Source organism: Crotalus tigris, unplaced genomic scaffold (genome assembly GCF_016545835.1).
Source record: "Crotalus tigris isolate CLP2741 ecotype Arizona unplaced genomic scaffold, ASM1654583v1 scf7180000021504.189830, whole genome shotgun sequence".
Taxonomy (NCBI): Eukaryota; Metazoa; Chordata; class Lepidosauria; order Squamata; family Viperidae; genus Crotalus; species Crotalus tigris.
In genome coordinates this window covers 21845-86762 of record NW_024098543.1, presented here as the reverse complement: position 1 = coordinate 86762, position 64918 = coordinate 21845, and the positions used below count along the sequence as shown (strand labels likewise).

General features: G+C 42.0%; 1 protein-coding gene, 1 long non-coding RNA gene and 1 other non-coding gene across 6 annotated transcripts; 1 reads left to right on the top strand and 2 right to left on the bottom strand.

Moving 5' to 3' along the window:
• The first annotated feature begins 16492 nt into the window (after positions 1–16492).
• Positions 16493–21008, top strand: LOC120296780. The gene is made up of 2 exons (XR_005553577.1): positions 16493–16673; positions 18959–21008. It is a non-coding gene; the product is annotated as an uncharacterized LOC120296780 (long non-coding RNA).
• Positions 17690–32795, bottom strand: LOC120296779 (phospholipase A2 inhibitor and Ly6/PLAUR domain-containing protein-like). Of its 4 annotated transcripts, XM_039318752.1 has the most exons (7): positions 32634–32784; positions 29403–29524; positions 27816–27958; positions 25691–25807; positions 24374–24526; positions 23390–23527; positions 20482–21591 (listed from the first exon to the last, which is right to left on the bottom strand). In XM_039318752.1, exons 4-7 carry the CDS (start codon positions 25785–25787, stop codon positions 21410–21412), a joined length of 570 nt encoding a protein of 189 aa, XP_039174686.1. In that variant the 5' UTR covers positions 25788–25807; positions 27816–27958; positions 29403–29524; positions 32634–32784; the 3' UTR covers positions 20482–21409. The 4 variants fall into 4 exon arrangements, with proteins under 4 accessions (XP_039174687.1, XP_039174686.1, XP_039174685.1 ...); XM_039318753.1 differs by lacking the exons at positions 20482–21591; positions 27816–27958 and adding an exon at positions 17690–18228 and having other exon boundaries at positions 32516–32795; XM_039318751.1 differs by lacking the exon at positions 27816–27958 and having other exon boundaries at positions 32634–32790.
• Positions 32796–56095: 23300 nt separating this feature from the next.
• On the bottom strand, positions 56096–56257 carry LOC120296789. Its single transcript, XR_005553583.1, has one exon. It is a non-coding gene; the product is annotated as a U1 spliceosomal RNA (small nuclear RNA).
• Positions 56258–64918: the final 8661 nt, after the last annotated feature.

Below are 64918 nucleotides of genomic sequence, written 5' to 3'. Positions count from 1 at the left end.
ACTAGACATACCCAATTTCAGCAACCTTTCTTTATATGTTTTAGCATCCAATCCCCTTTTAGTTCCATGACCCAAAAGGTCACTTCCAATTCTTTAGTTCTCATGCTGGGGATCGTGTTTGACCCATTGACCACTGGAGGGCAATTACCTGTGTTGTCGCCTTGTTGATTTTTTTTAATGGGGTTCATAGCTTGAATTAGTGTTTCCCAACCGTGGCAACTTTAAGGCAGGTGGACTTCACCTCCCAGAATTCTGGGAATTGAAGTCCACCCACCTTAAAGTTGCCAAGATTGGGAAACACTGGCTTAAATTTATCCAAAATATTTTTTACAGAAATTTCTCAAGCCGAATCCGGCATCCTTGGCTCACAGAGGGCTCTAAAGCAGGAGGAACTGCTTTTAAAGACGGGAAAAGAAAAGCAGAACTTTTCTGCCTGAGTAGCTTTTATAAGGAGGCAAAATAAGGGTGATGATTTTGGCAGGCATGGAGCAAAACCTTGTAGAAACAGGAGAGGCATTTGCTAATAACTGCGGAGAGGGTGGCAAGGGGTGTGTGTGATACCCGCAGTGGCAATTTGTGTCAAAACAGGCTGGGATACCTATGGAGCAAGCTTAAATTCTCTTCCAAAATTTCTAACGTCATAAAGCAAAAGGATACCTTCACCTTAAGCTTTCCAGTTAAAGACCCATTAGTATAAAATGCACGGAAATGTAGCCATTTCCTTTTGTTTCTCCTCTGGATTTCAGCAACCAGCTTTCTTTTCCAGTGGCGTCCACTCCCTGACTCTTTGTCAAGGGTACCTTGGACTGTGCGACATCAAAGCTGTTTAGAGAAAAGCAAGGATATTTCATGGGGGGGGGGGGCTGATCTGCAAAACTGCTACCTCTGTTATGTAACTGGTCCTTGTGATTTCAGGAAGAAGGAAGGGGGGGTGTGCTTTTGACTAATGCTGCTCCCATTAAAAGGATGTTTTCCTTTCTGAAATTCTAGATCAGAGATAGGCAGAGATTTGCATACATTGGTGTCTTTTGCCCTAGAGTGGAGAGGAAGGGGTGATTGGCACTGTTAACCAGTTGATACAAAAAGGTCTGTGGGAAGTCAGCCCCCCCCAGAGAAGGAAATATTAAAAAGGCAGAAAAGCATGCCCAGTTTTTCTTAATAGCCCCAAGTCTGCCTCCCCCAAGCAGAAACAAGCTCTGTAGAAATGCATATGCAGACCATTCAGGAAAGTTGGATCTAGAAGGTTAGGAAGACAAAGACACCTAAAATCTACATACCCCACCCAAAGTCTAAGACAGGACATAATAGGATTAACTCACAGATGCCAAAGGGACACAGGTCAAAATACATGACACAGGAAGTACAAAGCCTCAAAGAAGAACAGGAAATAACCTCCAAACAAAAGGCTCAGAGGGTATAAAAACCCACACCCTACATGTGCTGGTCTAGTGGCTAAGTCACCAGCCTAGAAACCAAAAAATGGTGAGTTCTGGTTCTGCCTTAGGCATGAAAGCTGGCTGGATGACTTTGGGCCAATCACCAGGAGACTATGAGTTCTAGTCCCACCTTAGGCATTTAAGGCAGCTGAGTGGCATTGGACCAATCACCAGGAGATGATAATTCTAGTCCTGCCTTAGGCATTAAAATTGACTGAGTGACTTTTGGCCAATTACCAAGAGACAGTGAATTCTAGCCCCGCCTTAAGCATGAAAGTCAGTTGGATAATATTGAGCCAGTTACTCACTCTCAATCCAACTGATCACATGGATATTCTAATGAGGGGAAAATAGGAAGAAAATGGAACATTGGGTATGCTCATTGTTTTGAGTTGTTTATAAAAATAATAAAGGTGAGATATAAATTAGATAATAGAGATAGATAGATAGATAGATAGATAGATAGATAGATAGATAGATGGATGGATGGATGGATGGATGGATGGATGGATGGATGAAGCTATGAGAGGCTACCTTGCTGCCATCTCTACCAGGCGGGTCCTCCAGAGTCTCTGCAGAAGGTGATTGTACAGTCATGATCAGCGACAACTTTGAATCCTGATGAGTAATTAAAATATTGCAAGTGCTTCAGATTCTTTTTTGTGCATGGATGCCTTGTGTGTTGTTTTGCAGAAATTCCAGGCCACACAATTGTGTTCCTTCAAGAAGAGATCATTTTATTAACTTCCTTGCCTAATTCATCATCATGCAGCTTCTGTTGGACCTCTTCTTCTTCTCCATCCTCCTGACTACAGGTATGGTCAGGGTTGTCCTCCTGAGGGCTTTAGTGGAACCAACGGTGGGGGGGGCTCTACACTGTCCATTTAGGGGTTTCCTAGGGTCTGTGAAAAACATTGAAGACTTATCAAAGATGGAGTAATTTGCTGGGGGAGAAAAAGTGAGTGCAGATTCAGAACAGATCAAGGTTTATCAAAAGTATTTAAGTCAAGAGCAAATTCACCACACTTGCGGTCCTTTCATATGGAATAACCTTTAAGTGAAATAAGCATGGCTTTAGGACACTACAGAAAGGAAGGAGCACAAAGATGTTTCCCCTAGTTGTTGTTGTTAATTGCAAAGTCGTGTCCGACCCATCGCGACCCCATGGACAACGTTCCTCCAGGTCTCCCTGTCCTCTACCATCTTCTGGAGTCCATTTAAGTTCACACCTACTGCTTCAGTGACTCCATCCAGCCATCTCATTCTCTGTCGTCCCCTTCTTCCCCTAGTTACATGCCCTTAATTATTTCATTGCCACACTTCAGTTTAGTCAGTTTTTTCCCCTCATTGTCTTTATCCCCTATGTTCCACTTTAATCTGCATTGTTAAAAAAAATAAATCACTTCCATTGAGGGCTACCATTGTTGGGCCATCAGTTGGCCTTAATCTGACCCTGGCCCAGATAATTGAGAGTCCTCAGGTGGGCTTTTGGGGCTTTAAAACAAGACAACCAGGCTAGAAATTCTCTTCTTAAAGTAAAACTGAACGTCTGTCTTGAAAATCTCTTCTACCTTCTGTGCCACCGCCCAAAATGTCTCTTCAAATTAATGGGGGGGAAACCATGCTTCAGGTGTTTTATTTTATTTATGAAATTTAAGTACTGCCCATCTTACTCTCAGAGTGACTCTGACTGGTTTACAGCTACAGTCCTGGTTTATAGCTGTAGTCCTTGATTTATGACCACAACTGAGCCCAAAATTTATGTTGCTAAGTGAGAAATTTGTTAAGGGAGTTTTGCCCCGTTTTACGAATTTTCTTGTCACATTTGTTAAGTGAATCACTGCAGGGCTTAAGTTAATAATATCATTGTTAAGTGAATCTGGCTTCCTCATTGATTTTGATTGTCAGAAGGTCGCAAAAGGGGATCACGTGACCCAGGGACACTGCAACCGTCATAATTGTGAGTCATTTATCAAGCATCCAAATGTAAATCATATGACCATGGGGATGCTTCAGCTGTCATGAGTGCGAAAAACACTTGTAAGTCACTTTTTTCAGTGCCATTGTAACTTGTACTGTAACAGTAACCTATAACCGTTTGGCCTCTAAACAAACTTGTAAGTTGAGGACTATGTATGTGTATATCATTTTTATTGAAGAAACAAATGATTAATGTAGGAAAGCAACAGGCTTCCTTCCTTCCTATTTCTAACTGGCTACATTCCCCGGGAATTTTGGCAGATCGCAAATGGAACAAGGGCAATTTGTTTTTGCTTTCCGTCTAACCCAGGGGTAGGCAACCTTGGCTCTTTGATGACTGGTGGACTTCAACTCCCAGAATTCCTCAGCCAGCCATGCTGAGGGGAAAGGGAGAGGTTTCCAAGCTGAGCCATGTTGGCTCAGGAATTGGAGGGGACTGGAGGCTAAAACATATAAGGAACAGTTGCTAGAATTGGGTATGTCTAGTTTAACGAAGAGTCTTCCAATATCTCAGGGGCTGCCATAAAGAAGAGGGAAAAGCTATTCTCCAAAGCGCCTGAAGACAGGACAAGAAGCAATGGGTGGAAACTAATCAAGGAGAGAAGCAACCTAGAACTAAGGAGAAACTTCCTGACAGTGAGAACAATTAATCAGTGGAACAGCTTGCCTCCAGAAGCAGTAAATGCTCCAACACTGGAAGTTTTTAAGAAGAGACTGGACAGCTATTTGTCTGAAATGGTGTAGGGTTTCCTGCCTGAGCAGGGGGTTGGACTAGATGACCTCCAAGGTCCCTTCCAACTTTACTACTACTAATTACTACTAATTCTGGGAGTTGAAGTCCACCAGTCATCAAAGAGCCAAGGTGGCCTACCCCTGGTCTAACCTGTGCTCCTTCTCTCTTCTTCCTTCCTCTCCCTGCCAGAAATCAGTATTATATACCTCCTCTTCCTCATCATGGCTTCTGCTGAACTTTAGAACATATTTTATCTTCATATGGGTCTGATTGGGACTCACCATGTCTCCACTGGCCAGCCTAGCTAAGGCTGCTGAGCCTCCGGGTTCCGTAATATTGAAAACATCTCTGATTCCCCATCCCCATCCTATATCCTTAGCTCCTCCCATTTCCCCCTCCTTCTCCAGGTAGTTCCTTGATGTGCGAATACTGTGTATCAACTACTCTAGATTGTTCTGGTTCAGAGCAAGTATGTCCTGTTAAGAATGCTGTCTGCATGACTTTGATAAGTGAAGTTACTGCAGGTGAGTAAGACTAGCCCTATTTTTCCCAACATGGAAATAAATAATATGGGTTTTACAAGCTCCGTAAATCTGATGGGTCAGGTGCCATCAGGCTGGTGATGGTCCTTCAGGTCTTCCAACAGTTCCCCCCATCAACACTGTAATGAAGCCCATCCACTTTGATGCTGGTTGTTCTCTTCTTCTCTTCTACCTTCCCCTGATGTTTGGCCTTCTCCAGAGAGCTGGGCCTTCATATAATGTGTCTGATGTAGGATAAGTTGACCCTGATATTTGGGTGGGTGGAGGAATTCCTTCAGGTTTGAGTGATGGCTCTGATCACTGATATTTCTCTCTCCTTCCAGCGGTGAAAATTCCTGCCAGCCTGAAGCGTTGCAGTTCCAAAGATGATTGCAAGCATTATGAAGATCTAAAAGGGAAGCCTTTACCTGGCCAGTTACTCAACATAACAGATAATTTGGCTGGTCTTCTAGTTGGAGCTGTCATTAAAGAGGTTATCTGCAGCAAAGCCCCTCCCTCTTTTGCATCATTCTTCCCAGCATTCCTTGGGCTCCTGATGAAGCTTCTCTTCTAAAGCTCTTCCTTCCATCCAAGACATTGTCCCTTTCCTGTGGCCTGTGTAATCTCTCAAACCGATCAAGCGGGGCTCTTGGATGTTATGCGTATGTCTCTACATTTTTCCAAATGGAAACCAGTTAAGCAAACAGAAATACAATCAGCCGCCTTGAATCTAAGTTTGAAGAAAATTATTTTATGTTCTTTTATTCATTCAGCTTTTTATTTGATTTTATTCTATTGATGCCATCTCACTCTTGAAGGCAACTCTGTGCGTTATTTAATTTTTCTTCCAGTTTAGTCCACAACCTCGGAGTTCTCTATTGGTCTCCGAGAGAAGAAAGCTTTGTGAACACATCTAGTTGAGCTGGCTCAAAGGTGTTAAAGACACACAGAGAGACACAGAAACAAAGACACACACACACACACAGAGAGAGAGAGAGAGAGAGAGAGAGAGAGAGACAGACAGAGACAGAGACAGACAGACAGACACAGAGAGATAGACATACATACAGACAGACAGACAGACAGACAGAGACAGAGACAGAGACAGACAGACACAGAGAGATAGACATACATACATACATACAGACAGACAGACAGATAGACAGAGACAGAGACAGAGAGACAGAGACAGAGACAGAGACAGACAGAGACAGACAGACAGAGACAGACAGACACAGAGAGATAGACATACATACATACATACATACATACAGACAGACAGACAGACAGGCAGACAGATAGACAGAGACAGAGGCAGAGACTGACAGTCAGACAGAGAAAAATAAAATTAGCAAACTCCACTTTGCAACCTTCCAGTTTTGCTTCTTGTCTGGTAAGGGCCTAAATTAGTATCAAGTTGTTTATTTTGGCATAAGAGCCAATTCACACATTGGCCTCCTTGGTTCATTCAAGCATCACAAGGAAACTTGAGTGGGTTTTACTATCATCTCTAAGGGAGACTTTACTTTGAAGAAAGCATTCTCGTTCTCCTGGAGAAATTCTTCATCCCCCATTTACTGCTCACAACATTGGTGGATAATATCGAAAAACCACGTGCATAGAACTTTAAGTGAGATACCAAAGGATAGTGCTACTGGTACTTTGCACTTTGCCCTACACACTATCAGTTGTCCTGTTGTTCATGAGAGGCTGGTCATCGCCAGAGATCGAGCAATGATTGCTGTAGCTTATTTCTCTACTTTGAAAGAAAGAGGTGTTAGTTTAATCTTCACCTTAAGGAGTCCAGCAGGTATCTTCAGTAAGTATGATACCTTCATGAATGATTTAGATGAAGGGATAGAAGGGGAACTCATCAAGTATTGCAGATGACACCAAGCTGTCAGGATCTCTTGGATGTTGGTTGGATTTGTCTATCCATAATGATCCCAAAGATGAAGCACCTACCAGAGGTGGGTCCTGAAAAGTCCAAATGGAATCTGCAATCATGCGTATAAAAGAGGAGATCCTTTGATTATATGGCTGTGGATACTGTTGTGACTTTTTGATTCTTTACGCCCAGATGTCTGTTCCATGAAGTAGCAAAGGCAGCAAGTCATCTCCCTCCCCCTGATTCCCTATTTGCTTTGGTGAACTCCTTCATCCACCTGAAAAAGCAAGCTTGGGTTCAAACAATACTATCTCGAGAATGTAATGGGCTGTGAGAATAACCTTGGTAGATAGGAGGAAGAGCCACAGTCTTCTAGACAATGGTCTGATAAATGAAATCGGAGTCCAAAGGAGGGAAGTGAGTGAACAAAGCATCTCGAAGGAACTCTTTCTGGTTCTCCAGAAAGTAAAGGCAGGGAGAGGGGAAAATGTTTTCAAATTTGCAGGTGTCTGGTATTATAACCTTACAATATAGATAATGTCACTACTCATGGTTTTGGTCTCAAAGGGTTGAGATTGAGCCAGTCATGGTTTAAGGTGTCAAACTAGAAACCAAGAGACTGTGACTTCTAGTCATGCCATAGGCATGAGGCCAACTTGGCTCATTCATTCTCAGTTAATTGAAGAGGGAGTGTCAACGCTGATAACATCGGATGTTTTTGTTTTGCAACAGTTGGAGATGCAACCATTTTCTTCCTATGTTTTACTCTTAGAGTTAAAGTTAGAGTTAGATGATGCTGGGGGGAGGAATGTGCATGAGAGTTTAGCTAGACATAACCATATTGGACCTAGTGTGTGAGCCAAGGTTATTGAAATAAGAGATGATAAGAATTGGCGGGCTGGAAAACTGGAGGGAAAGCCTGCATTTCAAACTAATTGGAGAATGTGATTTATGTCTGTTAATTGGAGAAGGGAATTGTGCTTTGATACTGTGTGCCCAGGGGAGGGGAATTCAGTTTTTGGCTTTGATTATGTTAGTGCCAACACTATGCTTCTCTAATAAAGATTCTTTAAGGTAAACAATGCCTTTAAGTTCTTTGAAAAGTTTCATCTGTCAGAACCATGATAGGGAGTCAATCTATTTTCCAAATCACCTGAAGGCTAGACAAGAAACAATGAATGGACAATCAAGGAGAGAAGCAACCTAGAACTAAGGAGAAACTTCCTGAGAGCGAGAACAATTAACCAGTGCAACAACTTGCCTCCAGTTGTGGGTGCTCCATCACTGGATGCTTTTAAGAAGAGACTGAACAACCACTGGTCTGAAATGGTATAGGGCAGTAGTTCTCAATCTGTAGTTTATTGTGGCCACAATGTCATCACAGGGTTAGGGTTAGGGTTAGGGTAAGGTCTTGTGTTAAGTCTTGGATCTGTGGCCATGGCCCGTGGCCACAAAAAGTTAATAATAATAAAGTTGGAAGGGACCTTGGAGGTCATCTATTCCAACCCCCTGCTCAGTCAGGAAACCCTATACCATTTCGGACAAATGGCTGTCCAGTCTCTTCTTAATAAACTTCCAGTGTTGGACCATTCACCACTTCTGGAGGCAGATTGTTCCACTGGTTCTCCTTAGTTCTAGGTTGATTCTCTTTTTGGTTAGTTTCCATCCGTTGCTTCTTGTCCTGCCTGCAAGCAGTTTGGAAAATAGCTTGACTCCCTCTTCTTTGGGGCAGCCCCTGAGATATTGGGACACTGCTATCGTGTCCCCCCTCGTCCTTCTCTTCATTAAACTAGACATACCCAATTCCAGCATCCATTCCTTATATGTTTGGCACTATAATTCCCCTAAGCCCTGTCATGTATTTAAAGGGAGTCTGTGCTGAAGAAAAAGTTGAGAACCACTGATACAGGGTCTCCTGCTTGAGCAGAGGGTTAAACTAAAAGACCTCCAAGGTCCCTTCCAAGTCTGTTATTCTGAAATGGCAGGCTATTTCTGAAAAGGTGGTTGTTACCGGGAAATGATGACTCAACAACACGCACGCGCACCCACACACACACCTCACACTTCCAGCCTTTTTGGCTTATTAATCACACAATGGCTTCCTGCATCACATAAACCCAGCCTACTCAGTAGAGCATAGTTGAACAACCATAGCTTTGTACGAGGCAGGAATACAGTCACAATCCTGGAATGCAGCAGCCTCATATCGGCTTGGAAAGGCCTTGTTTCACCTTCTGTGCATTTTCCCCTCTTTGCTTGGGTAAAAAGCAGAAGCCAATGTCCTCAAATCCTTTCTCTGCTTTGCCCTGCCTATTTATAAACATTTTCAGCTTTGTTTAGTAGGATTTTTGCCCTGCTGTAGAATACATTCAGTTCCTTGGGTTGGTGGCACTATGAAATGCTGGAAGAATGTTTAATCCAATTTTTTTTTTCATTTGATATTCGGTTGAAGTTGCAAGCCTACAAGGAACTTGGGTGAAGATGTGAGGCCTATTTAACTCAGTCTGGAATTGGGTATGTCTAGTTTAATGAAAAGATGGACTGGGGTGACATGATAGCAGTGTTCCAATATCTCAGGGGTTGCCACAAAGAAGAGGGAGTCAGGCTATTCTCCAAACCACCCGGGGGAAGGAGAAGAAATGATGGATGGGAACTAATTAAGGGGAGAAGCAGCCTAGAACTTCCTGACAGTTAGAACAATTAACCAGTGGAACAACCTGCCTCCAGAAGTGGTGAATGCTCCAACAATGGAAGTTTTTAACAAGACATTGGACAACCATTTGTCTGAAATGGTATAGGATTTCCTGCCTGAGCAAGGGAGTTGTTATTTTATTCTATTGCCATAAATATGTAGCATTTGCATCCTTTTATGTGTGTGTGTGAGAGAGAGTGTGTTTGTGTGTGCATGTTTACCCATCAGGATACGCTAGTAAGTTCAATGGCGTTCATTTCTTACTTAGGCTGAAAATGTATACAGAATGATTAGGTTGAACTTGAGTAATTCAAAAGAGTGACTGGAGGATGAGAAGGGATAAACGTGCAACGATAAAAGGACGTCTACACCAAAAAAGGAAGTGTTGTTTAGCTTGAGAACATGTATCAAAACAGACCTTTAGGCGGCTGCAAAGGGGGGGAATTGAAAGGAAATAAGTGGTTTTCCTGCTATTGATTGACAGGTAGATATTTTTTTTGTTATGGGCAGCTGAGTGAGATGGTGGCTGAGTCTGTAAGATTAAAATGTAGAGCCTGGGCAGTTCAGATGTTCCTCTCCTCTCCTCTCTTCTTTGAAAACTAACAAGGAGAGAAGCAACCCAGAACTAAGGAGAAATGTCCTGACTACGAGAACAATCAACCAGAGGAATGGCTTGCCTTCAAGAGTTGTGGGTGCTCCATCACTGGAGGTTTTTAAAAAAATAGACATATTTGACTATTAGAAGATAGTCAAGATTCTATGTTCTATCCTGAGTAACTTTGGGCCAATCCTAAATATTTCTCAACCCAGCTTACTTCATAGGGTGGTTAAAATAAGCAAGACCTTGGTCTTAAAGTATACCATTCTGTGATCCCAAATGACAATTAAAGCTGTCTTCAATTAAAATACCTTTGGGGTTTGATAACAAATTGCAGGAAGCACAAGAACAACAAAGCAAATGTTATCTTTTGAGAGAGGAAGAGCCACTTTTTGACCTACTCCTTTTCCTTTGTCACTAGAAACTCAAACAATCAACAACCACACAAATTCACTGATTAAAATACGCCCTTGGTAGCTGTACAGCAGTTGCAGATTCTCTCTCTTTATGGAAGCCTTCTAAACAATTTCTCTTTGACAAGGAATTGAATGTCTGCAGAAGATGTCCAAGAAAACTCCTTCCAGTGAAAAACAGGCTCTAATTCCCAGCTATTTTGACTGCAGATTACTCATCTACTCTTTGCCCAAAAGTCAAAGGGTAACCATAAATCCCACTGAAGTCATAAAATCATGGACAAATTAATGTGAACGGCTCCACCACTTGAAGGTTCTGTAAGACAGAGTTCCCAAGCTTTCTGGTGGGTGGCCTGGAGGGGGAGGGAAAGTAGTTTTGTGGTTTTGTGGGAGGTGCAGGCACAAGTGCACGTGTGTAGGCGTGCACACAAGCACCCATTGCTCATGCGAGTGGGGCTGAGAGCACCCGTGATGCTTGCACAAGTGAGGCTCTGAGGGCCCATGACTCTTGTCTAAGTCCCTGAGCACCTACAACCTTTGAGTGAGTGGGGCCATGAGCGCACACGAAGCTTGTGTGATTGCGCATCAGCCAGCCACTCACTATCATGGTTCCGACAGATGAAACTCTTCAAAAGAACTTCAAGGCATGGTTTACCTTACTTCAAGGCATGGTTTACCTCAAGTAGCATAATATCGGCACTGCATAATCGAAGTCAAAAGCTGAATTCCCCTCCCCTGAGCACATAGTATCAAGGCATGATTCCCTCCTCCAATTAACAGTCATAAATCACATTCCCCAATTAGCTTGAAGCGAAGGCTTCCTCTCCAGCTCTCCAGACCACCAATTCTTTATCAGCTTTGGGATCAATAACCTTGATTCTCAGGCTAGGTTTAGTGTTATGTCTAGCTGGACTGTCATTCACATCCCCCCCCCCCAGCATTATCTAACTCTAAAAGTGAAAGGGAAAAAATGGCTACATTTTCATCTGTTGTCAATGCAAAATGTCCAACGTTAGCAGCGTTGACACTCACTGCTCGGTTGCGAATAGGCCACGGACCGATAGTAGGCCGTGGCCCACAGGTTGGGGACCCCTGCTGTAAGATAACCATATATTGGGAATTGATGGGCAATCATGCCAATGATGGAGGAAGGAAGGAGGGACAGAGAAGCAGAGTTTATTGAGGTCCCTGGATGGCCAATGCATCAAACATATTACCTTAGGCTTCCTTTTGGAAAATGCTCTTATAAACGTATATGTAAATTGTAATGAATATTTTTTTATTATTTCAGCTTTTTAATTTAAAAAAAATTAAATAAAAATATCTTGTTGATTTTAATATATAAAAATAAAACTTGATTTAATAAATGAATAAAATAAAACCCTCTCTCTCCAAACTAATTGCACAATCAGCTCATTTGCTTTTACCCTTTACCAACACAGAGTGAAGTACAGATAAATTTCTGCCTTCCTGCCATTCAATATACTCTATTCCTCAAAGACCTGTGTCTGAATTCATATAATTCACTGAAGCAGATTGGAAAACACACTTCCTATGTTCACAGAACCTATAACGTCGACACGCATAAACCAGGGGTAGGCAATCTTGGCTCTTTTATAACTCGTGGACTTCAACTCCCAGAATTCCTGGGAATTGAAGTCCACAAGTCATAAAAGAGCCAAGGTTGCCTGCCCCTGGCATAAACCATACTATGGCTCACTACAGTTGCTTGGTTTGCACAACACACTAACATAAGTTGCTAAACCATGTATTTCCAACATCTCTTGACCATAGAGCTAGTTTGGTGTAGTGGTTAAGGTGCTGGCCTAGAAACCAGGAGACTGTGAGTTCTAGCCCCGCTTCAGGCATGAAAGCTGGCTGGTGGGAGACTTTGAGCCAATCACCAGGAGACGGTGAGTTCTAGTCCCACCTTAACTATGAAATACAGCTGGGTGACTATCACTCTCTCCCTCAGCCCAACTCACCTTACAGGGTTGTTGTGGAGAAAATAGGAGGTAGAAGGAGCCTTAGGTTTGTTTGCTGCCTTGAGTTACTTATAAACCAATAAAGGTGGAATACAAAAATCTAATCAATCAATAAACCAAGGTATGGCAAATCTAAAACTTGCTTGTTGCCTGGACTTAGCCCCAAATTAAACTGGCATATGCTAATTAATTTAATTTATAAGGTCCTGTCTTCTAATCTGAACAGTCAATCATTCAGGTCAATTTACTGCAGTCTTAACCTAGTATAAGAAGTGTGTCTGTGAATGGTCTGTAAGTGTTGTGTCCTGAGCCTTAACAGTAAGCACTTATAAATCTATGTTAATTAACTAGTAAATACAAAGTGATACTACTTAAAATGCATCTACAGGATAGAACCCACGGGTAAAATCAAAAAGGAGAAATCTACAACTCTTTCATTGCTAGCTGGGGAATTCTGGAAGCTGGAATCCATAGGTCTTAAATTTGGACACCCTGGGCCTGGACTCTAAAGGTGGTTGTATCTAAAGTTACATAAAATGTGCTAACACCTAAAATTGCAAAAACATGATCAGAGCTAAATTGAGGTTACATCGATTTTAACAATATCTAAAATGGCATAAATTCTACATAGCAAGAACCTGGCCTGCAAGGCTTGATGTACATGCAGCTGCACAACATCTAAGCCAAGGGTGTGGTAATGATGTCAATTTATTTACAAGTAGCATCTGGGCTTAAGCCAAGCTTGTACAATGAGATCAGCAATCTGCTAATGGAAGATTAGGAGTGCCTGCCTCAAAAACAAGAACAATCAAGAAAAATAACATCTCCTGCGGTTTCTACTTCTACAAAACCACGAGAGCAGACTCCTTCACGTGCCACTTTTTAACACTGAGAAAGAGAGCATGACCTCGGGTGAAAGAGAAAGCTTTCTAATGGTGGGGCTTTTCAAGTTGTGTTAGATAGTTGGCAACAGTGCCTCGGAACCAATGCTTCTCAAACTTGGCAATTTAAAGATGCGTGGGTTTCAGCTCCCAGAATTCCAAGGTACAGATACAGATTAGGTAAAACTTGGCTCAACAGCAGAAACTGTGAGAGGGAATACAGTCACTTAAATATGACTCAGTAATGGTGTTGCAAATGCCCCCCCCCCAAAAAAAGCCAATACAATCTTAGGCTGCATTAACAGAGAGACAGAATCAAGATCATGAGAAGTGCTACTACTGCTTCTTAATGCCTTCAGCCCTGACTGCTCTTTAGAAGGCCAGATCCTGAAGTTGAAACTCAAATACTTTGGCCATCTAATGAGAAGGAAGGACTCACTGGAAAAGAGCCTAATGCTGGGAAAGATTGAGGGCAATAGAAGAAGGGGACGACAGAGACGGAGGTGGCTGGAGGGAGTCACTGAAGCAGCAGTAAATGGACTCCAGAAGATGGTAGAGGACAGGAAGGCCTGGAGGAATGTTGTCCATGGGGTTGCGATGGGTCGGATATGACTTCGCAACTAACAACAACAAGGCCACACTTGGAGTATCGCATCCAATTTTGGTCCCCACGATAAAAAAAAGGACGTTGAGACTCTGGAAAGAGTGCAGAAAAGAGTAACAAAGAGGATTAGAAGACTAAAACATATGAAGAATGGTTGCAGGATTTAGGTATGTCTAATGCAGTGAAAAAAAGGACTAGGGGTGACAGGATAGCTGTGTTCCAATATTTGAGGGGCTGCTAGAATAGAATAGAATAGAATAGAATAGAATAGAATAGAATAGAATAGAATAGAATAGAATAGAATAGAATAGAATAGAATAGAATAGAATAGTTGGAAGGGACCTTGGAGGTCTTCTAGTCCAATCTCCTGCTCAGGCAGGAAACTCTATACCATTTCAGAACAATTGTTCTCCAATCTCTTCTTAAAAACTTCCAGTGTTGGAGCATTCACCGCTTCTGGAGGCAGGCTGTTCACTGGTTAATTGTTCTGACTGTCAGGAAGTTTCTCCTTAGTTCTGGGTTGCTTCTCTCCTTGCTTAGTTTCCATCCTTTGCTTCTTGTCCTGCCTTCAGGCGCCTTGGAAAATAGCTTGATTCCCTCTTTTTTGTGGCAGCCCCTGAGATATTGGAACACAGCTATCATGTCACCCCTAGAAGAGGGGGGTCAATCTATTTTCTAAAGCCCCAGAAGACAAGACAAGAAACAATGGATGGAAACTAATTAAGACGGTCTTCGATTAAAGCCACAAGAATCACTTCGCTCTAAATTTACTCTGATGAGGGAAAAACCCACGTCATTTTGTTTTGTTTCAAACTCACTCAAAGAACAATCAGATACTGATATTTTTACAATAAAATAAAATAAAACAAAATCCCCTACCCGCCCTTTATTCTGTGCTGACTCTAGACCTACTTTGTAATCAGATTGGAATGAATGTAAATAGCCAGCAACATATAGGAATATTTGCAACTGAGATACCATTGTATTCTTCCATTTCTTGTGCAACTTTGGAAAATCAGAGATTAGAGATCGCAGTTTCAACTTGCTAAATCTAAATTGCCAACTGGGGATTTCTGGGAATTGAAATTCAGACAACCTAAAGCTGCCAAGTTTGGAGAGAAAAAAAACAAAGCACTGATCTAAACACTGGAGTGAGGGAGGGTGGAAAACCTCTAGAGAATTCTAGCCCTGCAGAATTGAAAATGGTTGAGTTGGAAAATCCCCCCCCCCCAAAAAAGACATCTTTTTGGGGGGAACATTTTACACATCTTTTTTATGTGTAAAGATCTTTTTATTAATTTTTTTTCATCAACATATGTTAATTTTTCCAATCAACAAGTTGTCTGGAGTTTGCTATGCTAATACATGTTCAATTCCTAATCCTTCATTCTTTCCTCTAGCCAAGAATAAAATCGCTTCCAAATTTGATAATAGTCTGTATCTTCTTTATCTTTCAACCTCATAGTTAATCTGTCCATCTCTGCACATTCCAATATTTTCCTGATTATTTCTTCTTCTGATGGCAGTCCTTCATCCTTCCAGTATTGTGCAAAAATTATTCTCGCTGCTGTAGTAATGTGTAAGAGTAAATACAATTTCTGCTGATTAGTCTTTTCAGGCATAATACCTAGTAAAAAAAGTTCAGGTTTAAAGTCCACTTGTTCACCCAGTATTTTTTCTAACCACATCTTGTTGACAAGAAAAATTCCTTATTCTGACATTGTCCTTCAATTCTCTTAACCCTCTTTTCCCATCTTGTGGATAGAGATGGGAAAATGGCTTTAATACAATAAAACAAGGAAAGCACAGGCTTAGATTTATTTCTTTATTTCCTTTTAACCAACAAAGTATTTTGTGTGGGTTATAAAATTCCACAAGAAGCTGAGCAAAACTCCCCTCTCTTACATCATGGCCCTAATGTCCATTAGCCTTGGAATAAATTGTCGGCCAGAAAGAAACAAACTTCAGACACCAGGAAGAATTCCATAACATTCCTTTTAACGGTATACATTTTAAAAACCATTTTAGAAACCTTCCTGGAAGCAACAGCAACCACAAAATACTAAAACCCATTAAGTGCAATAAATAAATAATATTTATTTAGGAAGGGAGGGTGGAAAACATGTAAACCCTGTCCTTCTGTTAGAGTGGATGCTGAAAGTAAAACTGAGCATGAAAACGGAACAAAATTCCTGAACAAAGCGGAAACTTTTTGCTGGCTGCCCAAAAAACACATTCTTTTGTTTCTTTTACTGTTTCTTTTAACAGTTAATGTGAGGAGGAACAAGGATCTTTGTTAACAATTGCGGTTTGTGTTTTTCAAAATGAGAGAGGAACCGTGCTACTTGAGGTCAATGTTTCTCCACCTCAGCCACTTTAATTTCAACTGGCAGAATTCCCCAGCCAGCATCTGCATTTGCAAATCAAGCTGAATCATTGCCCTAAACAAAGTCTTCCCTTTTCACTTTTAGTGAAGAGGAGATCTGAAAATGTGTGGTTACCAATTGATTAATCTGTGCTGCAGCTGTAGCTGACACCCCACCCACCTTTAATAACACCCAGGCCGAAGGCAACTGATCTTCCACATGGATGACATCAGTGATGGGATTCAGCCAGTTTGCACCACTTCAGCAATGGACTTCCGGCATCCACATAGAGAACCGGTTGTTCCCATATTTGAATCCCACCACTCCTTCCTTCCTTCCTTCCTTCCTTCCTTCCTTCCTTCCTTCCTTCCTTCCTTCCTTCCTTCCTTCCTTCCTTCTTTTCTGTGGCAGGATTCAGCCAGTTTTTGTTGCCCAGGCCCAGAATGGACTTCCAGAAGCGGCATCCACACAGAGAACCAGTTGTTCCCATATTTGAATCCCACCACTGGATGACATTCTTTTGAGTATCCCAAGATAATAGCAGAACTCCTTAGCTCAGTGGTTCTCAACCTGTGGGTCGGGACCCCATTTGGGGTCGAACGACCATTTCACGGGGGTCACCAAACAACACAGTCCGCCATTTTTTCCCCCTTTTCCTTAGCTGTGCTACTCCCTTTTATTCTATTGGCTTTTGAAAGCCAATAGAATAGACTCTCTTGAATAGAGTCTAATTCTATTGGCTTTCAAAAGCCAATAGGAATTGTCCAGGCTGTCTCTGCCCTGCTGAGCCCACCAAAAGTCCCATTCTGCAAACGGTGCTGCACCAGTTGAGTAGTCCTCGACTTACGACCGGTTGAGTAGTCCTTAACTTATGACCGGTTGGGGGTCATGGCATTAAAAAGGTTGAGAACCACTGCCTTAGCTGAACTAGGGCTGATCTTATTTATGATACCCCCTTGGGTATCTATGGACTTCGCTCACTTGCAGTGGCCGCATGCTAAACATAATGTAGTTTGTGAGGGTTCTCAGTAAGTTGTGTGAACTAAGTCCTCGTGCCTTAAACATACGATGGGTTCTGGATGTATGTACTGCTGAATTCAGTGTATTTAGTGTATGTTTAGCTGCCGGGAATTTGAAGGGTCCTTAGTGCTCTCTGAACTTCCTTGCTTGCTTGCAGATGTTGTCAAACATCATCAGTGCTTTTGGGTAATGAAACCTCTGCAAGAAAACCACCAAGCTCAGAGAGCACGAAGGATCCCTCATTTCAATCCTGAGCTATGAATATTCTCCTTTATTGGTACTGGGGACTTTCTTTTAAAAACCACTTTGGAAAATCCAAATTAGGAATTGGCCCAAGCCTCTATTATAGGTAATCTTCGACTGAGCCCCGAATTTTTGTTGTTAAGTGAGACATTTGTTAAGGGAGCTTTGTCCCATTTTACGACCCATTTCTTGCCACAGTTGTTAAGTGAATCACTGCAGCTGTTAGGAACAAGGTTGTTAAGTGAATCTGGCTTCCCATTAAGTTTGCTTGTCAGAAGATAGTCACATGACCCCTGGACACTGCCATCGTCATAAATATGAGTCAGTTGCCAAGCATCTAAATTTTGATCATGTGACCATGCAATGGTCGTAAGTGTGAAAAGTGGTCATAAGTCACTTTTTTCAATGCCATTGTAACTTTGGACGGTCACTAAACAAACTGTTGTAAGTCAGACGACGTGTATGCTACATGGCTGGGTCATTTACAACCCAGATTTTACAAGAGACACATTTTTTTTTTCTTGGTTTTATTTTTTTGGGGGAATGAATTTTAGAATATCTTTCTCGTAATAATGCCCAAAGCAAAATATTATACCTAGCCCAGAAAAAAAATGATTTTCTTAACTTGGGAAGTATATGTTTCTTTCTCCAAAACCCTTTCCTGTTGTGAAATTGGGAGAGACAGCTTGCTTCTCAAAACTCTTTCCTGTTGCATATCTCTCTACGTTTATTTCATCAGAGTGTGATTCCCTGAAGAAGACGGATATCCATAGTGGCAGTAATATGAATGGCACAGCCTCACGGGCCCTGATGGTGGTGCTTCTTCAGAGATGGGACTTGTAAGATGTCCTGCCTGCTGTGGTAGATTCTATAGGACAAGCAAAAAGTGCTGCAATGAGAGTTCTCAATTTACGAACGGTCATTTAACAACCATTTGAAGTTACAACGGCCTCAGTGCGTTATGTTCCATAAAACACATCTAGCCCTCATAACATGTCATGCCCCTCCCTCTACAGTCACATGACTGTGTTTTGGGTGCTTGGCAACCAGCTCATATTTGCAACTGATAGCAGCATCCTTCTTGATCATTTTGCCACTATTTTTGACATGTTTTTACCAATTTCCTAGATCGTTTGCCGGCAAAAAATGCTCACTCAGGAGAATGGCTGAACGACCTCTGCAAATGTAGGAGAAAAATCCACATCCAATCCTATAAAGCAGTGGTTCTCAACCTTTTTAATGCCGCGACCCCCAACCGGTCGTAAGTCGAGGACTACTCAACCGGTCGTAAGTCGAGGACTACTCAACTGGTGCAGCACCGTTTGCAGAATGGGGCTTTTGGCGGGCTCAGCAGGGCAGAGACAGCCTGGACAATTCCTATTGTCTTTTGAAAGCCAATAGAATTAGACTCTGTTCAAGAGAGTCTATTCTATTGGCTTTCAAAAGCCAATAGAATAAAAGGGAGTCGCACAGCTATGGAAAAGGGGGAAAAAATGGCAGACTGCGTTATTTGACGATCCCCGTGAAATGGTCGTTCGACCCCAAATGGGGTCCCGACCCACAGGTTGAGAACCACTGCTGTAAAGGAATCCCTGCAGATCTTATTCCACTAGTCATTGCCAATTACAGAGGGCGACACTCATCTCCATTTCAAGGCCTTGAGCCAGCGCTGTCTGAAGACCTTTCCACGGTCATGTGGCCAATGTGATGTCATGGAGTGTTCTTCCCTTCCCACCAAAATGGTACCTATTTATCTATTCGCATTTGCATGTTTTCGGACTGCTAGGTTGACAGAGCAAGGAATAGGAGCTCACCCCATCAAATGGAGCTTGGGTCTCAAACCCGGACTACCATCTTTCCAGCCAAAATGCCCAACATCTTAACCACTGAGGCCACCGTGCTGCCTCTCCAGTCTCATGCTTACCTTGAATAACAACCACAATGACTTACAACCAAAATTCCCATCCCAATTGCGGTCACAAGTCAAGGACCACATGTACACCCAAACTGGATCTCAATTTTATTTATTTATTTACTTTCTCCTCCAACCCACTTTGGCTTCAGATGCTGCAGACCACAATCCCAAGAAGACATTAAAATAATGGATTACAGTGGGAAGATCTTGGAAGACCAGAGTAGGCATAAGTAACATAGGAGGAAGTTTGTGGCAATTATGAGAAGACTGGGGGAAGACCTGATGTATATTTTTATGCCTGCATGTACTTATGCTAATTGCTTCGACGTAAGTAGGTAAAGGCAGGATTTGGGTCAACATCACCATATGACCTGTCATTGATAGTCATCATGGCCTGCCAATGGGCAGCTTCTAAATATGAGGACTCCATCTTTTGGGTGGGATTTCTTGTCAATGACGACCACATAGAGGAGGCTGAGCTGAACTGAATGAGCAGATATGTGTCTGTCTGTCCATCTCACTGTCTACTGCAATGAGGAATGAAGGAGGACTCCCCAGGAAGGAAAAAGAGAGAGGGGAACTAAGTGCAGGATCTACCAGGAGTCGATCAAAAGTCACAAAGAATCACATCATCACCAGCATTGATGGTGTTACCTAGTTAGGATAATGAAACCTCTGCAAGAAAACAAACATGCTCAGAGAGCACCAAGGACCCCTCAATCACATCAAGGTAGAAGATGGTCAAAAGACTGAGCTTCCTTTGAAGGATCTGGTAGGGTTTTGATATTTTAAGGCAGGGGTCTTCAAACATGGGCCTTTTATGACTTGTGGACTTCAACTCCCAGACTTCCTCAGCCAGGCACACTGGTTGAGGAATTCTGGGAGTTGAAGTCCACAAGTCATAAAAGGCCCAAGTTTGAAGAACCCTGCTTTAGGGCCTAGGAGCAACTGGGCTGAAAGAACGAAAACAAGCAATTCTGGGAGTTGAAGTCCACGAGTCATAAAAGGGCCAAGTGTGAAGACCCCTGTTTTAAGGCATAAAATCAGCTGATCTGGAATGAATTTTACTTTATTAAAGCACAGTTAGCCTCACCCAAGGATTGGCAACATATCTTGAGCACTGTGTTATGTAATGTTGTCTCATTCCAATTCACCAATATCTCACGAGGTCACCCATGAGACCACAAAACTCTTGCAAGATCTCACCACGTTTAAAACCTTATTTTATTTGGAGGTCTGGAGGTGTCGCTTCGAAGTCCAAATAGTTTTGAGTAAGTTCAACAGGTATCCAATATTTCCCCAAAATATCCAGCAGGAAAGGAGGAAAAATGAGGGATTTTTACCTTGAACCCAGTCAAGCATTTGGTCCACTTGAAACAGAAGCTTAATATGGCTAGCTCGTTGGCAGAACACACTAACATAATTACTGTAAACCCACACAATTTGCACAATATTTGCAATAGTATTATTGCACAAAAATAGAGCAATAGTTATGAAACCAGACTGGCTTCATACATCACATCAAGCTCCATATGCATCCAGAAACCAGAGTTAAAACTAACCAAGCCTCACATATTGTCCGCTGACCTGATTAGATTCGTCATGTGAACACCATCATTACTACATACACTGACCTGGTAGCAGATGCCAGGTTTTAAGCATTAAATTGTGCAAATCTTCAGAAGATTGCTTTGCAGGAGACAGACACACACTTCTCCACCTTCCTAGTACCAGAGCGGTATGGCCAAACTTTATTTGTGAAAAGCAGCAGCTTGTGCGCATGGATTGCAGGTCTGCAGAAGTCCCACCATCTGAGACAAAATCCTCAGTCAAGGAAGGTCACCTTGGGTGGCCACTCTGCCTTGCAAACTTCTATTAATTAAAGGCATTTTCCAGCAGACATTTTGTGGCTGTGTCTTCATGAATTAGCAAGCTGTTCCTCATGGTTAAAAAGAGGGTCCAGATTCAAGTTCCAGCACTTTCTCTGGAGACCTTGTGCTGGTCAGTAGTGAGAAAACTGAACAAGTGGACTCAAACATTTGTCTTGGTGAAATACCCCTTTCATGTTCTATGTTCTTCTTTCTGAGAAGGAGAAACAAGGAACCTTTAACGGCTGCTTCTTCCAAGAGGTGCATTACAAGAGGACCTTCATCAGCAGGAGCCCAGAGAGAGACAAGAGAAGACATCCTGTAAGCTGGGACACCTGGTTGGCCGGCTGGCAATTAACAGTATCCGTATCAAACAAGTTCACTTTTCCAGAGAGTAAAACGTTACAGATGGGCGCAGTTGTGCAACCTTTCAGAGTGATGCGCTTATCTAAATATGACAAACAAGAAGGAAAGTCACACAGAGCCTGGTGATCATGACCTAAGAAGTCCACTCATCCACTTAACGGCTGGCTAACGCAACACACTAATCTTTCAAGTTGCTTAAACACAGTGCCAGTATTATACGCATAAAACATGCTGCACAAGTTCATCTGTTGCACCAGTTGCAACCCTACCTGGACCGGGAGGCTCTCCTTACAGTCACTCATGCCCTTGTCACTTCATGCTTGGACTACTGCAACGCGCTCTACATGGGGCTACCCTTAAAAAGTATTTGGAGACTACAGTTGGTCCAGAATGCAGCTGTGCGGGTGATAGCGGGTGCTCCTCGGTACACCCACGTTACACCTATCCTCCGTGAGCTGCACTGGTTGCCTATTGGTCTCCGGGTCCAATTCAAGGTGTTGGTTATTACCTTTAAAGATCTATATGGCTCAGGGCCAGGCTATTTGCGAGACCGCCTACTACCTCATAGTTCCCTTCGTCCGGTTAGATCCCACAGGCTGGGCCTCCTTCAGGTCCCGTCGGCCAAGCGGTGCCATTTGGTGGGGCCACGGGGAGGGCTTTCTCTGTGATGGCGCCCACGTCTTGGAACAAGCTCCCCCCCGGAGATTAGGACCGCTTCCACCCTGTTGGTTTTCCGCAAGCTGCTTAAGACCTGGCTTTTCGGGCAGGCCTGGGGTTTATAAAATCTGACCCCTGGATGAATGTTACTGTATTGTTTGTCTTGTTAAGTTATATTGTGTTTTTATTGTTAGCCGCCCGGAATCCTGCGGGAGCGGGGTGGTTTATAAATTTTAATAAATAAATAAAATACCCGAACCAATAAACCATATCCTGGTGTAACATGATGGTTTGGTACAGAGAACAGAAAAACAGAGTTAGAACCTTGGAGGTCTTCTAGTCCAATCTTTTGCTTAAAAAGGAGACCCTATATAATTCTGGAAAATGGCTGTCCAATCTCCTCTTAAAAACCTCCAGTGATGGAGCATCCACAACTTCTGGAGGCAAGCCCTTCCACTGATGAGTTGTTCCGACAGGAAATTACCCTTAATTCTAGGTTAAATCTCTCTTTGGTAAGCTTCCAACCATTACTTCCTGTCCTGCCCTCAGGTGTTTTGGAGAATAGGTTGACCCCTTCTTCTCTCTGACAGGCCCTCAAATATTGGAAGACTGTTATCACGTCACCCCTGGGCCTTTCTCTTCGCCAGACTACACATATCCAGTTCCTGCAGCCTTGTGGGTGAGGATCACCTTAAGCCACGTATACCCACAGAGAAACATAACTGAGGTTGAATGAACTCAGGGAAACAGATTGGGTTAAGTGGGTTATATGAATGCACCTTATATTTTAAGGCAGTGGTTCTCAACCTGTGGGTCGGGACCCCATTTGGGGTCGAACGACCATTTCATGGGGGTCGCCAAACAACGCAGTCCGCCATTTTTTTCCCCTTTTCCTTAGCTGTGCTACTCCCTTTTATTCTGTTGGCTTTTGAAAGCCAATAGAATAGACTCTCTTGAATAGAGTCTAATTCAGTGGTTCTCAACCTGTGGGCCGGGACCCCATTTGGGGTCGAACGACCATTTCACGGGGGTCGCCAAACAAGGCTGTCCGCCATTTTTTTCCCCTTTTCTTTGGCCACGCCCCTGGCACCCAGTGATGTATAAGTGGTTGGGGGTCACCACAACATGGGGAACTGTATTATGGGGTCACGGCATTAGAAAGGTTGAGAACCACTGTTTTAAGGTGATGTGTGAACATATTAAAAATATAACCTCAAAATTACCAGGATATTTATGTCCAGCCAAATCCAGGCAGTAATTCTCAGCTCCAGTGCACTTGACCGTCTCCTTAGGGCATGGCTCAAATTCAGAATAGCAGGCTGGGCAATGTTTCCCATTGGCTGTCATATTTATTGGTGGCCCTGAAAAAAAAATGAGCCCAGTTAATTAAATCAGAGTATTTGAGTTCAAAAATGAACAACCCTCATGTGATCATCGGTTCCATTATTTTTCTAGGCATCTCTAGGCATTTATCACCCATAGTTGCTGTCAAACGTACTCCTGCATTTTTATACAGACAGTCCTTGACTTAACAACCATTTTTTTTTTTGTGACCGTTCCAAGCTACAACGGCACTGGAAAAAAGTGACTTACAATCAGTCCTCACATTTACGACTGTAGCAGCATCCCACACGGTCCAACCCACCTCACCTTGTAATGGGAGAAATAGGATACTAGATATGTTCACTGCCTTGACTTATTTGTAAGTATTTTTTAAAAAAAACAAATGTAATAAATAAATAAACAAACATTCCCAGCACTGTCGAGGCAGTCTTCAAAGAATACTGCAACACCCCTCTTCCCCCCCAGATAAAGTTGTTTACCCATCTTGCAAAGGGGAAAAAAACAGAAACCTCTAATTTGCAATGGAAGGATTGTATCAAAAATAGGACATCTGTAGTCCTCTAGAGATCAGGGATGTTCAGCCTTAGCAAGTTTAAGACCTGTGAACTCCAATTTCCCAGACATGGAATTATGGCTGCAGAATTCTGGGAGTTGAAGTCCACACAGGTCTTACAGTTGCTCTGCTCTGAATTACAATACTCAACGTGGCCTCTAGTGGAGAACTCCAGTACTTCAAGTTCTTGGAGGGCATGGCAACTTCCCAATTCTTTGAGTTGATACCGCTGGTTAGGAGTGCCAATCATTTCTTACATTGTTGGATGGAGATCACTGACAGAGGAAAAGGAAAAGAAGACGAGACCTACATGGAAGAGAATCTTCTTTGCACTCTTCTCCTAAGCAACAGAGGGTGCTTCTCCTGATGAACTTTTCTTGTCCAAAGGTCACCAAAACAGATGCAGAGGTGCAGTTCTCTGAGAAATAGCAGCCCTTTTCTATAATGGACATGGTTGTTTCTCCTGCCAAGAGAGAAGATTTCACATTTTGTCATGGCTGGGTCTTCACCTAGCCTAGAAGTGCCCAAAGAGAGCTTTTGTGGGACTCATTTTGTGACCAAGGATCTCAGAGCTGTAGTAGGATGCTTGCTCAGCTTCAGTGATTGGCATCTACAAGTCTAAAACCTTGGAAAGTTACCTCTAGGAGGACCAGCATAGGAACTCAAGTTGAAGACAACTTTCTGTGTTTAGATCATGCTTTATTAATTAGCAAACTTAAAGAAGCATATTTATTGTTACTATTAATATGTCAAGGATGAAACTTTGGCAGCTAAGTGCCTCTGCATTTCAACTTGCCTTTAGATTAAGGAGAGGAGGTGTTACTTTCAAGAGGGTTAGCTAGAGAAATGAAACTTCTATGATTCAGCTGAAGACCGTGAGAACCTGAAATCTTTTCAAGGACACCAAAACAGGTGTGGATTTGAAGCAGACAGTTCCCATAACAAAGTGAACTTGTTATACGGACTATATAAGAGGTTGGGGGTTTGGCTGGGAAAATTATTGTTTAATCTGAGTTAGTTTTGCTTTGACTTTACCATGCAGTATATTCAATAAACAGTAAGATTTTCAGAGACAAAATGAACCTGGAGTTTATTTGGATTCTCAAGCTGGATGTTGACATAATATTTGATTTCTATACCTCTCAGTGATTAAAGACTCAGTCCTCGACTTACAATCATTTGTTTAATGACCAAAGTTACAATGGCACTGAAAAAAAGTGACTTGCAAGCAGTCTTCTCACTTATGACCGTCATAACATCCCCACAGTCATGTGTTCAAAATTTGTTTACTTAGCAACTGGCATGCATTTGACAGTTGCAGCATCCTGGGGTCATGTTATCACCATTTGTGACTTTCCCAGCCGGCTTCTGACAAGCAAAGCCGATGGGGGAAGCCGGATTTGCTTAACAATGGCATGATCCACTTAATAACTGCAGTGATTCACTTAACAATTGTGGAAAAAAGGTTGGCAAATTAGGAACGATTCACTTAACAACCATTTTGCTTAGCAACAGACAGACTGGTCATAAGTTGAGGACTTCCTGTCTTTCCAAAGACAAAAATAAAAGATGGTGGGGAGTGAAAATGGATTAAGATGGCTGCTTGTCTACTGCTGCTTTTACTCACCTTTGGAGCTTTCTGTCAATTCGATAAAACAAATGTCCTCATTCAACTCACATCTCTCTTTCTCACTTAGACAGCTATTTCCTGTGCCAAAACACATTTCACACTCCAGGGAAACACCTGAAAAAGTGAAAAGGCCCATCAACCTGCAGGACAGATATTTCAGCCATGTATCAATGGGGTCCCTTAAGGGTCTGGTGACTACATTCATACAACATGCTGGTCTTGTGATTTGGCCAGGTTCTCCATGTCTGTGTATGTTTGGCTCAGCCTGTATTGTATGAACGCAGACTGCCAGGTTAAAATTTATGGTTAGATGGTTGGTGTCAATTCAGAAAATGGGTTAATTCATTAACCAGGTGAAGACCTGGGCTTGATCGTGAGAAATTCTAAAATGTCCTAGATTTTATTTTCATCTTGCCAGGCAACATGAAGATTAGAACTTCATTGCAACTTCAAATGAATGAAAAACTACTGGTGACCTGTCATGGTTCCAAAAGAAGAAGCTCTTCAAAGAACTTTGAGGCATTGTTTACCTTAAAGCATCTTTTATTGCTTTGGCAGGTACATAAAGAAGCCAAAATCTGAATTCTCCTCCCCCAAACACACAGTATCTAAGCATAATTCACTCCTTCATTTAACAGTCATAAATCACATTCTCCAATTAGTTTGAAGTGTGAATTTACCCTCCCGTTCTCCTCTTATTGCAACCAACCTTGAAGAATACTCTACTGAGATATTGTTATGGCTAACTAGTCCCCAAGCACATGATTCCCCCTCCCCTCCAGCACCATCTAATTTTAACTCTAAAAGTAATACACAGGTTAAATAGAAAATGTCTGCATCTTTATATATTGTCAAGCAAGAACATCTGATGTTAGCAGCATTGACATTACCATTGCTTCATAGAGAACATTCTAATTTATTGCATTAGTGTGTGGTTTGCTTGTTGCACAGTAGCGGACAGGAAAGCGCTCCACAGGGTCATTACCATCGCCCAGAGGATTATTGGCTGCCCTTTCCTACCCCCCATCTTGGACGAACTGTATAGTTCCCATTGTCTTAGGAAAGCTCAAAATATTCTTAAAGACTCATCTTATCCCGGACATTGAACTATTACCATCTGGCAGATGGTACAGGATAATAAAAACAAAGACAAATAGGCTGAAAAATAGTTTTTAGCCCAGAGCTGTAACCATATTAAATACCACTGTATAGTGCAACGTCGAACTGCAATATTAGGGGCAGCACAATGGTGAATAGAATGTGGAGGATGTTTGTATATAATGTATGTTCTTATTTGTGGTTTTTACTTGTGTGGAGTGTGCACTGGGGACAGCACTTAATTTTGTTGTGAGTTACACAATGACAGTAAAGATATTCTATTCCAGTGATGGTGAACCTTTTAGAGACTGAGTGCCCAAAACCTGCCCCAGCTCCACCCCCTGCCCTGCCTCCACCCCGCCTGCCTGCAGGGCCACTCACCATCTCCAGGGCCTGCCGCAGATCACCCAGGTAGCCCAGCAGCGCCATGGCGTCCATGCCCTCTGCCCGGGCCCCATAGCGTCAACTGTGCGTGATGGGGCGTGAGGGTAGAGTCTTGTCTACGCTGCCTGGCTGCCATGTTCTTGGCTGTGCTGCTCTGCGTGGGCCACGCTCGGGGGTCACTCTCCTCCAGGGGGGCTGCTGGTGAGGAGGGGGTCACAGGGGGAGGCAAGGCTGGGGCAACGGCATGTGTGCCTACAGGGAGGGCTCCGAGTGCCACCTCTGGCACCTGTGCCATAGGTTCACCACCACTGTTCTATTCCAAATGAAGATTTATTTATAAGTGAGGAGGTCAGATCTCATGTCCCAGGGCAAGATGTTCTAAAGACTGTGGGCTGTGGCAAAAAAGGTTTTTTTCCTAGACCCTGCCAGCCAAAATTCCTTGGCCAATGGAGTCCATAGTAGACCCCTTTGGGCAGAATGATTGGGGCAGGCCATTCCCACTAGGGCAAGATAGCTCCTCAGATATCCTGGACCCACACCATAAAGGGCTTTGCTAGAGCATACCAACAGATTAAGGCAACACATTCCTGAAGAAGTCTTGTTATCCCTGACCCTCCAGTGAATCGGGGTCAGTACTCACCAATAGATGTATATATACTCAAGAATCCAAGGATGGTTCTGCATCCTTGGATTCTTGAGTATGAGGTTTCAGCTCCCTCTCAACTGAAGTTGATGGATCAGGAAGCTTCTTGTTCCTCGTGTTTTCTTGCGTCTGGAAATAAGCTAATCAACAAGGATTGGCTTTAGTGACATCTTCAATTTTCTGACCTTTTTTTTGGGGGGGGGATTGCAAGCCTAGTCATCTTTTCCAGTCATCCCCAAAAAAACAGATGGATCAGAGATGAACATGGTGCTTGGATTGAGAGCAGGTTAGCTCTCCTCTTTCATTTGCTACATGTTCCTTTCTCGGGTGGGATGCTGCCTTGAGTAAGACTGGGGAGGTCTCCCCATAACAGATTTGCTCCAGTTTAGGAAGACAATCCCACCTTCCCTCCCCCAAAAGTATCTTTTGTTAGGTCCAATCAGGCAAGAAACTGTTGCAGCATCCCCATGATCCTGGAATCAAAATTTAGCTGCTTGGCAACTGGTTCGTATTTATGACTGGTGCTGTGTCCCAAGCTCATGCCATCCTCTTTTGCGAGCTTCTGACAAGCAAAGTCCAGATTCACTTCACAACCGTGTTGCTAACTTAGCAATGGCAGGGATTCACTTAGCACAGTGGGCACACATGCCGTCACCCTAGCCCTACCACCCTCCATGGGCCCCTCCTCACCAGCAGCCCCACCCCAGAGGAAAGTCACCCTGGGTGCACCTGCACAGAGCAGCGTAGCCAAGTACATGGCAGCTGGGCAGTGGGGACAAGACTCTGCCCTTGTGCCCCATCACTTACAGATGCTGCTGTGAGGTGTGGACAGAGGGCATGGCAGCCATGACACTGCTGGGCCACCTAGGCGATCTGCTGTGGCAGGCCGTGGGGGTGGTGGGTGGTCTGCGGGCAAGAGAGACGGGGGCAGGACAGGGATGAGGCGGTTTTGGGGCACTCGGTCTCTAAAAGGTTCGCCATCACTGACTTAGCATCTGTGGCAGGAAAGGACATAAAATGGGGCAAAATGTACTTAACAACTGTCTCAGCAACAGAAATTTGGGGACAATTAGGGTCATAAGTGCACTAGAATCTTGCAAATCCCTCTTGGTTTTCCATTTCCTCCCTGTTATTCCCCAGGAAGTTGTGGGGAGAATGGCTCCTGTAATCTTTTCCCATTCCCTGGGGCATAACACATACTTCTGTTCCCATTATTGTTTATTGTCCCCAACCCCCGATCTGTGGACCAGTACTGGTCCGCGGCATGCCCGCAACCGGTCCGCACAAACAAGCAAAGCCCCATCTGCGGAATGCAGGCAGCACAGAAAACCACGCACCCTCCGGTCCGCAGAAAAACCTCTCTCCATGGAACCAGTCCCTGGTGCCCAAAAGGTTGGGAACCTCTGGTCTACAGAGATACAGGCATGAGCTACGATATCTGGGGAATTCTGGAAAGTGCTAAGTTAGAGTAGGCGTATCTTGAAAAGGGCTTTAATGACGCAACTGGAAGATCTGCTTATGCCTGCCTTCATAATAGAAAAGATCTTTGTCCAGCTATTGAGGAATTACCAGATGTTTTCTTACCAGGAGAAAGAAGTACAGAAAGGGAAAATAAAGTCAGAAGAACTTTCATGATGAAGATCTTCAGGGATGAAGAAGGGAGCGTCTCTCTGCAACCACGTCTGCCGTGGGGCCACTTCTATGTCCTAAAATGTAAACATTTGCAGGAAAAAAATAGGCATTTATTCCCTTAAGGAATCAACGTTTTGCTCAGCCTTTTATTTTCTTCTCTCTTTTTTTGGGGGGGGGGGAAGGGAAGGGGGGTGCATTTAAAAAAATCCTTCCCAAAAAAAATCCTTTGTAAATTTACTCCCAGTTTCTCCACTGCTTGTGAATGGGGCACAGTATCCTCCCTTCAATGGGACTGCGAGGTCCCACGTCAAACCATAGATCACATCGTGACCGGCTGTAAACTGAGAGGGCATATATTATTATTATTATTATTATTATTATTATTATTATTATTATTATTATTAATAGAAATAGAAAGACTGTGGCAAAAGCAAGCAAGGGTAGTACCAATAGTCATAGGTGCCTTGGGCGCAATCCCAAAACAACTGGAGCACCACTTGAACACCATTGGCATTGACAAATTTGCTATTAGTCAATTGCAAAAGGCGGCCTTACTAGGAACTGCTTCCATCCTGCGACGATATCTGTAATACCCTCAAACATCCACATCTGCCTATCCCAGGTCCTGGGTAAGGACTCGATAGGTAGACAAAATGCCAAATCCAGTCTGAACATCTGGCTGACTGTGCGATGATCCATAATAATAATAATAGAATAGAATAGATGAGAAAGAACTGGAGAAGATAACAAAATACAAAGACCTACAAATAGAAATAGAAAGACTGTGGCAAAAGCAAGCAAGGATGGTACCAATAGTCATAGGCGCCTTGGGTGCAATTCCAAAACAATTGGAGCACCACTTGGACACCATTGGCATTGACAAATTCGCCATTAGTCAATTGCAAAAGGCGGCCTTACTAGGAACTGTTTCCATCCTGCGACGATATCTGTAATACCATCAAACATCCACATCTGCCTATCCCGGGTCCTTGGTAAGGACTCGATAGGTAGACAAAAATGCCAAATCCAATCTGAACATCTGGCTGATTGTGCGATGATCAATAATAATAATAATAATAATAATAATAATAATAATAATAATATAGTAATAATAATAACAATAATAAAGTTGGAAGGGATCTTGGAGGTCATCCAGTCCAACCCCCTGCTCAGGAAGGAAACCCTATACCATTTCAGACAAATGGCTGTCCAGTTTCTTCTTAAAAATTTCCAGTGTTGGAGCATTCACAGTTTCTGGAGGCAGGTTGTTCCACTGGCTAATTGTTCTCACTGTCAGGAAGTTTCTCCTTAGTTCTAGGTTGCTTCTCTCCTTGATTAGTTTCCATCTGTTGCTTCTTGTCCTGCCTTCAGGTGCCTTGGAAAATAGCTTGACTCCCTCCCTTAGTCAGGTATCTGATTTCTTTTTTCTTTTTTTACTAATCTAGATGATATATCAATATATATTGCTAGTCCATATATGATATGCTATATATATGCTAAATCAGGGGTCCTCAAACTTGCTGGCTGCAGAATTCTGGGAGATGGTCCACAAGTCTTAAAGTGGCCAAGTTTGAGGACCCCTTTGCTAAGTAAATAAGTAAATAAGTAAAAAAACTGCATTATTTTATGGCAACTAACCACTCTTTTCAGAATTGACCACTATCATATCTCCTCCTGTTTTCTGGACAGGAAAGAGATACATGATACAAAATTTCTCCCAGGGCTTGGAGGAAAAAAAGAACAAAAAAGAAATTACTCAGGTTTCTTGGGGGTTGCCCCTGGTAACGATCACCTCCTAGCCTTTGAAGTTTTTAACCTGACATATTTTTACTTATACATTTTAACTTGTTTTTTTTTTTTTTTCCCTGCTTTGGCTTTTAAGCTACGATTTTTAGTTCTCCAGATCAGGAAAGGTGGGCAGCGAGAGAAGCTTGTGAAAAGATAGAAATATAACAAGGGCCACAAAATAGCAAGAGCTGGAAAGTCCAAGAATGACCTCAGCTAAAAAAAAAAACCCACCCCACCATCTGCAAGCCGATCACTGCCACTAGAACAAGGAACTCAAAAAGGGAAGGAAAGTTTTGAGAAATCCCGACATGGTTTTTGATGGTTTGAATATATATATTACCCGTATTTTCTGGCGTATAAGATGACTTTCTAAAGCATGCAAATCGGCTCCGAAGTTGGGGGTTGTCTTATACGCTGAGTCGTCTTATACACCGGAAATTACGGTAGTTTCCGGCGTATAAGACAACTTTCTAAGCATGCAAATCAGCTCCGAAGTCGGGGGTTGTCTTATACGCCGAGTCGTCTTATACCCCCGAAAATACAGTATGTGCTAATGCGGCCATCCAAAGTTCAATTACAGGTAGTCCTCGACTTACAACAGTTCATTTAGTGACCGTTCAAAGTTACAATGGCACTGAAAAAAAGCGACTTAGGACCATTTTTCACAGCTATGACGTTTGCAGCATCCCCAGGGTCACATGACAAAAACTCAGATACTCGGCAAGTGAGTCATACTCATGACGGTTGCAGCATCCCGGGGGAATCACGTGATCCCCTTTTTTGACTTTCTGACAAGCAAAATCCCCGGGGAAGCCGGATTCACTTAAGAACCGTGTTTCTAACTGAACAAACGCAACGAATCGCTTAGCAACTGTGCAAGGAAAGTCTATAAAGCGGGGCAAACTCACGGAACTCATGTTTCGCTTAGCAACATACATTTTGGGCTCAACTGGGGTCGTAACTGTACATCCCAAATCTGACACCATCCAGCTCCTGATTCCAGGACTGCATCACCTACCCCCAGATCAACCTGTTCTGAGAGCTTTCCAAAAAGACAAAATGCTTCTTCGATAGAGATCAAAAAGTCAGCAAGATCAGCTGCGGTAGCTGATCCCAATTGTTGACAGCTTATGAATCTGGACCGTTATGAGATTCCCCATAACTGGCAAAGCCATGCTATTAAATTCTATTAATATCACAGAGCAATCCGGAGGGGGAAAAAAATAACACCATAGACCAATCAACTTCTTACCCTTTCCCAGGCTTCAAATACATACCCCGCGTCTGCTCTCTCTCTGCTGATCCACCTACCCCTACGGGCCATTTTACCAGCAAACGCAGCAATCCAGAAAAATCCCTTCAAAAACCACAAGATTTCTTCACCAACTGCTCTACCTTTCATCCAAAGCTTGCTTCCACTCCTGTGTCTCTTTTGCTTTTCCTTTCCTTGTGCCTTTAATAGCAGCTGAAACTATTGGCGGAGGCTGGAGATGGTTTTTTTTTTCTTTTTTTGCTTCACATGACTTTTATCAGAGCTAGCAAAGTTTCATCTGTTGCTTTCCTGAATGACGGCTGCAGATAAAAAAAAAACCAGCGGGGGGGGGGGGAATCCACGGCTAATACTCTGCTTTAAAAATAACTCTTGGTCAAGTTGAGCAGTGGGAAATTCCAAACGGCTAAATTTCAGCGGGTTTAAGCAGATTGAGGAGAAGCTTGGCTTTGCATTGTGGTTTGCCCGGGCTGACTGAGTTGGGTTATTTTTTTATATAAATATTTTTATTGAGTTTTATGAAGGTAATAAAGGGATAGGGTCAAAAGGGATAAGACAACGGGAAAGGTTAGACCAGAGGAAAGAGGGATTAATCCCACAAAAGTGGGATTAATCCCACAAAATAACATCGCTTCAGCAAGTCTACCAGACCGGGTATACATATTAAATCTTAATAATTACTCTATTATTAAACAACGTTCCATATCATCATATAAATAACAAATTAGTCAATAAATCTCATTCATTTCACTACTTAACAATGCTTAGTATTAATTAATTATAATCACTTTAAAATAATAATATATTACATATTAATTATAGTTTACCATATTATTTAAGATCACAAATATACAAAGAGGGAGAAGAAGAAGAAGAAATAAGAACAAGTTCATACAGATAATCATGGAATATAAATACAAATTATCAATTATCTCTTTAAATTTCATAACTTTTCTCATTCTAGCGTGTTTCTAACCAATAATAAAATTTTCCCCATGTTTTAAAGTAAATTGTGTCTTTTTTCTCTTTCATTTCTAAAGTCAATCTATCCATTTCTGCACATTCAAGTATTTTTGTTATTATAGTCTGGTCAGATGGTAAATTTTCATTTTTCCAAAATTGGGCAAATATTATTCTTGCAGCTGTCAACACATGCAATATTAAATACTCATTCTCTTTTCCATAATTCAAACCTAATATTCCTAACAAACAGAGTTCTGGTTTAAATTCTATCTGTATTTTAATCATCTTTTCTAGCCACATATGGATTTTAAACCAAAACTTTTTAGCATTAGGACATATCCACCAGAGATGATAATAAGTGCCTGGTTGTTGTTACATTTCCAGCACATATTTGATACGTTTTTAAATATTTTCTCTAATCTAACTGGTGTCATGTGCCATCTATAAAACATTTTATATAAGTTTTCCTTATATGCAACTGCTTTAGTAAATTTAATATTTCGATCCCATAGTTTTTGCCAATCTTCAAAATCTATAGAATAACCAAAATTCTTTGCCCACACTATCATTGTTTCTTTCACTTGTTCTTCCATCTTCCAGTTTAGCAGGCATTTATAAAGTTTCTTAATCAGATTTTCATCTGTTTTCAAAAGTAATTTATCTAGTAGTGTCTGTTCTTTGTAGAATCCCATTACTTTTACATCTTTTTCATATCTTGCTTGAATTTGCAAGTATGACCACCATGTTAAATCAATGACAGTTTGTTGAAGTTCTTGCCTATCTTTAAGTTTTCCTTCTTTATCTAAAATATCTTTATAGGCCACAAGTTTATCATAATTAATTAAATTCGGATACACAAATGCTTCCAGTGTGGAAAGCCACTCAGGTATTTTCATATAAATTTTCTTTTTAACTATCTCCCACTCTGAAAGTAATAATAATAATAATAATAGTAAAGTTGGAAGGGACCTTGGAGGTCATCTAGTCCAACCCCCTGCTCGGGCAGGAAACCCTACACCATTTCGGACAAGTGGCTGTCCAGTCTCTTCTTAAAAACTTCCAGTGTTGGAGCATTTACTGCTTCTGGAGGCAGCTGTTCCACTGATTAATTGTTCTAACTGTCAGGAAGTTTCTCCTTAATTCCAGGTTGCTTCTCTCCTTGATTAGTTTCCACCCGTTGCTTCTTGTCCTGCCTTCAGGTGCTTTGGAGAATAGCTTAGTTCCCTCTTCTTTATGGCAGCCCCTGAGATGTTGGAACACTGCTATCATGTCCTCCCTTGTCCTTCTCTTCGTTAAACTAGACATACCCAATTCTAGCAACCGTTCCTTATATGTTTTAGCCTCCTTATGGCATAGTTTTGGAAGTATTTATGTACTTTGTTTTTCTCGCACCAAAAGAAAGCATACCAACCCAGTTGCAAATCATGTCCCACTAAGTAAAGAAGTTGTTTATTTCACTGAGTTGGGTTATTTTAACAGGGGTTTCTTTTGGGGAGGGGGGCAAGTTGGTTTGTTCCATAAATGGAGGGTAGACAGTTAGGCTACGGTTCAAGGCATTGTGGAAAGCCAGAGGAAGGGCTAACTCAAAGACCTTGGAGTCGTATTTGTCTTCAGCTTCTGTAGTGGCCTGTGAGAATGGCCTTGGGAGAGTGCAGAAGAAACCACAGTTTAGGTGACCGTATGCAAAAGTTTATCTCAATCCCTGAGAAGCATCTCCAAAGGGACCCTTCCTACTTCTCTGGAAGGTAAAAGCGGGGGAGGGGACAAGTGCTTTCAGATTCGCAAGACTCTGTTCCTATAACCTTACAAGAGAGGTAGTGTTAGTATCGTGGTTTGTTCTTCCTCTCTGGACTACCTCGCAGGGGTGGCACAGTGTACCATTGCAGACAAACTCTGCCCAGAGCAAGGAGTTTGATCATGACCAGCTCAAGTTTGGACTCAGCTTCCATCCTTCCGAGGTTGGTCAAATGAGGAGCCAGATTGTGGGGGGCAAATATGCTGACTCTGTAAACCTTAGAGAGGGCTGTAAAGCACTGTGAAGTGGTACATAAGTGCCCTTCCTTCCTTCCTTCCTTCCCTTCCCCTCCTTCCTTCTTTCCCAGTGGTTAGAATGCAGTATTGCAGTCTAATTCTGCCCACTGCCAGGAGTTCGATCCTGACTGGCTGAAGGTTGACTCAGCTTTCCATCCTTCCGAGGTTGGTAAAGTGAGGACCCAGATTGTTGGGGGGCAATGTGCTGACTTTGCAAACCGCTCAGAGAGTGTTGTAAAGCTCTATAGAGTGGTATATAAGTCTGAGAAGTGCTACTGCTATTCTGTAAGGGCAACAGAGAGACTGGCTTCCTAGCCAGCTGTGCAGAAGCACTCCCCTTCTTGAGGTCTCTACTGGAGAAGATTAATGGCTGGCGTTGCTTTAGGGCAGGGGTCTTCAAACTTGGCCCTTTGATGACTTGTGGACTTCAACTCCCAGAATTCCTCAGCCAGCTTGCCTGGCTGAGGAATTCTGGGAGTTGAAGTCCACAAGTCATCAAAGGGCCAAGTTTGAAGACCCCTGCTTTAGGACCTTTAGGAGCAACTGGGCTGAAAAAACCAAGACAGACAATGCATCTGAATTTCAGAACTGGCAGGATCAGTTTTTTTTTTTTGTGGCCGAAACCAGTTGGGAGGTGCCTCACTTTGCAGTTGCATGCCCGTCCTCTGACCTCACACATTGCTTCCTGAAACTGAGATGGTGATTTTTTTGTTTTTGTTTTTTGTTTTGCCTCCTTGGGTGGGGCCAGCAAGATTTCTCAACCGCGGAAATGTTCAAGTTGTTGAGGTTGAGAAACACTGCTCTAAAGCATAATTAAGTTTCTTTTCTTCCGTCCTTCATTTGCGTCTGGCTTTTGGAGACAGCCGGCATGAGCTCCCGCAGTTTCTTGGCAAGGTTTTTCAGAAGTGGTTTACCATCCCTGGCCCAAAATCACCCAGCCGGCTTTCATGCCTAAGGTGGGAGTAGAAGTCATGCTTTGCTAGTTTCTAGCCTGGTGCCTTAACCACTAGACCAAAGTAGGCTTTTAATGGGGCCCTTCTTGCGAAATTTCATAAAACCTGTTCCAGAAAAGGAAGTTGTTTTGGTGTTTTTTGAGAAGGTATTCACTGTGAGATGCCTATGTTCAAAGGAACATTGAAAAGCCATGTGAAGTTTCACACAACAAAGAATCTAAGGGCACCTTTAAGAGTTAACCAGTGGTGGGATTCAGATATGGGAACAACTGGTTCTCTGTGTGGATGCCACTTCCAGAAGTCCATTCTGGGCCTGGGCAACAAAAAATTAGCTACCGGTTCTGCCAAAGTGGTGCGAACTGGCTGAATCCCACCACAGGAAGGAAGGGAGGGAGGGAGGGAGAGAGGGGGGAGGGAGGGAGGGAGGGAGGGAGGGAGGAAGGGAGGAAGGAAGGAAGGAAGGAAGGAAGGAAGGAAGGAAGGAAGGAAGGAAGGAGTGGTGGGATTCAACTATGGGAACAACCGGTTCTCTGCGTGGATACTGCTTCCGGAAGTGCATTCTGGGCTTGGGCAACAAAAAATTACCTACCGGTTCTGCTGAAGTGGTATGAACTGCCTGAATCCTACCACAGGAAGGGAGGGAGAGGAAGGAAGGAAGGAAGGAAGGAAGGAAGGAAGGAAGGAAGGAAGGAAGGAAGGAAGGAAGGAAGGAAGGAAGGAAGGAAGGAGTGGTGGGATTCAAATATGTGGACAACCGGTTTTCTGTGTGGATGCCGCTTCCGGAAATCCGTTCTGGGCCTGGGCAACAAAAATTAGCTATCGGTTCTGCCCAGCCGGTGCGAACTGGCTGAATCCCACCAGTGGTTATAACGCATTCAGCGGTAAAGTGGCACAAAAATCTTCTTTGTATTTGCTACGAAGGGGAAAGACAATTTCCTTTTCTGGAATTGGTTTTATGAAAGAGTACAGAGAAGAGCAACACAAATAATTAGGGGACTGGAGGCTACAACATATAAGGAACGGTTGCTGGAATTGGGTATGTCTAGTTTAACGAAGAGAAGGACGAGGGGGGACATGATAGCAGTGTTCCAATATCTCAGGGGCTGCCCCAAAGAAGAGGGAGTCAAGCTATTCTCCAAAACGCCTAAAGGCAGGACAAGAAGCAACAGATGGAAATGAATCAAAAAGAGAACTAAGGAGAAACTTCCTAACAGTTAGAACAATTAACCAGTGGAACAACCTGCCTTCAGAAGCGGTGAATGCTCCAATACTGGAAGTTTTTAAGAAGAGACTGGACAGCCATTTGTCTGAAATGGTATAGGGTTTCCTGCCTGAGCAGGGGGTTGGACTTGAAGACCTCCAAGGTCCTTTCCAACTTTATTATTATTAATAAATCTCATAAGAGGTGCCTGATTAAGAATGATAAAGGCCAGCAGGCTTTTCAAAAAGGGGAAAAAAACAGATTAAAATGAAAATAAAAAGGCAGAATTAAAAAGCCCAAGTGAAAAAAAAATGCATTTAACTTTAAACACTATGAGATATGAGATAGGATGAGATAGGATGATATGATGTTACAAAATATGATATTTGCTTGTTCATGTCAGAAGCACCTCAATTAAAATAAGGCACACTATATGACATAACATTTAAAATACAAAATTAAAATATACACAAATTAAATAGATCTCGCTAGTGGTGGGATTCAAATATGTGAACAACTGGTTCTGTGGGTGTGTAAGGACCCATCCCACTTTGCATCTTAAGAACACAGAACTCTTGGAATCTTTCTTCCAACAGGCATCTTTATTAAGAGAAACTGATTGCAGGCATTCTAGACAGGACTTGGGGGCCAAGCTCTCCCATTCAAGGTTTTAAGGGGTTCCCCAGTAGCCCCACCCAATCACCCCCCTCTTCCAGCGACAGTCTCAGGCATTACACTCCCACCCCCTTTTCCTTACTGCCGGCTGGATGGAGACTTCAAAGAAAACTACATGAAGGTAATAGCCCCATTGTTATGGTTAGTCCTTTTGGTGGTATCCACATCCAGTCCCTTTGAAGTGTACTGAAGGAAGGGAGGGCCATAAAGCCCCTTTGTTCACCCCCTTCCCTTCATCGTATGACAGAATCCAGAGAAGGCAGAAATGGGGTTTTCTATAGTTGATAACTAGAGATGAAATATAATTGGATTCTGACAGAGTGGATGCCACTTCCAGAAGTCCATTCTGGGCCTGGGCAACAAAAAATTAACTACCGGTTCTGTCAAAGTGGTCCGAACCAGCTGAATCCCACCACTGGATCTCGCCCAGAAACTAGAAACATTAATTGTGTTCTGTCGCGCTGCCATGAGGTCAGCAAATGTACACTGATTGGAACACAAACGGAAGATATGTACATATGTACATGTCACAATTGCAAAAGGCAAAACCCACCAGATCGCCCCATTTGTTCAGAGTGTCTCTGGACTTTATTGTACCTGTGCGCAGTCTATTCAACAATTTCCATACGTCTCAGCTTTCGCCGGACCCAGGTACCAGTTCCTCCCTTGGTTCGATCCAGGGATGGTTCTTTGTAGTATTCCGTAGGTCCACTCTGCTTTCACATTCTTCAAAGTCCTTCTAGATTTTAGTCTCTGCTGAGTTCTTGCAGGCTATAGAGAGGGTGTTGTCTAGATATAGATGATCTGAGTCTCCCTCTGTATGCTACTGCTATGGGCAAGGCAGTGCTGGCTAGGTGGTAGATTTTATCTAGAGGGTTTGGTTTAAGGCAGTGGTTCTCAACCTGTGGGTCAGGACCCCATTTGGGGTTGAACGACCATTTCACGGGGGTCGCCAAACAATGCAGTCCACCATTTCCCCCCCCCTTTTCCTTAGCTGTGCTACTCCCTTTTATTCTATTGGCTTTTGAAAGCCAATAGAATAGACTCTCTTGAATGGAGTCTAATTCTATTGGCTTTCAAAAGCCAATAGGAATTGTCCAGGCTGTCTCTGCCCTGCTGAGCCCGCCAAAAGTCCCATTCTGCAAACGGTGCTGCACCAGTTGAGTAATCCTCGACTTACGACTGGTTGAGTAGTCCTTGACTTACGACCAGTTGGGGGTTGCGGCATTAAAAAGGTTGAGAACTACTGGTTTAAGGCTTCCGGTAATAATTCTGCTAGCTTCATTCAGAGCAACATCTATTTTCCCAGTATGTGTTGATTTATATCAGACTGGACAGGTATATGAGATATGATACGATACGATATGATACAATATGATACGATACGATATTGTGGGAAGTCACGCCCTCAGAGAAGGGGCAGAAAAATATATTTTCTCAAAGAGGCAGGAAAGCATGCCCAGTTTTCTTAATAGTCCTAGGTCTCCCTTCCCCAAGCAGAAACCAGCTCTACAGAGATGCAGATGTAAATCCAGAGAGCTAGGAGATTAAGAAGACAAAGACCTAAAATCTACATACCCCATCCAAACTCTAAGAGTCATCAGCCCCAGCCCCAGGGAAGCAGGATATGACCTTTGGACATAATAGGATTAACCCATCACCATCAGAATACCAGAAAGGCACACTCAGACTCAGGTCAAAGTTCATGCCACAGGAACAACTCCAAAGAAAAGGCTCCAGAGGGTATAAAAACCCATTCCCTACATGTGTTCATCTCTCTTTTCTGCCAGAGCCATCTTTCTGTCTGGCTCTCTTCTCCAATAAACTGCAACCTTCTTTCTAAAGCAGTCGCCATGTTGTTTATCCCCAGCTTGGACTGAACCAGGATGAAGACTTTTCTTTCAACAATATGAGATGAGATGATATTATGATATGATATGATATGATATGAACGAAGAGAAGGACAAGAGAAGTATTCCAATATCTCAGGGGCTGCCATAAAGAAGAGGGAATTAAGCTATTTTCCAAAGCACCTGAAGGCAGGACAAGAAGCAATGGGTAGAAACTAATCAAGGAGAGAAGCAACCTAGAACTAAGGAGAAACTTCCTGACAGTGAGAACAATTAATCAGTGGAACAACCTGCCTCCAGAAGCAGTAAATGCTCCAACACTGGAAGTTTTTAAAAAGAGACTGGACAGCCATTTGTCCGAAATGGTGTAGGGTTTCCTGCCCGAGCAGGGGGTTGGACTAGATGACCTCCAAGGTCCCTTCCAACTTTACTACTATTATTATATTATTATTATATGATTTCATTGCTTGCTGGGGCTTAGATTGACTTACCTTGCACTCAAATTATCCAACACGTATTTCTTTTTTTTATTTTATACTTTTCCACTAGAATGTATAGGCTGCTTTAATGTAGAGCAGGGGTGTTAAACTGCCGATGCATCATAGCGAAACCGTGCCCACCCCATTGCCAGCAATGGCAAAAAAAAAGTCGTGATATGTCGTGACACGTCACGTGACTTTGCGAGTTTGGCATCTCTGATGTAGACAGTCTCTGGACAACTTAGGTTCCCTTCTGATAGCAAATGCAGCAACGAAACCAATAGCTAAATTAACAATAGCAGAAACAAACAAAAAAAATACAAAAATGATTATGACCACCAGGAGGCGTTGTCACTCAGTATCGGTGTTCTTACCCAAAGTTTATGTTCTGTAATCAGATTAAGCACCGTTTTTGAATCTGTATCGTGCAGTTTGTGTTTGGTTTGTTTTTTCTTGCTGGAAAGGACACATGTGGAGCTCAGGTGAGAGTATGAATGGGACTAAGGGGACATGGTGAAAAAAGCAAGGTTCTACATTTAGGCAAGAAAAACCAAATGCACACCTATAGTATAGGGGATACCTTGCTCAATAATAGTAACTGTGAGAGGGACCTCGGAGTCCCAGTGGACAATCACTTAAATATGAGCCAGCAGTGTGCTGCAGCTGCCAAAAAGGCCAACACAGTGCTAGGCTGCATTAACAGAGGGATAGAATCAAGATCATGTGAAGTGTTAATACCACTTTACAATGCCTTGGTAAGGCCACACTTGGAATATTGCATCCAGTTTTGGTCACCACGATGTGAAAAAGATATTGGACTCTAGAAAGAGTACAAAGAAGAGCAACAAAGATGATTAGGGGACTGGAGGCTAAAGCATATAAGGAACAGCTGCTGGAATTGGGTATGTCTAGTTTAACAAAGAGAAGGACGAGGGGGGACATGATAGCAGTCTTCCAATATCTCAGGGGCTGCCACAAAAAAGAGGGAATCAAGCTATTCTCCAAAGCGCCTGAAGGCAGGACAAAAAGCAATGGGTGGAAACTAATCAAGGAGAGAAGCAACCTAGAACTAAGGAGAAACTTCCTGACAGTTAGAACAATTAACCGGTGGAACAACCTGCCTCCAGAAGTGGTGAATGCGCCAACACTGGAAGTTTTAAAGAAGAAACTGGACAGACATTTGTCCGAAATGATATAGGGTTTCCTGCCTGAGCAGGGGGTTGGACTAGATGACCTCCAAGGTCCTTTCCAACTTTAGTTTACTATTACTAACCTCTATTCATGGTTACTTTCTCTGATCTCAGTACGTTTGGGGGTCCTGCCACTGATGAATAAACTCATTATGCGCTGAGAGGACCTGTTCAGATCAGGGGAAGAGATAGAAGTGATGGGTTGCAATTTGCTAAGCCCAAATGCTAAATCTTAATCTAGATCAAGCCATGCAGTGATGAGTAAGAAAGGAGAACAAGAACTGGTGATGTCTTGTTAAGAGATAAGGAGGTGGTGGAAAACAAATTCTACCTGAAGGTTCAGGGTTGTGCTAACAAGTTAAATCCTGACATCCATTTTAAAAAAAACAATAACAACACACAACACGTAATTTCTGCACTAATGCATGCTCTTTGCACACTTCCTAGGTAGGAGAATTTTTGCATTTCCCCATTCCTAATATGAATTTCTGGCATTGCTTTTTATTTTCCATTCTCCCAGGTAGTTAGCAAATCAGTCATGCTGTACCATCTCTTCCGTGAATTCCTAAGACTGACTGATGCGTGCCATCAAGTCAGCCTCAACGTTTTGCAAATGCACAGATTTCTTTCCCCAGGTCAATTTCTCCCCAAGTTGGTTCCCAGATCTTCAAATGTATGACAGTGAGAACAATTAACCAGTGGAACAATCTGCCTCCAGAAGTTGTGAATGCTCCAACATTGGAAGTTTTTAAGGAAAGACTGGACAACCATTTCTCTGAAATGGTATAGGTTCTCCTGCTTAAGCAGGGGGCTGGACTAGAAGACCTCCAAGGTCCCTTCCAGCTCTATTCTATTCTATTCTATTCTATTCTATTCTGTTCTGTTCTGTTCTGTTCTGTTCTGTTCTGTTCTAGTCTAGTCTAGTCTAGTCTAGTCTAGTCTAGTCTAGTATTCTGTTCTGTTCTGTTCTGTTCTGTTCTAGTCTAGTCTAGTCTAGTATTCTATTCTATTCTATTCTATTCTATTCTATTCTATTCTATTCTATTCTATTCTATTCTATTCTATTCTATTCTATTCTAAATGGCCCCTCGTTCCATCTACCTCAGTCCATGTACCTTCTTGCTTCAAGTAGATAGATGATAGATAGATAGATAGATAGATAGATAGATAGATAGATAGATAGATAGATAGATAGATAGATAGATAGGCAGGCAGGCAGGCAGGCAGGCAGGCAGGCAGGCAGGCAAGCAGGCAGGCAGGCAGGCAGGCAAGCGGGCAGAGATAGCAATAGCCCTTAGACTTATATACCACTTCACAATGTTTTTCACAACCCTCTCTGAGTGGTTTACAGAGTCAGCCTATTGCCCCCAACAATCTGGGTCCTCATTTTACCGACCTCGGAAGGATGGAAGGCTGAGCCAATTTGAACTGGTGAGAATCGAACTGCCAAACTGCAGGCAGTTGGCAGAAGTAGCCTGCAGTAATGCATTCTAACCACTGCACCACCAAAGCTCTTTGCAGTTGTTAAAGTGAATCATATAATCATTAAACGAATCTGACTTCCCCTCTCCCACCATTGACTTTTCTTGTTGGAAGCTGGCTGGGAAGTTCACAAATGGTGATCACGCATGATCCCAAGACGCTGCAACATCATAAGTGCATGATGGTGCTCAACACACATGCTCAAATTTTGTTCACATGACCCTGAGCATGCTGCAATGGTCATAAGCCTGAAGACCGGTTGTAGATCCCTATTTTTCATTGCTGTTGTAACTTGGAAGGATCGCTAAACAAATGGTCGTAAGTCAAAGTCTACCTGTACACAGTTTATCAAGCTTTTGCTGTAGCCCCTTTTCTCATCCAGAGATCTGAAAAGGTGAATTGCGTCATGAAGTATCCAATAAGGAAGAACTGGTAGGAGAACAGGTTCAGACCTGTGAATAAAATCCCAGATCGATAATAACCTGTTCTAAATTATCCTACGGTGTCTCAACACCTGGGCTTCAATCAAATCCTGCACACACCTTACTGAAATCTAAGGCCCCATCTATATTTAATTAGTATCAATGTGCGGCAGTTTTGAACTCCCCTATTCACTTAATGCAGGGGTGGGGAAATATGACCCCTTTATGGAAATGGCTGGCTCAGGAATTCTGGTAGTTGAAGTCCACAAGTCATAAAGGGGCCATAGTTCACCACCTCTGATTTAATGTGAACTGATGCTTTTGGTTGCTTGAACTCTGGGTATGTTGATCTTCAACCCATTGTAAATTCACTTTTATTTAACTTTCTAACTGTATCTGGATGATTGCACTTGCTGCTTACAACCTATTTCTGCTCTGCACTTCCTCATATGAAGGCATTCTGATTTGATAGGGGTTTTCCTTCTCTTCTCTTCCAGTCTATATGTCTCCGCTGGTTTAGAATGAAAAGCCTTGGAAAATATATCCGTAACTTTTGTTGTCCTGTTGAATCTTGTGTAATTCTCAGAGATTACTTGGACAAGTCCCAACAAACAAGATTTTTCAGAAGTGCCTTGCCATTCCCTCCTTCCTAGGGCTGAGAGAAAGTGACTGGCCTGAGCTGCCTTTGTGCCTAACGCAGGACTAGAATTTGTGATCTCTTATTTTCTAGCCTGATGCCTTAACCATTATATCAACCCTGCTCTCTTAAGGTCTGAAGCAAAAGGGACCATCTAACAAAACTTACTGTCTTCTCCATTGGATTCTATGATTCTGTGCTGTATGAATGGATTACTGCCCTCAACAGGCAGTTGGATTAGGTCACTATTTGTCAACTTTGGGAACTTTAAGATGTAATGGACTTCAACTCCCAGAATTCTCCAACCAGCATCAATTAGATAAATAGATATCAATAGCACGAATGTTCTGATAAAAGCCATTTTATACTCATAGACTGTATATGTGTTTATGACAGTTGCACTCATAGACTGTATACAGTCTATGTAGTGTCTTCCACTTACAACTATTTGTTTAGTGACCATTCAAAGGTACAACAGCACTGAAAAAGGACACTTAGGACGGTTGCAGCGTCTCCATGGTCACGTGATCGAAATTTGGGCCCTGGGCAAATGGCGTGTGTTGCACTCTCCCTGGGGTCACATGATCGCCATTTGTAACTTTCCCAGCCAGCTTCAATGAGTAAAGTCAATGGGGAAAGCCTTGAAGAGCGTCCGGAGGCTGCAGTTGGTTCAGAATGCAGCCGCGAGAGCGATTGTGGGTACACCAAGGTACACCCACGTGTCATCTATCCTCCACGAGCTGCACTGGCTTCCTGTGGGTCTCTGGACTCAATTCAAGGTGTTGATTGTCACCTTTAAAGCCCTTCATGGCTTAGGACCAGGTTACTTACAGGACCGCATACTGCCGCATAGTTCCCAGAGACCGGTGAGGTCCCACAGATTGGGCCTCCTTCAGGTCCCGTCGGCCAGACAATGTCGGCTGGCGGGCCCTCGGGGAAGGGCCTTTTCTGTGGTGGCTCCGACGGGGTGGAATCAACTTCCCCCCGAGATTCGAACTACTCCCACCTTGCCGGCCTTCAAGAAAGCTATTAAAACTCTCCTGTTCCAGCAGGCCTGGGGTTGATGTCCCCGGGGGCGGGGGGCGGGATTCGATTGGGACATGCTGTGTGAATGTATTCATTTTTAATTGTTATACTTGTTGTTTTCATTTTGTATGCCGCCCTGAGTCCCTAGGGATTGGGCGGCATATAAATTTTATTAATAAATAAATAAATAAATTCATTTAATGTCTGCAGGATTCACTTAACAACTGCAATAAGTTGAAGTTCACCCATCTTTAAGTTTCTAAGGTTGAGAGACGTTGCCCAAGGTGTTTTTATACTCACTAAGGGCTGGAGACACCCCCTTGAAAATAGGTTTAGGGACAGCATTTTCAACAATGCTTTGTATCAGGATGAGCAACGGTTTTCTCCCCTAAAGTCCCTGTGGAGCTGAGTTATAGGAAGAGGGTCCCTGGAATTCTCAGCGGGGAGAATGTCCTTCTTCGTGGTCCTGTCATATCAGGAACTGTTTGGGGAAAGTTTCAAGTCTCCCTCCATGTGATTGCAGTTACGTCAAGATTGTCGCAGTAAAGTGGATGTTTCTGAGCAGATGGCCAGAGATTGGTGGGACCGCAAAGTTATTTGAAGTTGATTGTGCTTGGAAAGAAAGGAGTTCTACCCTTTGGACTGGTGGATGTTATAAAAGAGAATATATACTTTTATGGCCCTGTAATAATAAGAAGTGGCTACTGAATTAATCACATCCTGGAATGGAAACAACAGACGGCATATGGTGTTGAGGACCACACCTTTGTTTAACTTGCAGAACTGTACAGTGAGGCATGCATATTTGAGCACCTCTACCTTCCCAGCATTTGAGTGTGAGATATCACAGTGGGTTTTAGGGTAACAATGGAAGCCATCTGCGCAGAGGCTTTCTTTCTTAGGATCAGTGAATGGATCACTCATTTTCCATCAGTGTCAACTCAAGTTGCTGTAGAGCAGGGGTGTCGAACTCAATTCCATTGAGGGCCGCATCAGCATTGTGGTTGCCCTTGGGGGGGCTGGGTGGGTGCGGCCTACTGGGTGGGCGTGGATGGAGTGGGTGTGGCCTACTGGGTGGGCATGGCCAGCTCTACATCATTCGCGTCAAGGGTGCCTGTGGGGGCCTGGGCAGGAGTGGGACAGATCTGAGGGTCTCCAGCAGAAGGGGGGGACCAGGGCAGAGCCCATCAAGCCAGATATGTGAAGTAGGCGAGGGCCATTTGCTGGCCACTTCCAGGCGATGATGTATTTCTTCATTCCTCATAAAGGGTGACACCTCCCCAGCATGCACCCAGGGGGTGGGGCCGATGTGGCAGGGGCTGGTTCCTCTCTGTTTCCAGATGGCCTTGTGGAGCTAAGACTGAATGCATTTCAGCAGAGATGGCCACCACAAAATTGTACATTGGCTCCCGGCCGGCCTGGGCCAGGGCCAAGGCAGCGGGGGCCGTTCCCTCACTGTTTCCAGGATGGCTTCGCGGGCCACATGAAACCACTTCGCAGACCGCATCCGGCCCCCGGGACTTGTGTTGGACATGTCTTCTGTAGAGAAGCATTACTAGATGCTCTCTAAACCAAGAAAGACACACAGAGTTACTTCCAAACGTCCTTTATTGTTCTTCACTTATAGACAGAAATCTTTTCAAACTCAAGCAAAGCACTTGCATTTCAATCAGAATAAATCTGGGGTCTGGCTGAGGAATTCTGGGGTCTGGCTGAGGAATTCTGGGAGTTGAAGTCCACAAGTCATAAAAGTTCCCCACTCCTGCTTTAGTCTAACTAACCTCATTGAACTGACTTTAAACATTTGTTCATTTGCTTAGAGGGTTTATGGACCAGGGCAATCGGAACCAGCTCTGAGCATTGTACAATTCCCCCTCTCCATAAGTCAGGATAAGGGCAGAAGACAATAGCTAGCATGGAGCAACCCATAGAAAACACAGGAAGGAAACCCCAGCAGAGCAGAATTGTATTTCCCAGTTGCAGAATCATTCATATCTCATATTGTGTGATTATTAACTTGATCTTCATTGATTTCCTAAATGATAGGAGGAAATCTTTAGAGCAGGTATGTCCAACTTTTGGGCTTGCCTGGGCAGCACTGAGTGAAGAGAGTTGTCTTGGGTTGCCTATAAAATATATAATACTTGCATGTATAATAAACGCATGTAATAATGTTAAAAGTTTATGATCTTTTTTGATGGGAGATTGGAATGGAGTTTTGGATACATATAAGGACAAGAAAAGATCTTCTACTTTCTTCAAGCAAGCTAAACTACTAAAAGCTTTTTTTTGAATTGAAAGATATTGATTTGGAATTGAGAGATATTTGGCAGGAACGTAATATGGATGAGAGGGACTTTACTTTTTTTCTGATAGGCACCAATCGTTTTCAAGAATTGACTTTTTTTTATTACTATGGATTTATATTTTAGTGTTAAAAATGTAAAAAAATTTCCAAGGACACTTACTGATCATAGTCCTGTATGGTTGGAATTAGTTTCTGAGAAGGAGGAAAGAAGATCTTGGAGGTTGAAGGAAAATTTATTTAAACATGAGGTGAATGTATTGAAACTTAGAGAACATTTAAAGGAATTTTTTACTTTAAATATGTTTAAGGGAACTTCAATGGCAATGGTGTGGGATGCTAGTAAGGCTTATATGCGGGACGTTTTGATTCAAATGAATAACTCTTATAGGCGAAAACAAATGCAAAAACGTAAAGATTTGGAGGAGGAGATTAAAATAAAAGAAAAAGCATTAATTATGAATCCTCTGGATAAGAACGTAAAGGCTTCCATAAATTTGCTTAAATCACAATTCAATATGTTAATGGCTGACCAGGTTGCAACTAACTTATGTTTTATGAGACATAACACATTTTGTAATGCAAATAAACCAGGTAGGTGGTTAGCTTATCAATTAAGGAAGAAACAGAGGTCGAGAATTATAGATAAAATAAATTATAATGGCAAGGTGGTTTTTCAGAAAGAATTGATAAAAAAATCTTTTTTAGATTTTTACACAAAATTATATATGGGTCAGAAGGTTCAGAGTTTGGATGTAGATAAATACTTACAAGATGCTCATTTTCCTAGATTAACAAATGATCAAAGAGATGAGATTAATGGGTTTATTACCTCACAGGAAATTATTAAGGCAATTAAACAATTAAAAGTTGGTAAAGCACCTGGTACTGATGGATTGACATCAATTTATTATAAAACTTTAAGTGATGAGATGATTGAGCCTTTAAAGGAACTCTTTAATAGTATTTTATTGGGTTTAGAGATACCCCTATCTTGGAGAAGGGTTTTTATATCTTTGATTCCAAAAGAGGATCAAGATCTCACTTTACCTAAAAATTATAGACCTATATCTCTTTTGAATATAGATTATAAGATTTTTTCAAAAATTTTAGTGAATAGACTTATGATTGTATTGAATCAAATTATACATACTGATCAGACTGGCTTTATAACTGGGAAGTATATGAAGAATAATGTTAGACAAATTATTAATTTAATAGAATATTTGGATAAAAATAATCAGATCCCTAGGGGTCTGATTTTTTTAGATGCTGAAAAAGCCTTTGATCAGTTAAATTGGCAATTTATGTTGAGGTTGGTTGAAGAAATGAATTTTGGGGATAAAATTTTGCAAGCTTTTAGAGGTATTTATCAAAAACAATCAGCGCAACTTATAATTAATGGAGGTTTATCTGAGGTTTTTCAAATTGAAAAGGGTACAAGACAGGGATGTCCATTGTCCCCGTTGTTGTTTGTTTTAACATTAGAGATTTTGTTGATTAAAATTCGTGAATCATCTAAAATAAAGGGAATAATGATTAATAAGAAAGATTATAAATTAAGAGCTTTTGCTGATGATTTGATTGTTACTTTGTCTCAACCAACTGATTCAGTAGTAGATTTGTTACAGATTATAAATCAGTATGGGCAAGTTTCTGGTTTTAAAGTTAATAATAACAAGAGTAAAATTTTAACAAAAAATATGTCTAATTTGGATAAGGAGATATTAGTTAATTTGACAGGTTTTGAAATTGTAAAAAAGGTAAAATACCTAGAGGTCTATATAACTGTTTCTAATGCAAAACTTTATAAAAATAATTATGAAATGTTATGGCTTAAAATGCAGAAGGATTTGAATGATTGGAAAAAATTGCAATTATCTTTGTTAGGGAGAATTGCTGCAGTTAAAATGAATGTTCTGCCAAAATTTCTTTTCTTGTTCCAAATGATACCTATCTTAAAGAAAGAGGTAATTTAGAAGAATGGCAGAAGGATATTAATAGATTCATTTGGGCTGGGAAAAAACCAAGAGTTAAGCTTAAAATTATTCAAGATGTTTGAAAGAGAGGTGGACTCAAGGTGCCGAATTTAAAATTGTATTATGATGCGGTGGTTTTAACTTTGATTAGTGATTGGGTTAACTTAACAAATTCAGACATACTTCTTTTGGAAGGATGGGATTTATTATTTGGATGGCACGCGTATTTAATTTATAATAAAAAGGTGGACAGGGTTTTTAAATCCCATGTCTTAAGAATTGCTTTATTGCGTGTCTGGAAGAAATATTATAGATTAAATTCTAGAATACCATTGTGGGGAATTCCTGGGCACGCTATAGAAGGGATAAGGAAAGGAGTGAAAATGGATAGGATTTCTTACAAGCAATTGCTTAAGCGGGAAGGGGATAAGTGGCAATTAAAATCGATGGAGGAATTAACGCAAGAAAATATTATCTATTCTTGGTTTCAGTATAGGCAGTTATTAGAAAGATGGAGTATAGATCAAAAAGTGGGTTTTATTATGGAAGATGTGAATTTGGTGAAACAAATTAAAGACCAAAATCGAGCCCATATAAAAAGAGTTTATAATGTTTTAGTGAAATTGGATTCAGAAACAGAATTAGTTAAGGATTGTATGATTAAGTGGGCTCAAAATTTTGAAGAGCCGATTTTATTAGATACATGGGAGATAATTTGGGTGAGGAATGTTAAGTTTACCTAAGCTCAAAATTTGCGAGAAAATTTTTATAAAATGTTTTATAGATGGCACCTTGATCCACAAAAGATGTCTCACATGTATCCCAATTTACAGCCCAAATGTTGGAGATGTGGTTGGTTGGATGCAAAGTATTACCATATTTGGTGGTCTTGTAGAAATATAAAGGCATTTTGGATTAAGATTTGGTGGAACATTCAAAAAATTTTTAATAGAAGGATAAAATTTACACCACAATTATTTTTGTTAAATATTATTGAAGATTGTGATAGTAAAGAGATTATTTTAATGTTGAATTTTATTACGGCGGCAAGGTTATTGATTGGGCAATATTGGAAGAAAGATTCCTTGCCTACTTTAGAGGAATGGTTTCTTAAAGTTTCTTATTTATCAGAAATGGCTAAAATTTCAGCCTATCTGAAAGACCATTCACAAGAGAGATTTTATTGTAAAAAGTTTATAAAAATTTCAAAAAAAAAAAAAGTTTATGATCTTGTGAGGCTGCATTAGTAGCTGTCCGGGGTTGTGTGTGGTCCATGAGTTGGACACGCCTAGCCTAGATTCTAGAACAGAGGTGGAAAATTATGGCTAACTCAGGAATTCTGGGAGTGGAAGTCCACAAGTCATAAAAGGGCCATAGTCCCCCAGCCCGGTCTAGAGGAATGGTATTCCTTGATCCTATTGAGCAGAAAGATCTTATGGGGAGAAGATTCTGCAGAATTCTGGTCACAAGCCCATTGGGGGGGAGTTAAAATGTCAATATTGCACCTTGAATGACACCTGAGGACCAAGTGGTAACCAGCTCCTGAAGCAACAGTGTAATAGAGATTCTATTCTATTCTATTCTATTCTATTCTATTCTATTCTATTCTATTCTATTCTATTCTATTCTATTCTATTCTATTCTATTCTATTCCATTCCATTCCATTCCATTCAATTCCACTCATTCTATTCTGTTCTGTTCTAATTCTATTCTATTCCATTCCATATTTTCTATTCTATTCTATTCTATTCTATTCTATTCTATTCTATTCTATTCTATTCTATTCTATTCTATTCTATCCACCAAATGAAGCTGTGTGAAAGGGCTCTTAGTCACCATGGCCACTCATGTTTCCTGTTCTCTCCTAATTTTCCATGAAGATGGTGGCAATTTTAGCTACGGGCTTTTATTTTGATTACCTTGGAAATTATTTCCTGCTTTTCCCCTTGGCTTCAACATTTCAAATTAGAAATTATTATGTTTTTCTTTCCATTGGTTATAAACCCAGAAATGCAAGGAGAAGATAATCAGTTGTTGTTTATTGTTGTATGTGCACTGAGAGCTGATGCACCGTCCCTTATGTGGCTAATCGCAGTGGGCCAATAAAGAATTGTACGATTCTATGACCTTCAGGGCAAAGGTTCTCTGTAGAAAAGTTTGGGCTGAAATGAGAAGTTTGCTTTCACCCAGGCTCAGATCGCACAAGGGGCGGCTTCTTTAGAGGAGGATCTTCATGAGCAGAAGGGAAGACAGAGCCAGGAGGAAGGATGCCACCGTTTGCTGGGCATTGTCAGGTGTTGTGGTTTCAGCCAATTGGGTAACACTGGGTTTTTCAGTCGACTTGGGTTTTTCGGTAGGGTCGGGTTTTTCAGGGTTAGGGTTAGGGCTAGGGTTAGGGTTAGGATTAGGGTCAGGGTCAGGGTTAGGGTCAGGGTTAGGATTAGGGTTAGGGTCAGGATTAGGGTTAGGGTTAGGGTTTGGGTCAGGGTTAGGATCAGGGTTAGGGTTAGGGTCAGGGTTAGGATTAGGGTTAGGGTCAGGATTAGGGTTAGGGTTTGGGTCAGGGTTAGGATCAGGGTTAGGGTTAGGGTCAGGGTTAGGATTAGGGTTAGGGTCAGGGTTAGGGTTAGGGTTAGGATTAGGGTCAGGATTAGGGTTAGGGTTAGGGTTAGGGTTTGGGTCAGGGTTAGGGTTAGGATTAGGGTTAGGGTCAGGATTAGGGTTAGGGTTTGGGTCAGGGTTAGGGTTAGGATTAGGATTAGGATTAGGGTCAGGATTAGGGTTAGGGTCAGGGTTAGGGTTAGGATTAGGGTTAGGATTAGGGTCAGGATTAGGGTCCGGGTTAGGGTCAGGGTTAGGATTAGGGTTAGGGTCAGGATTAGGGTTAGGGTTTGGGTCAGGGTTAGGATCAGGGTTAGGGTTAGGGTCAGGGTTAGGATTAGGGTTAGGGTCAGGGTTAGGGTTAGGATTAGGGTCAGGATTAGGGTTAGGGTTAGGGTTTGGGTCAGGGTTAGGATCAGGGTTAGGGTTAGGGTCAGGGTCAGGGTTAGGGTTAGGGTTTGGGTCAGGGTTAGGGTTAGGATTAGGGTTAGGGTCAGGATTAGGGTTAGGGTTTGGGTCAGGGTTAGGATTAGGATTAGGATTAGGGTCTGGATTAGGGTTAGGGTTTGGGTCAGGGTTAGGGTCAGGGTCAGGGTTAGGGTTAGGGTTAGGGTCAGGATTAGGGTTAGGGTTTGGGTCAGGGTTAGGATCAGGGTTAGGGTTAGGGTCAGGGTTAGGGTTAGGATTAGGGTCAGGATTAGGGTTAGGGTTAGGGTTTGGGTTAGGATTAGGGTTAGGGTCAGGATTAGGGTTAGGGTTTGGGTCAGGGTTAGGGTTAGGATTAGGATTAGGGTCAGGATTAGGGTTAGGGTTTGGGTCAGGGTTAGGGTCAGGGTTAGGGTTAGGATTAGGGTCAGGATTAGGGTTAGGGTTAGGATCTGGGTTAGGGTCAGGGTTAGGATTAGGGTCAGGATTAGGATTAGGGTTAGGATTAGGGTCAGGATTAGGGTTTGGGTCAGGGTTAGGGTTAGGATTAGGATTAGGGTCAGGATTAGGGTTAGGGTCCGGGTTAGGGTCAGGGTTAGGATTAGGATTAGGGTCAGGGTCAGGGTTAGGGTTAGGGTTAGGGTCCGGGTTAGGGTCAGGGTTAGGATTAGGATTAGGATTAGGATTAGGATTAGGGTCAGGGTCAGGGTTAGGGTTAGGATCAGGGTTAGGGTTGGGGTCAGGGTTAGGGTCAGGATTAGGGTCTGGGTTAGGGTTAGGGTTTGGGTTAGGGTTAGGGTTAGGGTTAGGGTCAGGTTTAGGTTTAGGTTCAGGGTCAGGGTTAGGGTTAAGGTTAGGGTTAGGGTCAGGGTTTGGGTTATTGTTAGGTTCCACAGGAGGAGGAGGGTCCACGCGAAGGTTGGCAGCCCTTGATTTTGGTCGACTGAAGACTTCAGCTAGGAATCGGTTTTCAGGCAATTCATTGCTCCAATTCTCCGGCGCTTTGAATTCTTTACTTTTCATCTTTCCAGCTGGTGAAGAACTACATTCAATTTTCATATTCACTTTTATAAAGGAGTATTCTTTGCTGCTCCCAAGACACTTGGAGGAATGATAGCAGGACTTTATTGTTGTAAAGCTAGTCACTTTTCCTAGATAGGAGCATTCAAGAGAAGCAATCATGGAAACGGCAACTGAGATTAACTGTTACCCCAACTTTATCCAACTGGAATCCCTAGAAATTATTTAGAGCAGGGGTATCCAACCTTGGGCAACTTTAAGACTTGTGGACTTCAACTCCCAGAATGCTGGCTGGGGAATTCTGGGAGTTGAAGTCCATAAGTCTTAAAGTTTCCCAAGGTTGGATATCCCTGATTTAAAGCTTGCAATATCTCTGTTATCAGCCATAGCCACCAAGGAAAACTTCACGTCATTGAATTTATCCATCCTTTCTCAGGAAAGGTTCATAATAACTCAGGAAGAAAGCAGATGCTTTGCCTGGAGAAAATCTTTTGCAATTTGGAGTGAGGAAAATTGGTTTATTGAGTAAAAAACAGATTTCTGAGCTTTGGATAAAAGGGGAGGGTGGGCACTTGCTGGCCAAAAACTCACCTATTTTGGTTTCAGTTAGTATGGTAGCACAAGTATCCTGGTCTGGTCCACACAGCTCTAATTGGCCAGTACAGTCTTCCTTAAAGCCAGAACAACTTTCACACTCTAGACAAGTTCCTAGAAAAAAAAGTTGAGAAAGAAAAAGGTTCATAATGTATTACGGATGTTCAGTAGATTAGATCAAATGTGGTAAAGAGCCAAAAGTATCGTTAAATCTGTGGGCTTTCTGAAAATAGCAATAGCACTTAGACTTATATACCCCTTTACGGTATTTTACAGCCTTCTCTAAGTGGTTTATTGCCCTCTCTAAGCATAGAGCACCCCAAAGCACCCCAAAGCATTGAGGCCTTTGAACTATGGTACTGGAGAAGACTCCTATGAATCTCCTGGACTGCAAGGCAATCAAACCGGTCAGTCCTAGAGGAGAACAACCCCGACTGCTCTTTAGAAGGCCATATCTTGAAGTTGAAACTCAAGTTCTTTGGCCACCTAATGAGAAGGAAGGACTCACTGGAGAAGAGCCTGATGCTGGGAAAGATGGAGGGCAAGAGAAGAAAGGGACGACAGAGAATGAGGTGGCTGGATGGAGTCACCGAAGCAGTAGGCGTGAGCTTAAATGGACTCCAGAGGATGGTAGAGGAAGGAAGGCCTTGAGGAACGTTGTCCATGGGGTCGCGATGGGTCAGACCCGACTTCACAACTAATAACAAAGCATATTACCCCCAATAATCTAGGTCTTCATTTTACCGACCTCGGAAGGATGGAAGGCTGAGTCAACCTTGAGCCGGTCAGGGTCAAACTGCTGGCAGTGGGCAGACCTAGCCTGCAATACTGCGTTCTAGCTGAATTCTTATAGAATTCCCAATTCTCTAACCGTTTTGTCTCAAACTGGATATATGTCGCCTTTCCGAATATTCTAATATTTCTTTCTAGACAAACAAGTGTCTGACCCAGGCTTTTTTCTATGCCTGTTTATGATTTATTCATTTATTAAATTTATGTCACATTGATAGACACATTAAAGCAATAATGCAGATCCCACGTCAAATTGATGTGCTCCATTTCAGTTGAAATCGCTATCAAGTATTATTGAAAATATCAAGGTGTGCCCCAAATTAAACTACTTTTTACCATTAGTGTACCAATATATACCATTTCTCGGGGAAATAGTTTTACTGGTTTAGATAATTGCTGCCTAGACATCAGGAAACAAAAGACAATAAATTGCAAGGGTCATTTATGCTTAATCTAGTAGCTGAATAAGCAAAAATACAACTAACAAAGGCCAATAAACTATTAATATCTACCTAACCAAAACTTAGAAGTCAAGAGTAAATGACTGGATTTTTTAAAGCCCTATCTCAGTTGTAGACCATTAGTGAGATATGGAAAGTGCTTATTTCACCCTGTGCTCCATTACACACATGCACACACACACACACACAAACCACATGAGCTTAGATTGGCCTGACTCTGCTGGCTTTCCATAAAACCTAAAGATATGGTGATGCACTGACTTGAGGATCCAGATGTATGGCTGAGTTCTGTAGTGGTTGTATGTACAGTATGATCTTTTGTTGATAATTCATATATATATATATATATATATATATATATATATATATATATATATATATCCTTAATGGTTATAAAAATACGAATCCCGGGCATATTTTTTCAATGATGCAATCTTCGATCTCCGGTAAAAGTATACTCCAGTTATTTATTGTTAAAACAACATTTAAAACAATAAAAACAGTTATATACAAGATTAAAACAACTTACCACAAATTATGCAGTCGAGTTTCCCGCATTTGGGGAAATCGCAGGGGTCAGCACACCCGGAGTGCAATGGATGAGCCTCACCCTGGGAAAACCTCCTTCGTGATCAAGGTGTCTCCCTTGCCATGCGGGAAACTCGACTGCATAATTTGTGGTAAGTTGTTTTAATCTTGTATATAACTGTTTTTATTGTTTTAAATGTTGTTTTAACAATAAATAACTGGAGTATACTCTTCCCGGAGATCGAAGATTGCATCATTGAACAAATATGCCCGGGATTCGTATTTTTATAACCATTAAGGATATATATATGTGTGTGTGTGTGTGTGTGTGTGTGTGTGTGTGTTTTCTGAGGTTTTCGCGGGTGTTTGTATGTAGGTCTTTGGTTGTTCGGGTTTTCTCCCGCGTAAAATTGGAAGTGTCTTGGCGACGTTTCGACGAAGTCCCATTCATCATCTTCAGGCTGGGTAGATAAATGGAATAATAAATAAATAAAGCCACATGACACTGAGTTTCTTCTACAGGATATCAATGAATATTCTGGGGATGGTTTGCTAGTGGCTCAATATTAGCCAAGAAGCCTTTTGCATCTTGAAAACAGGAAGGACAAAAATGTCCCTCTGGAAGGAAATGAAACCTTCTCTTGCTTCTGGGTTTCAAGAAGCAACTCAGTAGAAGGTTTTCCTAGTGAGAAGGCTTAGCAAAAGGATCGAATCTGGCCTGTATCACTAGGCAGAACCATGATGCTCTGGGTCCCACCCATTAAGCAGTGTCACCTGATGGAGCCTAGAAAGCATTTAGGATCTTCTCTGTTGCAGACCCTGCTCTCTCGAACATCCCTTTTTTTGCTATATACAAATAATTCAAAAATGCCAAATCCAATCTATACATCTGGCTGACTGGGCAACTGACCATAATATAACAACAGCAATGAAGGGGAGGAGGAGGAGGAGGAGGAGAAGAAAGAAAGAAAGAAAGAAAGAAAGAAAGAAAGAAAGAAAGAAAGAAAGAAAGAAAGAAAGAAAGAAAGAAAGAAAGAAAGAGGGAGGAAAGATAGGAGGAAGGGGAGAAGTAAGTAGGAAGGTTGAGGAGAAGGAGGAGAGGGGGAGAGTGAGGAAGAAGAGGGAAAGAGGGAAGTGAGAGAAGAGGTTAGAGGGTGGATGCAGTTTGGGGGGAAATGGGTGAGCAATACCGAAAGTTGTGTGTATAAATTTATTTTACTCTTTATCTGAAGTATTTTTTATGATGTAATGTAAAATCGAAAATAAAAATTTTATACAAAAAAAAAGAAAGAAAGAGGGAGGGAAGGGAGGGAAGGAAAGAAAAAAGAAAGAGAAAGAAAGAAAGAAAGAAAGAAAGAAAGAAAGAAAGAAAGAAAGAAAGAAAGAAAGAAAGAAAGAGCTTTCATTCCTGATCATAACCCCAATTCTAAAAAGCTGTGTCTTTCCCCAGGCATTGGATTAATGTGAGTGTTGAGTCCTACAAGCTTGGTCATCTTCTAATGGATGTTTTTCTTCTGGCATTTGAATGGAGTTGGTCAGCCTTATAAATTTCTACAATTAATAACTCAGTGCCCATCGGAATGGGTTGGATGGTGCCACTGAGCACTTAATGCAATTTTTCACTTGGAGCGAAACCATCCATGGAAGCCTAACGTTGAAGGATGATAGGCAGAATAGATCTACGATTTCATTAATAAAATGCCACAACCTGAATCCCTTCTAGGTCCAACTTTTTTTCTGTATCCACCTGGCTGGTTTCATGTTGAGGCAATTATAGCTTTTCCCCACCAAAAGGTTAGCAGTTACAATGTGGTTTCATCCCATGGAGTTCAACCTTTCCACCTGGGCATCTATGCGCATCTGTTCTCACCTGTAGCAAGAAGCAATGAGAAAGAGAAGAGTCCCACGAGAGCCTGCATGCTGATTTGGTTGCCTGAACCGATGTTCTAGAAGAAACTTCTGCAAAGACAAACAAAAATAAAACCATTACTGAATAAGTATGAGCCATGTGACAGTTCTTGACTTATGACTGCTCACTTAGTGGCCATTTTAAGTTATGATAGACCTACCCAGGAGTACTTGTGACTTAGTTCTGAAGTTCTGATGGCTGACCTTCCCCCCCACCCCCCACTCCTTGGAGACACATGACCACATTTCAGGCTCTTGGCAACTGGCCTCCATTTATGACCAAGATGGGTAAGCTCCATTATAGTCGTAAGTGAAGGACTATCTGTACAGCAGTTAGCAAAATATGATTTTAACCTGGGAAAAGAAGAGGAACATTACAAACAAACGCAAACTGGTTCCACTCTCACTTAGCCTATCAAAAATTTGTTTTAAAGGCACTGTAGAATTATGGATTGATTTAAGGATTAAGATTTAGAAGTAAGAGAAAAATGGGTGATTATTAGAATATATATATTAAATAGATTAAGAATTTCCTGACCTGGCCTACCTTGAAGGATTGACATATTTGGGGAGATTTAGGGGGAGATTAAATAGCAAATCAGGTGTGTGAGCCTCTTGAAGATTTGGCACATCTGTTTTCTAACACTGGTGGAAATAAATGACAAAAAGACTTGTTCTCCAGTGAAAAACACGAAAGCCACCATTTTGCAAATCTGCAATTCCCGATCTGCAAAATGGCGGCTTTCACGTTTTTTATAGGACTTGTTTTTAATTAACAGGAACTATGATCCGAGAAGGTTTTCAAATGCTCAGCATGCAGCAAAGTCAATCCTTCAAATATTCTAGAATTATCTTTCATTTGTGAAGATTTTGGAAGCAACAAATTGCATCTGCAAAAGCTGAAGCACAAGAAAAGAATGTTAGTTTCCCCCCCCCTTCTCCTTTAAAGGAAAGAAACTCAAGCAGATGCTACCTGCCTTCCATGTTTATGTATATATAAAATAGTCTATTCAGGGAAAGTTGCTTTTCTCAAATTTTTAAAAACCTGATTCCAGATCTCTAGAATCATCTGAAACACATCTCTCCATCTCTGTAGAAACCTAGGCTCATATTTCTTCTCAATATCTTGATTCAATATCCTCCTTCAGGTCTTTTGGAGGAGAAGAACTGTCATTTCTCTTAACCAGTGGTTTTTGTTTTTTTTTTGTTAAAAAAAAAAAAAGGTGCCGGAACTCACACACGTCATACAACCCATCTTGCCTACCCTACAAGGTTCCATCCAAAAAAGGTGCTGGAACTCCATTCTGGGTGTTCTATGACAAAAAAAGCCCTGCTCTTAACCAGATGGATCTGTTCTTGCACAGTTGGAGAAATTGATTCAGTTATCACGTAAGGTTCTGGCTACCTGTTTTGTTTTCCTAGCGCTCTTATCATTTCTCTACTAAACAGATGCTCAGCTAAGCCCATTAATCATTCCTTCTGCTTTTTATCTAGTGCTGTTAAGTGATAAAGAAGTTACATCAGGCTACATCGCAAATGATTACAAATATAAAATTCTCTGTTGATGGATAAAGCTAGGGTTTTCAAGGGGACGTTCCAATTACTATTTTTCCTCTCTTTTCCTAATAGGAATGATTTTGAGCTGAAGCAGTACAGCAATTAAGAGGATGGACTAGAGAGATCTAGTCCTCTCCTGCCCACAGGCACACCCACCGCCTCCACGGCACACCACAGCAGATCGCCCAGGTGGCCCACCAGCGTCATGGCAGCCGCGCCCTCTGTCCGTTCCCTGCAGCATCATTTGCATGTGATGGGGCCCAAGGGTGGAGTCTTGTCCCCACTGCCCAGCTGCCATGTGCTTGGCTGTGCCCGGGGCACAGCCCGGGGTGACTCTCCTCCTGGAGGGCTGCTAGTGAGGAGGGAGCAACAGGGTGGCGGGGCTGGGGCAATGGCGTGCGTGCCCACAGAGAGGGCTCTGAATGCCATCTCTGGCACACATGCCATAAGTTCACCACCACTGCCCTATACCATTTCAGACAAGTGGCTGTCCAATCTTTTCTTAAAAACCTCCAGTGATGGAGTACCCACAACTTCTGGAGGCAAGTCCTTCCACTGATTAATTGTTCTCACTGACAGGAATTTTTTTCCTAGTTCTAGGTTGCTTCTCTCCTTGATTAGTTTCCATCTGTTGCTTCTTGTCCTGGCTTCAGGTGCTTTGGAGAATAGATTGACTCCTTCTTCTTGTGGCAACCCCTGAGATATTAGAACACTGCTATCATGTCATTCCTAGTCTTTCTTTTCATTAAACTAGATATATTCTATTCTTGCAACCGTTCTTCGTTTATGTTTTAGCCTCCAGTCCCTGAATCGTCTTTGTTGCTCTTCTCTGTACTCTTTCTAGAGTTTCAACATCTTTTTTATATTATGGTGACCAAAACTGGATGCGATATTCCCTGTGTGATCTTACGAAGGCAAAAATAATGCCATTTTGATATGTGTACAGGATTGCAAGCTGGCCAAAGAATGAGATGGATGGCATATCAATGTGAACAATATAAATAATCTCTTTCAGATTAAAATAGAAACCAAACCAGTCTCCTATCCCTTCTAATTTAAACCAGCATGCGCTCTGATCAATATTTGCAGCTGAGGCTTGAAAATGGCCTTCTAACTGTGGTCCAATTTTAAGTGAATCTTCCTGGTGGGTTAATCTGCTCTAAAAAATCAGAATGCGAAACTCCATTGGCAGTTCTGCTTTTTTATATTTAAACATGACCATATGAGTATTTCGTGCGAGTAATATCGTATGATGCATATTTAATACGATTTGTTGAATTTAAATATAGATCAGTTTAAAAATAAGAGAGGGAGGATTAATGAAGAAAAGAGAATACAGCAGTGGGATGCTCCGTCCGGTCCTAATAAAAATTGATAATGAAATCCGCAGTTGTACACAAAATGCTATAGAACGACTAATACGAAGAAAAAGATCAGAAAAAGAAGATTCGGAATTCCCTACTGGAAAGGGACCACTTACTTTGAGTTTTCCCAGGTGACCCTGAGGTGCTTCTGAGTCAGGAGAAGACAAGTTGTCCTTCAGTTTACTGGAGAATCGCTCTTTGTCGCCCAGCTTTATAGATGTGGGAAAAGCTTTATCATAACCGGAAGCACTTTTATTTTTTCCCCCTGCACACCTATGCCACAGTCCATATTACAACTTGAGCGTATTGCTTGAAGAAAAAAGAACAGAAAACTTTGGACTAAGAGATTTCATGAAGCAGGCGATCTGCAAAATGTAACAGGGAACAGCAAACATAGCTATCCATATGGTCTTCCAACCCAGCCAGAAATACTTTATCCACCTTTCAGGGTGAAGTTCCAGATGGCATATGATCTTGAATTACACCATGGAAAAAGGGTGAAGCTTACCAAGAGAGATAGGAAGTGTTGAGGAAATCTGATGTGACTTGCAAAGAAGAATAGACTAGAATAGACTAGACTGGAATGGAACAGAATAGATCTGAAAGGGACCTTGGAGGTCTTCTAGTCCAACCCTCTACTCAAGCAGGAGAAGATTGCAAATGATGTAGACTAGAGGCAGTTCTTGACTTACAACACTTCATTTAGTGACCATTCAAAGTTACAACATCACTGGAAAAAGTGACTAAAAGCCAACATGGGTTTGTCAAAAGCAGATCATGCCAGACAAACCTTATTGCGTTCTTTAACCAAGTGACAAAATTAGTGGATCAGAGGAATGCTGTGGATATAATTTACTGGACTTCAGTAAGGCATTTGATAAAGTAGATCACAACCTACTATTCGATAAGATAGAAAAATGTGGGTTAGGCAGCATCACCACCAGATGGATTCGTAGCTGGCTGACTGGCCGTACTCAGTGTATGGTCCTCAATGGAACTGCATCTACATGGAGGGAAGTGTGTAGTGGGGTGCCCCAGGGCTCTGTTCTAGGCCCAGTGCTCTTCAACATCTTCATCAACAATTTGGATGAGGGGATAGATGGGGAACTCATCAAATTTGCGGATGACACCAAGCTGGTAGGAATAGCCAACACTCCAGAAGACAGGCTTAGGATACAGGAGGATCTGGATAGACTTGAACACTGGACGCTATCTAACAAAATGAAATTCAATGGTGAAAAAGTAAGGTTCTACATTTAGGCAAGAAAAACCAAATGTACAAGTATAGTATAGGTGGTACCTTGCTCAATAGTAGTAACTGTGAGAAGGATCTCAGAGTCCTAGTGGACAATCACTTAAATAGGAGCCAGCAGTGTGCTGCAGCTGCCAAAAAAGCCAACTCAGTGCTAGGCTGCATTAACAGAGGGATAGAATCAAGATCACATGAAGTATTAATACTACTTTACAATGCCTTGGTAAAGCCACACTTGGAACACTGCATCCAGTTTTGGTCACCACGATGTAAAAAAGATGCTGAGGCTCTAGAAAGAGTAGAGAGAAGAGCAACAAAGATGATTAGGGGATTGGAAGCTAAAACATATGAGGAATGGTTGCTGGAATTGGGTATATCTAGTTTAACCAAGAGAAGGACAAGGGGGGACATGATAGCAGTGTTCCAATATCTCAGGGGCTGCACAAAGAAGAAGGAGTCAAGCTATTCTCCAAAGCAACTGAAGGCAGGACAAGAAGCAACAGATGGAAACTAATCAAGGAGAGAAGCAACCTAGAACTAAGGAGAAACTTCCTGACAGTGAGAACAATTAACCAGTGGAATGACCTGCCTCCAGAAGTGGTGAATGCTCCAACTCTGGAAGTCTTTAAGAAGAAACTGGACAGCCATTTGTCTGAAATGGTATAGGGTTTCCTGCCTGAGCAGGGGGTTGGACTCGATGACCTTCAAGGTCCTTTCCAACATTATTATTATTATTATTATTATTATTATTATTATTATTATTATTATTATTATTATTATTATTATTCACACTTAAGACCATTGCAGCATCTCTCTGGTCACGTGATCAAAATTCAGACAACTAGCAACTGACTCACATTTATGACCGTGGAGAACTTCCCATGGCCATTTGATCAAAATTCAGACAACTGTCAATTGACTCACATTTATGACCGTTGCAGCAAAGTCAGTGGGGGTAAACCAGGTTCACTTAAATAACCATATTACTAACTTTAACAACTGCGGCGATTTGCTTAACAACTTTGGCAAGAAAGATCGTAAAATGGGGCAAAACTCACTTAACAGATGTCTTGCTTATCTGCATAAATTTTTGGCTTGGCTGTGGTCGTAAGTCAAGGATACCTGTACTTAGTTTAGTTATCAGATGTACATGTACTTACAATGGTTCACTTAATGACTGTTTGAAGTTATAACAGCATTGAGGAAAGTGGTCCAAAAAGAAGATGGCCAATAGGAATAGATACTAATTATATATCCTAATGGAACAACGTTTCATTTTCTGTTTTATACCATCTTCCCCGAATCTTTGTCAGCCTATTCCTTTAGTTTAGGAACAGTGATTGGAGCCCGGGACCCCTAAATGGTTTGAAAAGTTTGTGGGTTTTGCTTGATGTCATGGTTCCAAAAGAAGAAGCTCTTCAAAGAACTTTGAGGCATTGTTTTACCTTAAAAAACCTTTAATTTGCAACATAGTTTCAGCATGTACATAGAGAAGCCAAAATCTGAATTCTCCAACCCCAACACACAATATCAAAGCATAACTCAATCCTTCATTTAACAGTCATAAATCACATTCTCCAATTAGTTTGAACTTTCCCTCCTGTTATCTCCTCTTATTACAACCAACCTTGAAGAATACTTATGGCTAATTAGTCCCCAAGCACATTCTTCCCCATCCCCTCCAGCACCATCTCTTTTAACTCTAAAAGTAATACACAGGTTGAATAGGAAATGTCTGCATCTTTATATATTGTCAAGTAAGAACATCTGGTGTTAGCAGCACTTACACCATCCTTTTGGAATGCAAAAAAAAAAAAAAAAAAAACCTTTGTGGGCAAGTTGTGAATTCCTTTTAATAGCATCCTTAATCAAAAACTCAAACTTGTTTGTTATTAATTTTTCTTTCCTTCAGGAGAGAACCTCTTTCAAGGAAGATAATACAAATTTGCCCTTCCATTTCTATAAATAGATGATAGAAGATATTCTCCTGAAAAAAAAAATCAGCTAACAATCTTGTGTGTGTCATTTAGAATTAATCATTAATCTCAAAGCTATGTCCTATCACTGGAAGGGGAAGCAGGAAAAGAATTAATTCGTTCGGGGTTTTTATTTGCCTCAACTTCCCTCAGGTGCAAAATATCTCAAAATGAGAAAGGGAGGGAGGGAGGGAGGAGGAGAACAGAGTAAAAGGGACAGAGGGAGCAGGCAATAGAAAGATGGATGGATGGATGGATGGATGGAAGGAAGGAAGAGGAGAGAAGAGAATAAAATGGAAGAAGGAAGAGAAGGAGAGAAGGAGAGAGGGAAGAGAAGAATTCAACTTTGGCTAAGACATTTGAGTTTTGAGATAGAGAAAATGATGGTGCCGCTCTTGTTTTGCCAGCAGAAACAGACTGAATCTTTATCTCCTGCTTGGCAACATATTCCAGCTTCTCTAAGGGGAATAAATCAGCATAGGACATGCTTGGTTTGTCTACTTCCTGATACAAGCCAGAAGCCATGGCCTTTCTGTTCTTGCTTTCTTCTCATCATCTACCAGGTATCTACACAGGATGTGGCCAACACAAGTCAAAATGGTGGTGATTAAGGCAGAATCCAAGTGCCACCTCTTGTTTTACTTGATAGACATAAAGAACAGAAAAAGCTTTACCGAAAAGGGAAGAAATGTACCCTTTCTTCCAGAAGTTCCTTCACACTTTGAAGAACTTTCTGG

What these genes read in the sequence shown, in the direction of transcription:
- LOC120296779 (XM_039318751.1), bottom strand. Translation starts at nt 29,451, where the DNA reads ATGAAAGTTCTTCTGACTTTATTTTCCCTTTCTGTACTTCTTTCTCCT. An exon ending in ATTGACAGAAAGCTCCAAAG is followed by an intron (nt 24,527 to 25,690) that starts GTGAGTAAAAGC and finishes CTCTCTTGGCAG; the next exon opens with GAGAAACAACCATGTCCATT. An exon ending in GGCTGGACATAAATATCCTG is followed by an intron (nt 21,592 to 23,389) that starts GTAATTTTGAGG and finishes TGTCATATTTAG; the next exon opens with ATAAGCGCATCACTCTGAAA.